Below are 72089 nucleotides of genomic sequence, written 5' to 3' on the forward strand. Positions count from 1 at the left end.
TGTTTTGCTTCAACGATTGTTGATAAAGATCAACAAAACGCTTTGGTGTACGACATGTGCGAGACCAATGGCCTTTTCCTCCACAGCGGTAACATGTAGTGGTCACTCCTGCATTGTTATATTTTCCGTGTCTGTGACCATCTTTATTGTCCCACTTCTGGTGGGATTGTGAGTTCTTAAAATAACCACCTCGACCTCGACCATATCCACGTCCACGTCCATATCCACGTCCACGTCCATGTCCGTGACCACATCCACGGCCACGTCCTCGACCACTACTATTATGATCCTTTTCTTTCATATTATATGATGTCACATTCGCTTCAGGGAATGGAGCAGAACCAGTTGGACGCAACGCATGATTTTTCATCAATAATTCATTATTTTGCTCAGCCACAAGGAGACAAGATATAAGCTCAGAATATTTCTTAAACCCCTTTTCACGATATTGTGTCTGCAGGACAACATTATTTGCATGAAAAGTAGAGTATGTTCTCTCTAACATTTCTGCATCAGTGATTTTGTCTCCACATAATAGCAATTGTGAAGTAATTCTGAACATGGCTGAGTTATATTCACTTACTGACTTAAAGTCTTGTAGTCTTAAATTAGACCATTCATGATGAGCTTTAGGTAATATCACATTTTTCTGGTGGTCATACCTATCCTTTAGATTATTCCAAAGGACTTGTGGATCTTTCACAGTCAGGTACTCAATTTTAAGATCTGCATGGAGGTGATGACGAAGAAATATCATAGCTTTTGCCTTGTTTTGACTGGTTGCTTCATTTCCTGCTTTGATTGTATCACCAAGTTCTTTTGCATCTAGGTGAATTTCAGCATCTAACACCCAAGATAAATAGTTGTCTCCAGTAATATCAAGGGCATCAAATTCAAGTTTCGTAAGGTTCGACATAGTTCACTATATATATATATATATATATATATATAAGAAAAACAAATTATCAATTAGGACATACTAATCACATATCAACCGAGATATCCTAAGGCTATATGAAGAAATCAAAATTAAATTTTAGCACAGAATTGGAGATGCTTTGATCCAATTTCACCAAATATGTGTAATCTGCAAGTGAATTCTAGGAAACTTAAAAGATGACCTTTTAGAAACACAAAAATATCTGTTGATTTTTGTGACTTATTGCTGCAGATTATTTTTAACTTGAAATAGTCAATATCAGTTCTGATTCTCTTGTTTATCAGTTCTGATTTTCCTGCTGATTTTTAGGAAGATTTTTATGCTACCTTTTAGGCTTTTTTGACTCTCTTGTAGTTGTGTTTTAGCAGTATAAAACTGCACATCGTATTTCAATAAAATGAACGCTCTTCCCTTCCATATCAAAAAATCAATCATATATCTCTGCAATTCTAACAAATTGGTATCAGAGCTTTATTGATTTAAAGGGATCTGTGAAAATTCAAAAACCCTAGAAAACAAAATACAACCAAAAACACAACCACAACCACAAACACAAAAGATGGATTCAGATTTTTCTTTCTCTTCTTCGATGTCACCTCCGTTATTTGACGGAACCAATTATCAAATGTGGGCTGTGAAGATGGAAGCCTACCTCGATGCCCATGATTTATGGGAAGCTGTGGAGAATGTTTATGAAGTTCCTGATTTATCTGAAAATCCAACAATGGCTCAAATAAAAGCTCATAAAGAGAAGAAGCTCAGAAAATCGAAGTCCAGATCGATTTTGTTCACTGCTGTCTCATCTGTTATTTTTAACAGGATAATGACATTAAAAACTGCGAAGGAGATTTGGGATTTTTTGAAGAAAGAATATGAAGGAAGTGAGAAGATCAAAGGGATGCAAGCTATCAACCTGATTCGGGAATTCGAATTACAAAGGATGAAGGAGACGGAGACCATCCAGGAGTATGCAGATAAGCTTCTTGGCATTGCCAATAAAGTGAAACTCCTCGGTACTGATTTCTCTGATTCAAGAATTATTCAAAAAATTCTTGTTACCATTCCAGAGAAATTTGAAGCAACTATCAGTTCTCTTGAAAACTCAAGAGATCTAACAAACATCACATTGACGGAATTATTGAGTGCACTCCAGGCACAAGAACTGAGAAGGCTTATAAGGAAAGAAGGTTCTGTAGAAGGAGCTTTGCTGGCCAAAACTCAAAACAATTATGGTGGCAAGAACAAGAAGAATAGGAACTTCAAGGCAGGAAACTCGAGCAGCAACAATACCAGCAGTGGTAACAAAAACTTTCATAATTTTCCACCATGTCCTAATTGTAAGAAAACAAATCATCTGCAGAAGTACTGTTGGTGGAGGCCAGATGTAACATGCAACAAGTGTGGACAATTAGGACATGTGGAGAAAATCTGTAAGTCTTCACAACAACAAGGGAAAGCAAAAGCTGCTATTGAACAAATTGATGAAGAAGAGCTTTTCGTAGTATCGTGTCTTACTACTTCAAGCTTAGCAGAAAGTTGGATGATTGATAGTGGTTGTACGAACCACATGACTTATGATCGAGATTTGTTCAGAGAACTTGATACAAACTACACTACCAAAGTCAGAATCGGAAATGGAGAGAAAATATCTGTAGCAGGAAAGAGAATCGTAGCAATCAAAGGCTGAACAGGTTTGAAACTAATTTCAGATGTTCTTTATGTTCCTGAAATTGATCAAAACTTATTGAGTGTTGGTCAGTTATTGGAGAGAGGCTGTAAAGTTCTCTTTGAAGACAAAAGTTGCTTGATTAAAGATTCAAATGGAGTAGAGCTGTTCAGAATTCAAATGAAAGGCAAGAGCTTTGCTTTGAATTTGATTGGAGAAGAACAAATTGTTGTGCACAAGGTTGAAGACAATATAATGCTTTGGCATAAAAGGTTGGGGCATTTCCACCATAATGCTCTGCTTTATTTGAAAAGACATAATCTTGTACAAGGGCTACCCAAATTAGAAGAAGAATTATCTGAATGTGCTGCTTGTCAATACGGCAAATAAATAAGGTTGCCTTTCCCAGTAGGCAAGTCTTGGAAAGCATCGAGTAAGCTGCAATTGGTGCATACGGATGTTGGAGGACCTCTACCAACACCATCTTTGAATGGCAGTAAGTATTATATTGCTTTCATTGATGATTATATAAGGATGCGCTGGATTTATTTTATGAAAGTTAAAGCTGAGGTTGCTGACATCTTTTTCAAGTTCAAAACTTGGGTGGAAACTCAAAGTGGCATAAAATTACAGATATTACGTTCTGATAATGGAACGGAATATACATCAAAAAAGTTCAGCAAATTTTGTGAAGATGCAGGTGTAGAACATCAATTTACAGCTCCTTACACCCCACAGCAAAACGGGATTGTGGAGCGCAAAAATAGAACAATCTTGGAGATGACGAGATGCTTGCTTCATGACAAAGATCTTCCAAAGAAATTCTGGGCAGAGGCAGCAAGCACTGCAGTTTTTTTGCTGAACAGATTGCCATCTAAAGCCATTTCAGAAAAAACTCCATTTGAGGCTTGGTATGGTTTCAAGCCAAAGATGTTGCACTTGAAAGTTTTTGGTTGTTTGTGTTTCTATTACATTCCTCAGGTTAAGAGAGACAAACTTGATAAAAAGGCGGAACCAGGAATCTTTGTAGGCTACAGTTTAACATCAAAAGCCTATAGAGTTTTCTTGCCACAAAGCAATAAAGTTATTATCAGCAGAGATGTGCATTTCTTTGAGGCAGAAAATTGGAGCAAAGAAGAGAAGCCAATTGAGTTTGAGGAGGAGAGTGAAGATGATATTGATGACCAGCCAGTCAGAGGAACAAGATCACTCTCAGATATTTATGAAAGATGTAGTGTTGCTGTTATGGAACCTGCAAATTACAAAGAAGCTGCTACTGACTCGAAATGGTTAATTGCAATGAAGGAGGAGCTGAATATGATTGAAAAAAACCAGACCTGGGAGTTAGTGGAGAAACCAAAAGATAAGAAAGCAATAGGAGTCAAGTGGGTGTATAGAACCAAACTTAATGCTGATGGTTCTATCAACAAATATAAAGCGAGACTCATTGTGAAGGGTTACGCTCAGATGTTTGGGGTAGACTTCTCTGAAACTTTTGCTCCAGTCGCTAGGCTGGATACTATAAGGATGTTGTTAGCTCTTGCTGCACAAAGGGCTGGGTTGTACATCAAATGGATGTAAAATCGGCTTTTTTAAATGGATACTTGGAAGAAGAAATATTTGTGGAGCAACCAGAGGGATTCATTGTTCAAGGACAAGAGGAGAAAGTTTATCACTTGAAGAAAGCCTTGTATGGCTTAAAACAAGCCCCGAGGTCTTGGTACAGTAGAATTGATGCACACTTGATCAGCTTAGGCTTTGAAAAGAGTCTAAGTGAGTTCACTTTATATGTCAAGAAGATTGGTCATGAAATGTTTGTTGTCTCCTTGTATGTTGATGATTTATTGATTACAGGAGGATCAAAGGAGCTGATTGAGGAATTTAAAGAAAGAATGAAAGATGTTTTTGAAATGACTGATCTAGGAAAAATGACATTTTTCCTAGGTATGCAGGTGCATCAAAATAATGGTGAAACCTTTGTATGCTAAGAAAAGTATGCAAAGGAAATTCTGAGGAAATTCAAGATGGAGAATTGCAAGCCAACTGCAACTCCAATGAATCACAATGAAAAATTCAGTAGAGAAGATGGAGCTGACAAAGTTGATGAAAAATTATACAGAAGCTTAATTGAGTGTCTGATGTATTTGACGGTAACCAGGCCCGACATTACGTATGCAGTAAGTTTGTTGTCAAGATACATGCATTGCGCTAGTGAAATTCATTTTAAAGATGCCAAAAGGATCCTCAGATATGTCAAGGGCACAGTTGGCTATGGTGTTAAGTTCCTACATGTAAACAATTTCAGTCTTCATGGAAACTTTAGTCTCTATGGCTACTCTGATAGTGATTGGGCTGGAAGTGTTGATGACATGAGAAGCACTTCAGGATATTGTTTCAGTTTTGGTTCTGGAGTTTTTTCATGGCGTTCAAAGAAGCAAGAAGTCATAGCACAGTCAACAGCGGAAGCAGAATATGTGGCAGCTGTTTCAGCAGCAAATCAAGCTCTTTGGCTCAGAAAACTCATGATTGACTTGAATATGGAGCAGAAAGATAGCACACTGATCCTTGTTGATAATCAAGCTGCAATTTCGATTGCTAAAAATCCAGTGTTTCATGGGAAGACAAAGCATTTCATGATAAAGTTGTACTTTCTAAGAGAGATGCAAGAACAAGGAGAGGTGAAGTTGATTCATTGCAAGACAGAGAATCAACTTGCTGATTTTCTAACAAAACCACTTCCTAAAGCAAGATTTGAATATCTCAGGCAGAAGCTTGGAATATGCAGCTATCAAGTCAAGGAGGAGTGTTGATTTTTGTGACTTATTGCTGCATATTATTTTTAATTTGAAATAGTCAATATCAGTTCTGATTCTCTTGTTTATCAGTTCTGATTTTCCTGCTGATTTTTAGAAAGATTTTTATGCTACCTTTTAGGCTTTTTTTTACTCTCTTGTAGTTGTGTTTTAACAGTATAAAACTGCACATCGTATTTCAATAAAATGAACGCTCTTCCCTTCCATATCAAAAAATCAATCATATATCTCTGCAATTCTAACAATATCCCTATTTGCATTCCATATTTTAATTACGAAAACCAAAGATAAAAGGGATTCATGCACAAATGAATTCCATATTTCACTTTCATCCATTGCAAGTGAGGCCTTAGTCTAATAGAGACCAAGTTATTCGCTGGTCAAAAAAAAAAAATGAAGGGATCATGTCCAATATTCACATAACTATTGATAAACATATTCCAAAAAGGAAAAGAAAGCTGATGGAAATATTTTTTCAAAAAATAGAACTAAGCACTCCCAAAGCTTAGTATGGTTAATAATTTAAACAGAAGAACAATTGCAATAGGTCCACTAGAGAACTAAGAATATGCAGCTTTCTTCCCATATCCTTATCTTCTATCATTTGGCAACTATTATTAACAAATTAGAAACCAAAATATGGTTTGGCAAAACTGAAAAAAATGCTGAGAAACCAAGAGTTGAAACTTTTAACTCATAAAGTCGTCTAAGTATGTATTGAAAACATTGCACTGACCATAAAAGTACAAAGGTATTTAAGGGCATAAAGGTTATCTCCATAGAAAACGCTAGAATCTAAAATATAAATTCAGGTTTTAAAATCTAATGAAGAGGGAGCTGTTGATCCTCATCGTAACCACAATTTCACCGAAATCAAATCAGAATCGAAAAATTAAACGAAAGAAGAGATCGCTCAGGTCAGCGGGAAAAACATTGATTTTGTAATTTATTATCCCTATCTGATAACTTTATACGATTTAACAGAAAACAGAATAATTTTGATATTTTCAGAAAATTAATCTAATAATTCGATTAGAATCAAAATCTAATGAACGAAACTATAAAATGGATGGCAATCTCAATTTCTCCCAAAACCATGTATAAAATCATATCACAATCGCAAAATTAAGAGAAAAAAGATCATCCCAACCTCAATTTCCTGAGTCATAACTGTGATATTCCTCCTGAAAGTAAATAACGAAAATTGCAAAACAGAAAGAAAATGGATACCAAATTGACACGACGATGAAGAAAACACAGACTCGCAGCTGGAGCGTACCTGAACCGATGGCGCAACAAATTGAATAAAAACGATAGTGGCTCGGATCGTCTATGATTGATGGGAGGCGTGCTCAGACGGCTATAACAAATTCAAAGTTTTTAAAATATATATATTAAATTGAAACCGGTATATTTTATTATTAGAAACAGGAAGACAAACGGTTTCTTTACAATTTGAAACGGAAGTTTGTCTTCCGGTTTCGAGCCCGGTTAAACAAGCTCTACAGTGGGCAAAATGTTTAACCGGACTCCTAATAGGAATAAATTTTCATTTAGAACCCCATTTTAGGACAAAATCCTGCAAAATGAGTGGAAGTCCTTTAAAGATCCGTTTCCACTGAATTTCTCCTAATTATATCATTAAGATATTTATAGTACAAATGTACATTATTTTGTGAATCAATAGTTTATGCATTTAAATTGGAAGTCAAATTGGTTAGTTTCCTTTCCCTGATTCCATGATGTTCACTTTAATAATTCTGACATTTTAGAATGGTGGATTAACTATTTTATATCATATCATAAATTAAAACTAGAAGATACACGAAAGAAAGAAATTAGAGTGACAAGACATACCCACTATGAGCAAAAACAGCATCTTGTTGATTTACTATAATGGAAATTGATTTCTCAATTAACCCAATTATATAATACATACACTCTGACAAGACAAACCCACTATCAATTTCTCTAATATTGCTAGTTGCATTGCACCCCATATTGTGAAAAAGGGAATTTGTAACATAGATATTATCTACTATCCTATTTTTTTCGACCATATAGGTTTAAAATAGTGTATATATGTGTTAGAAAATTCATGCTACTAATATGACTTTCTAATAATTGATGTTCTATGTGTGTTCGGTGTTCTAATGACTCCGCGGTCTTTTGTAAATTCTAACCCTAACCGTCTACGGTCATTTGTTCTACCTCACAAGCCTGGTCAACGTGGTCCCTTGCTTGAGTTTGAACCCTCTAAACGATGCTAGTGTAATTGCTTGGTGAACAAGAAAGTCTTACGTGTTGTTAAAGTTAAAAAAAACTTTAGAGTTGCAGGACAAGTTACTATTGATTCTGTGAATAATGATCCCTCGAACCCTAAAATTTCGATTGGTTTGAACCTTAAAAAGAGGCCGACTATTCCATGGCGGAAAGCGTTGGTAATCAAATTGTTATGGCACAATTTAGGGTTCGTTTCCCTTCAAAGAGTTAGAGAGTTATGGAAACCGATCAGTGAATTTGACATGATAGACTTAGGGCATGATTTTTATGTTGTTGAGTTTGATGGTGATCTTGATAGGGAGCACATAATTATTGATGCCTCTTGATTCGTTCAGGGATATCACCTTACAGTTCATTCTTGGTCAGCATCAAATGCTTTAGTTGATACCCCTATGGTGTGGATACGTCTTTCGGAACTTCCCATGTTTTACTATGATGAAGATGTGTTGCTGGTTGTTGCAGAGGAAGTGGGTAAGCCCATGAAGTTTGACCAACACACAACTTAGGCATCTCGTGGTCTTTTATGCTAGAGTTTGTGTTGAAATCTACTTGATGAAACCGCTTATGGCCAAGTTTGACCTTGATGGGCTAGAACAACGTGTTGAGTATGAAGGGTTGTATGTTGCGTGTACATATTATGGTAGATATGGCCGCCTCCGTTAGCAATGCATATTCTAGACTCTCATACATATTTCTAATAATACGTCTTTTATCGAGGTGGAGAAGCCTGCTTCATTGGAGTTGAATGAGCAAAGGGTGGAGGGTGATCATGTCATTCAGTATACACTGTCAGAGAACCAAAAGCTGCATGAGATTGAGTATGGCCCTTAGATGATTTTCATGAGGCAAAGAGCCAATCGAAACCATGCTCCCTCTAAGCGAATTTTTGCATGTTCTATCGAGGCCTTCGGGGCAGTGGAGAATCCTTTTGCAAATTGCAAATTCTGAGTTACTCTAGAGGAAATATGGGACATAATAACTCTATGGCAGAATCTCGGGGGTTCAACTACAACTTGGGTCATGGTATGGGAGGTATTAATTGTGGTGCAACTAATATGGCTTCCTCTTCTCGTGTTATAACTGATTTGTTTAGCCACAACATCTTCGAGGACTTAGCTAATGTTGTCCTTGATTTTGGGATAAGTGTGGAGGAGAGTAAAGTTCCCGACCCCCTTGATAAGTTTGATTTTAGTGGTTGGGGTATGCAGACCAAGCTTGACTCGGACAGGGGTGAAGATGTTAGAACTGGTCTTTTGCATGATAGTTGGGAAGTTGGCTTGAGTTTAAGGAGGGGGGGGGAACTTATCAATACTAATATGCAATTTGATAATCGTTTTGATCCTATTGGGGTTCAAGAGATAGAAGGGGTTTTTGAACCCTCCCTTGCAAATTAAGGTTTTTGCTTGTTTTGTTGTGTTCTTGTGCTCTAAGTCTTACCAATTTTTTTATGAAGTTATTACTTGTAATTTCTTTGGTGCCAGTGGGAGAAATTTCCAACAGACTCTGAGTCATCTAATTAAATCTAAGGACCCTAAGATTCTTGTTCTCCTTGAAACTAGACTATCAGGTTCTCGTGCTAGTGAGTTGCAACGTCAGTTAAAGTTTAGGTCGATGGAGATTATTGAAACTTCTGGTTTTAGTGGAGGTATTTAGACATTTTGGGATGATAGTAGAGTTATAGTTTCAATGCTAGAGTGGAATGATAAGTTTCTTCACACCCAAGTTACCGTTATTGGGGAGAGGTTGCATGGGTGCCTTTTTGACTTTTCGACAGTTAATGTTAGACCTCAGCAAGCTAACAAATGAATCTTCATGGAGGAGATCCGAACTCTTCAATCTTCTATTCATCGCCCTTTGATTTTGGTAGGGTACTTTAACTGTATTAAGGCGTGAAATGAGAAGTTTGGTGGCTCTTGATGCACCATGAATCATTGTGGTCCTTTTGTGAATTGGATTCACAAGTTGTGTCTTGTGGGTTTAGGTTTTATGGGGTTGCCATTTACTTGGTTTAGGGTAAATTCCCCGAGGACTCGTGTTGCTTGTAAGTTGGACCATGCTCTCTACATTGTTGACTAGAGACATCTTTTTCTGGATGCCATTGTCTGTCATCTTCCCCAACATAATTCAGGGGTGCCGAACGGAAAATCAACCACTTAAATTCCCCTTTCGATTTCTACTTCCAGTGTTTCTTCCCTTTTCACTATAGGAGAATGGAGGTGGGATGTATATGTTATTATAGATGTGTTTAATTATGAGGATCAAGCTAATACTTTTAGCATTCCTTTATCTTCTTCAATTGATCAAGATGGTTGATTTTGGAGGTTTGAGCATGATGGTAATTATTTAGTGCGTAGTGTATATATATGGCTTTGCAACTTACAACTTGATGCAACTAGTTGGGTTTGGAAACAGTTATGGGCGCTGAACGTTCCTCCTAATGTTCGAAATTTGATTTGGAGGGCTCATAATGAAGTTATTCCTATAGTTCAAGCTCTAGTTAAAAGGTATGTTATTATTAATCCTTTGTCTGCTTTATATGGTGTGGAAGTTGAAAGTCTTTTGCATATGGTTTGTGGGTATGCATTTTATTAGTGTTTGGCAGGTTGCGGGTTTGAGAGGGGTGCTGGATAGGAATGCATATAAAATTTTTATTGAATGTGTTATGTTTTTTCTTCCTTAATTTTTTACCCTTTCATGGATTCGGAGTCAAGACCCGTGCTGCCTTCGCTTTGAGACTGAACTTTAATCAAGGCCATAGTTGTGTGGGGCATCTGGTCGGGAAGAAATGATATTGTTTGGAAAGGGGTTAGGAATTCATTAGATGTTCTGTGCTCCATCTTGTTTGTTCGGGTATGAAGGAGTGACAAGACGCTCAACTCAAATCTCACAATTTATGTCAACAAGGAGTTGGTTACAGGTCTGAAACTGTTTAGTGTTGGGCTAAGTCAACTGAAATGTTCCTAAAGCTTAATATTGATGCATCGGTTATTCCAAGATCATGTTGACTTGGTTTGGTTGTGTTGCGTGATAGTAATGGTGCTTTCTTTTCTGCATGGTTTTTCAAAGTTATTGTTGGGTAATTATTTGGCCAGAGATGGAGAGGTTGTATGGATTAGAGAGGCTCTTAGTTGGCTAAAAAATTATGACCACAGATGATTGTTTGGTTGAGACTCATGCAAGAATAGTGGTTGAGCATCTTAAACAAGCTCTTTTTTTTTGTCAATATATAGCCTTATTTTAGAGGATTGTAAATCTTTGCTTTGTTCTTTTAAGTGTTAATTTCAAATATAACCCATGTGGTTTCAAGTTTTGGCAAATAACTACATGTAGTTTGATTTCGAGCAAATAAATACACGTGGTATGCTCCGTTTTTCAAAAATGCAGAAACAGTGAAGACGTCGTCTATATGCTGACATGGCCGAGGGTAATTTAGTCAATAAGAGTTAATTTCAAATAAATTGTTGTGGTTTGCGTGTTTTTGCAAATAGTTACCTGTGGTTTGGATATTTTTGTAAATAGATACCCGTGGTTTGGATGTTTTTGCAAATAGGTACCCATGGTATAACAAACCTTAAACAAACTCTTAATTTAGGCAAATAGGTACTCGTGGTATAACAAACCATAAACAAATGCTTAATTTAGGCAAATATTGTGGTTTGTTATACCACGGGTACCTATTTTCAAAAACATCCAAACCACGGGTATCTATTTGCAAAAATATCCAAACCACATGTACCTATTTGTAAAAACACACAAACCACAACAATTTATTTGAAATTAACTCTTATTGACTAAATTACCCTCGTCCACGTCAGCATATAGACGGCGTCATCATCCATTTCCGCGTTTTTGAAAAACGGAGCATACCACAAGTATTTATTTGCTCGAAATCAAACCACGGGTATTTATTTGCCAAAACTTGAAACCACAGGGATTATATTTGAAATTAACCTTTTCTTTTAACAAGCGTCAAGTTTATTGATCATTTTACAAATAGTGTGGCTCACAAACTAGCTAGAGTTGTCCATTCTATGTCAGAATTTATAAAATGGTCGGATAAACAATCACTTTTTTTTGTTACAGAAGTGGGCAAAAGCTGAGAGCCAAAAACAAAAGAGTATAGACGAACGATTCTACTTAGAGCAGAACCACATCGCTCTTCATAAAGGATGTCAAAGAGGCCTACAAAAGGTGCCCCAAACTCGTGGTGACTCGAGAGAAAAGAATCCAGCGAAATTTGTCATCTAGTCAGCGGCGCGATTACCTTCTCTATATGTATGTTCAAAGATTATATCATCAGAGTCTCGGTCCGCAGCTGTTGACACCCTTTGATAAGCTAGAAATACGGATGAGTTGCGACATTTCTTCGTGTCAAGAACTAATAACCAAAGGAGAAACCATCTCCACTATTACCTTCTTATAACCTTTATCACAAGCAAGTTGAAGACTAATCTGTTATTAGCAACAAAACCACCTATCCACATACAGTGGCGGAGCCAGAGCTCAAGGTTCGGAGGGGCTCCATTGCATGAAGATTTTTTTTTCTTAATAACGACTTAAAGCTTTGATTCATAGTAGTCAAATCGAAATTTTCAAATTTTTGATAATATAAGGGTAAATTTGATCATAATTGGAAAAATTAAGGTATAAAACAACTGAGATTCAATATAAAGTAAGGATAAGGTGCAAAAATACTCTAATATTTACACCTAAGAATAATTTTACCTCTAACGTATAAAATGGTGCAATTTTACCCTTAATGTTGGCAGCCAAGAGCAATTTTATCCCTAACGTTGACAAGTTTGGTCAATTGGAGAAATTATTCATCAAATTGTCTTATCAGTCATGAATTTTGTAACTAAAAAAATATAATTAAAAATAATAAAGGAGAATGAGGTTAATAATGATTAAAAATGATACTTAATATTGATATTTTTAAAGGAGAATGAGGTTTAAGGGAAAAAATTAAAATGAGATAAAAAGTGAAGAGGGGGAGATTCAAACATAGGACCACTTGGATGTAGAAATGCCTTTAATTATCACTATAACCAACTATACAAACTTAGTTTTATGTTATATAATCAAATTCTATATTATAAGTACTAATTTTAACTATTTTGGAGGGCCTTCTCAAAACTGAACCACTATTCGTCAAGTGTGTTCCGGAGGGTCGGGAGACCCTCCCTACCCCCTAGCGCCGCCCCTGTCCACATAGTACTAGCATTCAGCAACACACCACCAGCCGAAACCAGACACAGGCTATCAATATTCAGTTTGACCCAATCTTGATCATAGAGATGCCACTACCATCAAATTTTATTTGGCCAACTTTGATTTCCATTAACATACCATTTTTTCTTTTAAAAAAACTTATACTAGTAACCTCGCATTTGTGAGCCTATTTTCAAATTGCCGAGAAACTCTTCAATTCATACCATTATATTATTATTATTATTATTATTATTATTATATTATACATTTACTAGAAAGTGCGAATTGATTTGTGAACCGCACACGTGCTCTAAATTCCAAGTATTTAAACAAGGAGAGAGATGATAAAATTGAAATACAAAATTAATTCGAAATGGTCTGGCTTAGTTTGTACTCCTTGCTTATTGCTGTGGTTGCTGTCATATTAGTGAAGATGGTGAGTCCTAATAAAGAATCCATGTCTATGTCTATGTCTCCACCTGGAAATAGTGGACTACCTCTAATTGGAGAAACCTTCAGCTTTATGGCTGCCATTAGCAGTTCCCAAGGTTTCTACGACTTTGTCAGGATTCGCCGTTTAAGGTTCTTTTCTCTCCTCGATTCTTTTTCTTTTATTCTCACTACTTTCACCCAAACTAAAAGTTTAGACAGGAAACATGATAACACGTCCGTAACAATGTTGTAAAAAGCGTTAGACACTAGTCGGATGGATAGAATCCCTTTACAATTAATCGGATTTGTATTTTTATATTTTATATTTATTAATTAACAAATTATTATATAAATTCAATTAAAATATATATTAGGTTATTCAAAAATAATAATATAAAATTATTTAATATAGAAAAACATGTATATTTATAACCTATATTTTTAAAAATTAGCAAATATCGACATTTCAACAACAATATCGTTGAAACAACTCAGAAGTCTATTATAATAAGGAAACAAATAAATTCAGAATAAAAAATGTTTTTGTTTGTTGTTGCATAGGCAGTGCTTAGGCGGTCTAGACAGCGTTGAGACAGTCTAGGTGGAGCCTAAGCTGCTAAAAGTCACGTAGGGGCCACAAAAACACCTAGAGGAACTAATCGGAAAAAAACACGACGGATTCTCGATTTCGAACACTTAAACTGTCTTGGTTTTGTACCGTGGCTGTAACTAAGCCAAATTAAATCGAGCTTTGGCATGTTCATGTTTAGTTAAAAAGAAAATGAAGGTGTTTGAGCTTAGTTTATTAAGAAAATTACTTGCCCGTTAGCCGTTCATGAATAGCTAGTTTATTTGCTCAAAAACACTTCAATAATCCTGTTCATAAATTTTGGTCACAAATAATTCATTAATTATGTTCATAAACTAATCTGGTAAACTCATTAATTCTTTCAGGGCCGGCCCTGGGCGTAGGCCAGGAGTGCGCTGGCCTAGGGCCCAAGGCCATAAGGGGCCCAAATATTTTATTAGGTATTCAGTATATATAAGAAGAAAAAAAAAAACAGTTTGTATCAAAATGAATATGTATCCTAGTGGTAAAGCTAGCAATTCCTCTCCTAATGCTCTTGTGTTTGATCCATAGCCTCAGCATGTATTTTTAGACCTTCACACTTTTTAGATATGGAGAAATCAGTTTTTTTTTTCTAAAAAAAATTATACAAATATGGAAATTATTAGGTATAAAAATCATTTTTAAAAACTTATTTGTAATTATGTCGAATAAATAAAATTATTTTAATATATTTTAAGACTTAAAATTTATAAATTAAGAGTCCAAAATATATATTAAAGCTTAGAATTTATGAATTTGGATCTAATTTTTTTAAATTAGAGTATAAAATAAAAAGTTATTGGTAAAAAAGTTAACAAATTGCTTAGTTTTGTTTATACAAAACGAGTTAAATTTCCTTCATGGAAATACTCCAATGAGCAAATGTTATCAAATAATACCACATTAGCCAAATGATAAAATTTTGGATACCACGTGGATTAAATAGGGATTTATCCATAATTTAAAGAAATTGTGAAACATTTTTTTTATTTTGGATAAACAATTGTATTTGGTGATCGTAATAATACATACCGTATAATTACTAATAAAATATTTTTTATTTATCATGTATTGAAATATATTTTAATTTGTTTACGAAAAATATTTTTATTAAAGGGGCCCTTATTTATTATTCCGCCTAGAGCCCGTAAATTATCAGGACCGGCCCTGAACATTATCGAACTTTTATTGACATACAAGAGGATCCTGATTATTTGGATTTTTTATCCTTTATTTTAATATATTAGATTTTGTGATTATTATTTTGGTATGGATTAAATTCAGATATGGAAGTTGCTTCAAGACGAGAATATTTGGTGAAACGCATGTATTCATATCGAGTAAGGATTCAGCAAAGGCAATATTAAGCAATGAATCTGGCATTTTTACAAAGAGATACATAAAATCAATAGCACAACTAATAGGGGAACAAAGCCTGCTCTGCGCTTCACATCAACACCATAAACTAATACGAGGTCGTATTCAAAACCTCTTCTCTACGACTTGGCTTTCTGTTTTCGTCAAACAATTTGATGAATTAGTTGTTAAGAGTCTTGACGCCTGGGAGGATCAACAAACCGTTATTGTACTTCACCATGCACTCCAGGTAAGTTTACTTAACCTAATTAATTGCTTTCTTGTCTAACCGAAAAAAAAAAAACAATTAATTGCTTTCTTTAAGACTCTAGTCTAACAGTGTCGGGCTTGTCAAAAAAGGGATGAGTTCAAGTTCAAATTTTATCCGGTTGTTTTATTTGTTCATGAGTTTTTATTCGCAGACAGCTTGTTAATTTTGTTTATTAACTTTATTTGTGAACAACTTATTAATTATATTTATTAACTCTGTTAATTTGATTTTTTTTAACACAAACTATATAGTTTTGAAATCTATAAACAGGGGCGACTCTGGACTAGACTCGGGGTGCACCGGCCTAGTGTCCAGGACTGGAGGGGGCTAATAAAAATTTTTAGTGTTATATTTATATATGAAAGTTAACTTTTAAAAAAAATAGTGATAAATTTAGGATGATCTAATTCTTTCTAAAAGCTAATTGATAAAAAAATTTAAAAGGCATGTCCAATTTTTACATTTTAATTAGTAAATTTTATATTAAAGGGCCCGTATTGCTTATTTTGCCTAGAATCCCGAGATTGTCAAGATCGGCCCTGTCTATAAAACTACCTAATTTTACATGAATACTATTATTAAAAAAAATCAAATCAAAATTGCTCACACTTATTCATGAACTTATTCAAGAATCTATAAATTAGCCTTCTCACGAGCTTTCTAATAAAGCCTGTTCGTACTTAAGTTCGGTTTGTTTATAAATCCAGTCAAACTTCTATCGAGCTGATTTACAGCTGACCCAGCTTATATATAGCCTAGCGTTCTTCTAATTTATCCATCGTGTCGTTTTTTTCAAGGTTTATTTTTGGATAAGAATTGAAAGGGCTAAGTTTTGATGAAAAAAATTGCATTTATTATTTTTGAGGTGAATTAGCTAAAATTGTTTTTTATTTAATCATTTACATTAATATATTTTTTTCAAATTAGTTTAACATGGCATGTGTTGACATTAAATTAATACATATATTGCATGGAAACGGAAACAGAAATGGATACCGAGAAACCTTATTTTTAAAAAAATTAGCTTGAAAATGGTAATGTAAACGGAAAAGAAACTAAAACGGAAATGGAAACGCAGAAATGCTAATGAAGAAGAGTTTCCGTGCAATATTGATTAATACATGTTAGAAAAACCACAAATTATATATTGAAAAATGTATCGGTTTTGCCCTACTGTGAATAAAAATCTATGATTATAAATTAAATTAATGTCTAAAATTCGTTTCGAAATAAATTAGAGCCAAAATTCACCCTTTATTATTCTTATTTTCTGCTATAAATTGGTGGAAAACAAATAAACAATATTTGCAAATGTTTTCTGAAACCAGAAATTGGGCTTACGTTTATCAAGGCCCATACATATTAGATCATCTAGTTGTTTCATTTTGGGTCTATCAGTCCATGGCCTTTCTTGTTTGGCCCACTATTTCTTTGAAGTGGACTTTATTATGTATAAAATTAACATGGGCTAAAACCCAACACACTTACCCGGCCCATTTTGAAAATATGGGCAGATAACATTAAAAGCAATGTGCAAGATGTTGATGAGCATAGAGGGAGGAGAAGAACTCAAAATATTAGAAGATGATATAGCTAGTGTTTATCAAGCAATGCTTGCATTTCCACTCAACCTTCCTTGGACTAGATTCCACAAAGGCCTTAAGGTAATACATAATAAGGTCATTTTGGTAATTTAGCACAAATAGAACTTTCTGTGAACCATTTAAAAATGATGATTAGGCGAGGAAAAATATAATGGCCAAACTAGATACCGTGATAGCTAATAGAAGAAGCTCAAAGGATGAACATAAACAAGATTTTCTCCAACATCTTTTGACGCCCAATGAAAAGGATTATAAGCTCACCGATGCAGAGATCAAGGATAATATATTAACTATGATTATTGCAGGTAATCTATTAATTTAATTACTTAATTAATCCAAGATTATAGGATTTAATTACTAATTAAAGAGATTTGCGGTTGACAATATGCAGGGCAGGATACGACTGCAAGCGCAATTACGTGGATGGTCAAATATCTGGGTGAAAATCAAAATGTTTTAAACGCACTTTCCGTAAGATTAACACTTTAATTAACTTATCTAATTGTGAATAAGATAATTAATTATTTGATTAAACCGCAGGAAGAGCAATTTCATATTAAACAAATTAATTCAAAGTCGTATCTTACACTGGAAGACCTTGGTCAAATGACATTTGCTTCTAAGGTTAATCTAAAACAACAATATCAAAATTAGATTTTGAAATATCCAAATTAGGATTTAAAAAAAATGTTAATGGTTACAGGTAGTAAAAGAATCGTTAAGAATGGCATCGGTGGTACCATGGTTTCCGAGATTAGTACTTGACAATTGTGAGATTCAAGGTTTAATTTTGTACTTTCACCTCTAATTAATCCATCTTTTTTATATTTATTTTACCTAATTTATTAATGTTATAATTAGTACGAGTATTGTTTTTATACAGGATTTAAAATAATGAAAGGATGGAATGCCAATATCGATGCTAGATCGTTACATTTAGATCCCATTTTATACCAAGAACCTTACAATTTCAATCCTTCAAGGTTTGATGTAAGATTTTTAATTTACTGAATTCACTTCTTCTTCCAAATTTTTGTTTCATTGTCTTAGATAATAAAAACTATTCCAATTAGCTTAAATTTTTAGTAAATTATACATTTCACAGTATCATAACAGTAGGATTTTTATTTATTTATTTTATTTACAGGATGAGTCGAAGCCTTATAGTTTTTTAGCGTTCGGGATGGGAGGAAGGACATGCCTAGGAATGAACTTGGCTAAATCCATGATGCTTGTTTTTCTCCACCGACTCGTCACCACCTACAAGTAACACACTTTTAATCTTTTCAAACATAAAAATTTCATCATCTACTACTTTTAAATCAGTTCAGATGTTCATATAATCATATGTTATTTGTTTCGTTTTCAGATGGGAGGTAGCAGATTCGGACTCAAGTATTGAGAAGTGGGCATTATTTTCGAGATTGAAATCGGGTTGTCCAATACGACTTACACGTATAACTAATTAAGAATCAATGTTTCCTTAAATTTCATTGCAATCATGAAATCAATAATTAGAAGAATTGGGTGCTCTATTCTAGTAGTAGAAAAGGGGAATTAAAATAAAGGTTTGTGGATAAGCCTAATTGGGGCAGTAAATTAAAGTGGAGATTAGGCTTACCTAATCTTACCAGTCTTGTTCTCCTGATTTCATTTTTCTAGTGACCAAACACTAGTGACCAAACACAAGCACGAATGAATTACTCATAAACTGTAGCTTTGAAATAAAAAGAAAAAAAAATTGTCCACTCGGTATAATTTATGATTACACATTTGAATTTCTTAAATTTCTCGTTTGTGGCTATCATATATTTTATGCTTAAACTTCCCCCAAAAACTCCAGTTATGTAAGGAAATAAGATTAGATGGATGCCACTATTTAGGATTTGAAGCACGTCGTGTTCCGATCATCGAGTTGCAGGGAAGAGCAAAAAGTAACACACAGTTTCGAGGAGTTCGAGCCATACTAAATATCGTGTTTTGGCAATGACAACTAGTGAATTACAGTGGTTCAGATTTTTACTTGAAAACATTGGTTACAAACCGAACTTACCTTTTGCAATTTAATATGATAATAAGTCTGCTATATATATTGCTCAAAACCAAAGCTTTCATGAACGGACCAAACATATTGAGTTTGATTGTCATTTCGTTCGAAAGAAAGTTCAAGCTGTTGACATAAATTTACTGTCAGTTCATACATCTCAACAACTTGTTGATATATTGACAAAATCATTAGGAAGGTCTAGTTTTGATTCGATGGTGAAGCAATTATGTATCCAAGATGTTTATATGCCTTCCAGCTTGCGGGGGATAAAAATGATAAATAGGTTAAATTATTTGTTGGGTTTTAGTTAGTTAGGATATTTTATGGGAAAATTACAAAACTGGGTCAAATGGGAGTCCCATTTACATATTTAACTCATTTACTCATCCTACTACATATCTAGACTGATTTTATGTGACTTTCCCATAATACCCCTAACCTTCCCACTTCCCACCACTCGCGAACGGCCGCTCCCCCTATCTCCTTGGTTACGCGAAAAGTTGCTCCTGTATTAATGATTTCAAGACTTTTGATCTTCCTTTCTTCGTTTAAATTGCACGAAATCTGCACCATTTCGTCAAAATCACAATGAATTTCTCTTTTTCCTCTCTTCATCTCTTGATTCTGCTACTTTCCAACCCTAAAAAACGAAGCCATGATTTTTAATCTTACTGTTCGTTGCTTGGTTTCTTTCTTCTTGTTACCATCAAAGAAATGGTTTTTCTACGTTATTTCTTTCGTTCTTCCCATGTTATCATATTGTTATTGTCGCTTTTGTGGGTGAAAGGGGCGAAAAATGTAAGTATCTGTTGTTTTTTCATGAATACACTTCGTGAATCGATGGTTTTCGCAAAGCTTTGCGAAGAGAACGAGCCTGGAAAGTGACGATCTACTTCGTGAATCGATGATTTTACGAAGATCTGCGAAGAGAAAGAGTCTGAAACGTATGGATCTACCTCGCGAATCGATTAGTTCGCGAAGTCTGTGAATAGATCCTCACGTTTCTGACCTCGCAGACTTTGCGAAAGTATCGATATGTGACGTAGATAGTCACGTTTCAGACCTCGCAGGCTTCGCAAAAAAATCGATTAAGGAAGTAAAATCACCTCTTTCCTTGCACATTTACATTTGCATGCTTCGCTAATCTTCATTTCGCGAAGCCAAAATCGTCTTTTTTCATGCCTAACACGATTAATTTTTTCTGAAGGTGGTTGAATAAGTAACATCCCTTTCTGGAAGGCGACGTACTGGGTTGCAAGGGAGATGATTTTCCTTCATGTATAAGGATTAACTTCCCTCAAGATTGACACATTTACTCCTAAAATGTTTAGTTAGGAGAGGTTGTGTCAATCTTGGGGTGCACCATGGGACACGTCTATCCAATGGTGCCAATCTTCAAAGTGAACCTAACTAATCCGGTACCAATTTTAAATCGGATGAGTAATCTTGGTGTGCACCGTGGGACACGTCCATCCTAAAAGGTCTGGAAGTCCAGACCTTCTGGGATGAGAAATGGAAATCCAGACCTTTTGGGATGGATGTGTCTCATGGTGCACACCAAGATTACTCATCCACTTCAAAATTGGTACCGGATTAGTTAGGTTCACTTTGAAGTGATTTGTTAGGAGTTTATTGTGGCAATCTTGTTGTAAATTTTGATAATGTTATGATTTGAATGTTGTTAGTGTGTCAATCTTGTTGTAAAGTTTGATAATGTTATGATTTTAATGTTAGAATCCGTTATTGTTTGTCATTTTTTTGTTATATACCACTTCGCGAATTAGCTTCAAAACATATCCAGCCTTCGCATATGCGAACTAAATTCATTAAGTAAATCCAAACATTAGCTTCGCAGGCTTCGCATATGGTCGAATCTGCGAAGTCAGATGGAAGGAAGATAGACGCGCATAAATATTGAGGGTATTATGGGAAAGTCACACAAAATCAGTCTAGATATGTAGTAGGATGAGTAAATGGGTTAAATATGTAAATGGACCTCCCATTTGACCCAATTTTGTAATTTTCCCATATTTTATTAAGTTTAACTATATTAGTTGTAGGTTTGGCTTATGGTTAGATGTGAACCATATACTGTTAAGCCTATATAAAGAAGGCTTAACATAATCACAAGATACTTTTTGTATTTTGACCTAATACATCATCAGCTCCCTCAACTTGTCTAAAATAGTAGATTGACTCTCTGAATTTTGTAAGTGTCTAACCAGCTTCCTAAACTTTGTTATTTCGTATTACCAGCTCCATAAATTTGTCCATAAAAGTAGATTAGCTCCCTGAACTTTGCAAGTGTCTCACCAACTCTCCAAACTTGCTTATTCTGTAACAACTAAATACAAAAACTATAATACTAACTGTCGATCCGCATCAATTCAATCTCTCAAACCTGCAACACTAACTCTTATAATAGGTTGAAAGGTAGGAGAAGCAAAAAAAAATTACCGTTCGAATAGATGAAGACATATTTTTAGAATTTAGGTTTAATAAATTTTTGTATTTAGTTGTTACATAATAAGCAAGTTTAGGGAGTTGGTGAGACATATGCAAAGTTCAGAGAGCTAATCTACTTTTATGGACAAGTTTAGAGAGCTGGTAATATGAAATAAGCAATGTTGGAGAACTGATGAAACACTTACAAAGTTCAAAGAGTCAATCTACTATTTTGGACAAGGAAACTGGTAATGTATTAGGCCTTGTATTTTTCCTTTTCTTTTCTTTTCATTAATGAAATTCTGAAGCAGTCTTCATCTTTTCTGCTTCAACATATTTGTGAAGTTTCAAAGTCTTTGCACATGGAAACACAAGTCAATGTTGAGATAAATCCAGAAATACTGAAATAAATGATAAGGAAAAATATCTAACATCAATGTTTGAAATTTCAACAAAGACAGATAAGAAATTTCCAAGCAATAATGAATTTAGAAAATTGTATAGGCAGGGCATGGAAGATTGTACCAATATAAAAGAGTTTTTATGAAAAACCGCGGCACAAGGGTGTTTGGTTGCTGCTTTTTTTTATCTCATATTTATCTTTTTATTTAAAAAATGAGAGTTAGGTGTTTGATTTGACACATCTTTTATAACTTAAAAGTAGTTTTTTTTATAAAAGCAGGGAATCTCTGCTTTTTAAAAAATCATCATTTTCAAACAATAAACCGTAACGGCAGACAACAAATAAAACAAACAGACCCTTAACAACAATTAATTATAGAACATAAAGTAATTCACCTATCATATGCACCATTAGATACTCCATAAAGAACTAAAAATATAGCAAACGTATTAAATTAAGTTCAACATTAGATTAGGCATGGTCATCTTAGTCTTAGAGACATTATCTCGAACACTTGGCGGACAATAAGTTCACTGAAAATGAAATGATTTGGTTTTAGAATATTTTTTCATACAAGAAAACCGTTTCAACTCCAGATAACAACAAAATAAAGTTCTACTACTTCCAGCCAATTCATACGAAGTTTCTTCAAAATCAACCTTTGTCTATTGAAGCAGACACATTTCAACGACAAGAAATCTCATTCATAAAAATGAAATGAAAGAACTGAAAATGAAAGGAAGGAACTAAAAATCTGCCAAAATCATAGGAAACTATTTAGAGTGTTTTTCTAGAAAAAAAAAAAGGAAAAGGAGGTTTGTATATTGCATGAGGTTATAATTTCCCATTATGTCAAACTAATAAAATCGTTATTTTTAATTAATCTACTTTAAGAATCGGAGTTTATAAATTATGGGTCTAGGATATATTGTCTAGGGTTTTGGATTTATAAATTGAAGTTTAGAATTCGACATTACTATTAACTAAACTAATTTCATTTGCATTTGACACATACATTAAGTATCCATCATCTTACAATATTGTATGAACTTGAAATTGAAATGTAGGTAAGGATCAACACAAGACTTACATAATTTTTGAATTGAAATGTTGGATGAACAAAGCTTTGATTGACTGCAATTCGTATGCCGATTGTTGTAGAAAATAAAGAGAAAGAAAAGAAGGGAAGACGGAAACCAAGAAGAAGAATGGAAGAGGGAAACCAGAACCAGTTCTACGATTTTCTCCAACTGCAATAAAGGGGGAATGAGAAAGGCGAGAACATTAGTGTCCATATGAGGTTAAAGTGTCTAGATATTTGAGAAATTGGAGAACTAGGCTCAATATGTAAATGAGTTTTCAAATTGACCCAATTTTATAATTTTCTCATAAAAATGAAAAAGTTTGTCCTTAACGGTTCTAATGTGTAACAATTTTGAGTCTAACAGTAGTGTATGATCTTAGCTAAACTTATATAGGTTGAGTTTCAACTTTTTTTCTACCCGTACCTAAACGAAACTATATTGTTTCAACCTGTGCTAAAAGTGTACAATTGGGAATGCAATCAACACTTCATAGATGAAAATAGAGCGTAGATAGATAGGAGAGGAACTACCTTTACAGTCAGTGACGAAATCAAGACCTCAGACCGAGGCTCAACTTAATGAAGCTTCACTTCGTAAATAATAATAATATTAAAATTACATTTTTTTTCATCACTCATACCCTAATTTTAGGTATTTCTTCTCTACCTATTACTGACATCAGCCTAGGATGGTAAAATTATACATGATCCATTACATGACACAGGATCAACATGTAATTATAATGTTTAGATTTAACTTAAATACGAAATAGGTCATTTTTGGGTTTGGATGAAATTGGCCTACTAACGCGAATATGATAAGAATATTTAAAATTATATTGTCTCATATTTTTACTTGTGAGCTTAATTAATATAGATAACAAAATTACAATTATTATTTACAAACATAACTCGAACTTTTTATATTTTACATGTCATCTATAGAGATAATAAATTATATGCGACTTATAAACAATTACAAGAACCAAACATGAAATCAACAGACTTTTGAATGGTCATGGTGAACTTTTCTAATTTCAAATGGATAAAATATTGAGAAAGTATTACTATATTCTTCTATATTTTTAAATATCGTTAACATGAGTATATAGTAAAATCATATATGATCTGAAAACATGACATGAAATCGGCATTAACACGAGTAGGTTGATATGATTGACACCGAAACTTTTTGAGTTGTGTTACCATTTGACATTAATTTGATAATTGACATGACACGAACACAACACTAATCCGATAATTTTCACCTTTAAAGTAACTAATCTTCATCTCATTCACTTTCAGACAAGGGAGTGTTAAGAATTATTTTCAACAAATCAGAAGGGCTCATCTGGGCTAGATTCCAGCCCTACTATGACTAGAACTACGCGGACACGTACATGCCCCTACCTCTCTGCTTCTGAGCTCAAGTAAAAGTATGCTTTAATAAACTTTATTACTTAGAGCATCTCTAATGGGAGATAACAATTTAAGGTGCCACCTAAGTTAAATTACAATCAAAAGTTATAATCCATTAGATTACTTGTTACTTTACAATTTTTGAAGGGTGGAAAAAATAAAAAAAGTTTAATAGGAAGGATTTGATATGAAATTAACCAACCAAAAATATACTTTTGGGATGCTGCTTTTTGAGGAGAGTGGAGGAAAGTGGTGGCCACTCTTCCATTCTTTGTGACTTTATAGGGAAGTGATGGTCACTCTCCCATTATTTGTGTCTTTATGCTCAGACCAAAAAGGTTGTTACTCTTTTTGTTAACAAACTAAATTAAGTTACAACCTCTTTAATGGTTGTGAACAACTAACTACCTGTAAGTGACAATGAAGTAACATCCGTTAGGGATGCACTTAGGTCCAAAATTACTCCATGTTGAAAACTTTAAGAATAAAATAGATGTTGAAAACTTTAAGAATAAAATTGCTTCAACTAAGGGTGAACCCTTACCTCTTTTAGATGTTGGAATTTCGACAGGTTGTTTGTAATTTGTTAGTAAACATTTTAAATATAATTGGTATTTGGAGGCAGTCAAATAACGGTTAAATCAACATGTCCAAATTTTCTATTACATAATGATATCTTAGTATTTGAACTTTGACTGAATGTTCGAGTTTCCCAGTGAACCTTCCGAGGCTTACCTATAAAACAAAACAAGAGGCCATAGAGGGGCTGGAGTCCGGAGAACAAGCTCTGATACCTAAGTCAGTAAGTGTTGGAAGGGTTGAGGAGTAAAGACTGATTATGAGGTCGTAGTATTAACTTATCTCTGGATGTGATCATACATGTCTATTTATAAGGTATGAGGCCACCCCTTATTCTTCTAGGAATCCTATATGCATAAGTATTCATTCTCCTATTGGAAGTCTTCCTAGGGAGGGATCTTTACCCTAACCGCAATGGGGGTTTTCCTAAATGGAGAAAGTTTCATAGAAGCTCTTTAATGAATCCAAAGGCTTATGCTTAGACACGTGGTGTTTGATCTGAGAGTTCCTCATATACCACGTGTCCTGAATCGTTTTACATTCATATCACATCAGGATTAACTTAATTTTACTTGGAACGGTTAGGGTAAATTTTTATAATTACATATGTTACGAATAAATCTGTAGTTGAATTGGTAAACGTAACAGAAAGGATACGTTTGATTGAAAATTTTGGTATTATACGAGCAATTAAAGGAAATTAAAGAAGCAAAAAACAAAAACATTGCATATAGAATAGTAAAAGCCATAAAATTGAATAAAATGAATGAAGAAATCTAATAATTGTACTTACAGTTGTCCATTCAAAACTTTGATATTGGAAACAATTGTCTCATTGTATATATAGACAACACTATTTTGATTCTGTTCCATTTCCAACTATACCTAATCTCCATTTCTGTTCAATATATTATTTTTTTCAGCAATTGTTTCCTAACAACACCATAGCACCCATCAATACAAACAGAATTCGTGCATTCTAATTAATAATATATTATATAATATATGTACATTATGGATGCATGCCAATCATTGTACGTTCAACCTTCAATTCATAACATCCATATATATTATATAAAAATAATAATTATGCTATTTAATGTATAATATATATATAACCAAGAAGCTCTTTTCTTCTTCTATAAAATAAATAAATATATATATATATATATATATATATATCCCATCTTCTTTTTCTCTATTCTTTAGGTTAATTAACTCTAATATCCTTAATCAACTTATCACCTTTTGATATTAAAAACGGAGAGAAATTTTACAGTACTCCGAAAATAATAACCCGATCAATAAAAAGCGTTTTGCCTACCATTACATAGAAGATAATTGGTGTAATGGAAAAGTGTATATATATAATATGAATTGATGGGTAAAGAATTCTACTCTGAGAGTATTCTAAAATTTTCCAGAAATGGTTTTGTCGACAAGTAGATTTAGATTAACTGAGGAGTATCTACGCATTGCTAATTATTAATATTATTATATAAATACCTCCTTTATGAGATAACCTGTAAAATGATGTGGAATGGATTTTCAATAAAGATTAATCTGCACAATATATTTCCTAATTTAATAAAACTAGATTGTAAGAAATAATGATTTAAATATAGTGGCTTAGAAATTAAAAAAAAAAAAAAGAGGAAAATAAAAAATATATAATTTCATTGTGTTGGTGAATAAAAGAAATGTGAGATTTTGAGGGGAAAAGATACGCATCAAGAACTTGAATACAACAGTTTAATTGATTACATTCCATAGCACAGAATTGTTGAATAGAAGCGAAAGGATATGAATTAGATCTCATATTACCGATCCCACAACAGCTACACCAAGAAAGCTTAGGAGGAGTTGTGATTGATCCATGAACTATGGAAGCACGCCGAGAGAATGATGGAGGCGCGTGACTTTTAAAGAGAGGGAGGCATAGAGTTTTCTCTGATACTGATTATGTTAGGTTAGAGTTTAGATGGGGCATATTGTTCTATTTATATGCACGGTTTCGCTTGTAGTAATAAAAGATATCGATCCCACAGAGAACGTCTGATAATTTGATTAAAAATTACTGTTTAGATTAAATTCGTTTTCTCGAGGTTTATAGAAAATCGTTAATGGTTTAAATGCTTTCCAATTCTAATTTTGGTTATAGTTAAGATTGCAATTTATAGAAATTATATTTAGATTAAAGTTCATTTCAAGGTTATTTATACTAAGCCAAAACACAACTTATTGTTGGAAAATTTTGAATAAAATTATTTGTTAATTTTAATACCAACAAACACCTCCTTTCATGAATAGTCGTGCCCTTCGTGAAATAGTCGTGTCTGTCTGTGTACAGTCGTGAAATGACATATCCTTTCGAGTTTTATTTATATAGACAAGCTGCTAAAAGTTGTTGAAGTTTTTCTAAACACTCTCTGTCTGTTCACATTGTTCTTGTTTCCTATTCCGGTGATAACTAGGCTACCCACGGTTTGAGTTCGCTTGCGTAATCTGTTGTATCCTGGGAGACGATCGTCAATAGCGACGACATCTGTCTTAAGGAAACTGCTAATACAGGCCTCAGATTTGTCTAACTCCATTCTTTTAATTTTCTAGTTTTACTGTTTATATATTTTTCTGTGTCGTTTTGTTTTTTGGTTAATCACATCCTACAATCTTAAGACATATTATTTATATTATTTTGTGATTTCCAAAGATATGCAGAAAGAAAGATAACTAAAGTTGGCTGCTATGAACTTCAACGTTTATAAGTTTTTTTTTGTTGGTGCTGTACCAATTTAGATGCGTATATAATGTTGAAGAATTTACTGTCAAGGACATGATTATATTATAATCATAGTTGCTGCTGATATTATGGTAAAGGCCAAGAAGTGGAGGTCGAAGCAAAACTAGCAGGAGTATTGATTATGTTATATGTTTTGAAGTTTCAGAAAACTGGTTTGTATACATGTGAAAATACAAATGTTGATTCCTGAGTTATTTCCCTTCACAAATAAAAGTTCAATTTGATCCCTGCAACTTTTATAGTTGATTTGATGTACAGGATTATGTTGATGGATTGTTTTGACGAACAGGAATAAGTTCATGATCAATTGTCTTGATGAACAGATTATAATTGGAAATTATATTCAGACAGATTGGAGGACAACTTATTATAATTTTTTGTTAAATTATTTGTTATGTATCTGTTTGTTTAAACAAATTATAATTTCCTGATTCTAACTTGGTTTGTTTGGAATTTCAGGAAGAGAAAGTTGTTAATTATTGTTTGGTTTCTGTTTGTTTAAACAGCTTAATTGCCTTTTGGCATATGTTGGTACATGTGTTAATTGAAGATGGATCCGGTTTTAAGAACACAGTCACTTCAGAGGCTTTAGGCCTACTTGTACCAGTGGCAACGTGTAAGCCACATTAAAAGTCTAAAAAAATTCATTGGTATGAACTTTAAAGACTTGGAGATAAAAGAAAATATGTTTTCTTTAGGAATGATGATGATATGCGAAAATTCCATATTTGATATTCTCGCGCGTAAGGTGGATTTACATTAGAAATGTGAAATTTCATAAATTGACAAATCTGAGCAATGATGTTATCGAGCCGAGTTAGCTGCTGGTAGATGAACATTAGTTGGCTAGATTTAATTTATGAAAGTAACTAAAAATGTAGAAATCAAACCGCCTTAAAATAAGTACGTCTCAATGTTGGAATCGAAGAAAAATATCATATCAGTCGGTGAATATACGGTATAAAAAGCTTCTGTATGATGAGTTACAGGTAGAAAAGCTTTCGTGTGATAACACCGTTAGTCAATTGATCTCAACGAGTGTCATCCTTGTTGATTTTGTAGAATTAAAGGATAACACAGCTGATCCGCTAACCTAGAGGTTAAACCGAGATCAAATTGAAAAATTATCGAAAGGAATGAGACAAAAGCCCATAAAGAAGAGGCGTTATGTGAAGAAAAACCCTACCTAGTTGACTGGAGATCCCAAGAAATAGGTTCAAAGGGACAACCTAATTGCATAAACCTTGCGCGTTCACTGTGGGGGTTAAACCCTCATCCATTCCTAGATATAAACAGTCACACCAACGGTAAAAGGTTAAGCTATATGCTTTTAATGATACATTGCGCGTCAGAAATTCTAAGCAAATAAAATCACCTATGTTAGAGTGAAGTGGGGTCGCTTCGATGGAGACTAGTGGGGCCTAGTTATCTTAAACTCTCGCAGAACCAGGCGATGTTCATGACCATAACGAACATAACCATGAGAACCATACCGTGTTATGTTGATATCTGTGTGGGGTATATCACTGTTTACACAAACGGCAGAATAGTTCAAAGCATCGCGTCTACTAGTCAGCCAGTAAAGTAAATATACTTTCACAAGGGAAGGTTCAATGCACATTAGCTACCTATCCTATGCAGATATCTTCTGTAGAAACTTATCACCATTTCGTAATCGTCTTGTTTTTAATTTTATTCATGTGGGGGATTGTTGGAAAATTTTGAATAAAATTATTTGTTAATTTTAATACTAACAAACACCTCCTTTCATGAATAGTCGTGTCCTTCGTGAACAGTCGTGTTCGTACATAAACAGTCGTGTCTGTCTGTGTACAGTCGTGTTTGTTCGTGAAATGACATATCCTTTCGAGTTCTATTTATATAGAATGGATTGTCAAAATTCACAAGCTGCTAAAAGTTGTTGAAGTTTTTTTAAACACACTCTGTCTGTTCACATTGTTCTTGTTTCCTATTCCGGTGATAACTAGGCTACACACGGTTTGAGTTCGCTTGCGTAATCTGTTGTATCCTGGGAGACGATCGTCAATAGCGACGACATCTGTCTTAAGGAAACTGCTAATACAAGCCTCAGATTTGTCTAACTCCATTCTTTTAATTTTCTAGTTTTACTGTTTATATATTTTTTTGTGTCGTTTTGTTTTTTGGTTAATCACATCCTACACTTATAACTTTGATTTGTTTAGAAAGATATAATGAATTATCGATTTACTCTAAAAGCATTGAACTGTAATCGATCTTTCCTTTTCACTTTTGATTGATTACCTTAATCAAATGCGGTGTTTATATCCGATTAATCGATCTCTCGTAATGACCAAATATAAATCCGAATTTGCTTAAGTGCCCAACAAGTTAGCATGAAAAATACCAAGATCTTTTATAAATACTTTGCATGAAACACCCGTTAGAATTACTTAAAGAATATCGCTAGATCAAACTTAAAATAAAACAACAGTAAAGATGGAATTGAATTAAAAGATATTTATTAGTTTGAGTTGAAACATCTCAAGTTAACAGAGAATAAGAAATTTGAATGGCATTTGACTAGGAAGAGTTCCGGGTTGTCAATCATTTACTCAACTTCGTAGGTTTATCAGACCGTGGGTCGCTCCCAACACTGGTTATACTCGCTGAATCCTCGAAATAGCAATCTTTCAATTATCTACGAAGCATAAACTCGACTTGAATAAACTTTAATATAAATAATAAAATCTACATATTGTATCTCTAACTGTTTGTGTTTTAGTCACAATTGATTAATTATGTGTAACTAAAAACAACCAACATGAATTCTGAGTTTCTTCCTCTATTTATAATATTCCAAGAGGTATGCTGAAGAGACGTTTTCGTTGGTGAAGAGTTGCCTCTATCCGGATGAAAGGACCCGTCGCTTGGAGAAATAAACATGTTAAATGTGCATAAACACCTTCGCTGTCACTGTAGAGATTCAAGAATCTCGTACGTGATTTAGGGAAGAGGAAGGAAGGAAGGAAGGCACGAGATTCATGCCACCCTTTAGCGTGTCGCGATCGAGATTTTAAGAATCTCGGTCGTGACAGAAACTTTTTCTTTTCTTCCTTGGTTGTGTGCTTCAATTCTCTGACGTAATTTCTGATTCTCGTACGTGATATTCACAAAAGCTTGATTTCTCACTCATTTCTACTCCATTTTTTCTCCTATTTGGATTTTTCCAAATAATTAACACCTTGCACACAAACAACAAATACCAACGTGAAATCTTTCCAAAATAAATAATTAATATATATTTTTCATGAATTTTAATACATTTATAATTTAGGTATATTTTGGGCTTATCAATTAAACTTAATCCTAATAGAACATTACTTGGGTCATTCCTATCATGGGTGGATAATTAATTCGATCCATCTGACCATATTTATTAATTCATACATCTTACACTCGCACGTAATGAAAACATATTACTTACGTCATCTTGTTCATACTCATAAATAGTTCGTGCAACCGATATATTATCGCGAGCTCTTACATTATGTACTCATTGGAGATAATACAATCTCTCATATAACATATATCAAAACAAGTACTATATACTCGTTGGAGATATATATAGCTTGTTGATGAACATCTGTTATATAATAGTTGTATGATTTATCCTAGACTTCACATCACATTCACTCTAATCAATTTTATCTCCACAGTTTCTATTTTTACAATTATGCCCCTGAGCATAACTTTCCGCACTATGAACATAGTACATTGAAGATGTGAACATATCAAATCTTTCCCTCTTATTATGTCATTTCCATCACAATTTTAGCTTTCTGTCTAGTCGACCACTTTTCGGGCTGCATTATCACATAGCCCATTGGAGCACATCCTAATAAGATAGCCAAATAAAATTACACTTCTAGAAGTAATTGAGGGTCCTGAGGATAACATGTTGAAAAATCATTATTTCACGAAGCGAGTCTCACACTAGGAAAAGTTTGAGATCGTTTATTTTTCATCTCATGGTCGCTAAGCACATGTGGCATAAAAACATGTGTTATGTTGTTCATTTCCTTCCATTTGAAAGAAGCACATGTCTTTACTCAAATAACACTATACGAAAGCATCGATTCAAATGTGCTAGAACATCTAACCTTAGTCCACTCATTTGAAGGACTGCCTTCAACCATAAGGACAGAAATGCCCAAGTAATAACTCAGCTTGACCTTGTAGTTTATATGTAATCTCATATATACAAGCATCATTGTGCATGTATATGATAGTCTTGTATTTTAATAAAGCCAGTTTCATAATTTAACAAGACGATGTCTATTATTGATAAACTCTCGTTTAGTTAGCCTCAACCTTATCTACGTAATCATGAGACAAAATAAATAAGGGGTAAACACTTGTGTCAGTGAATTACCTATCTATCCAACATGCGTAACAATTTATAACAGTAAACATTAACAGATAACATTCACACTCGTGTATTGTAATGAATTCAAAGACTTTATTGAATAATCGTGTTCACAAAGTTATATGAAATAAAAGTATGTTTAGATCCTGCATAAACCCTAGGATCTAACATGTTTTACTTAAACATCTCTCTTGAAATACTTTGTTAAAGGATCAGATACCATTTCATGAGTCCAAACATACTTCATACTGACTTCTTTGCGTGAAAATGAATCTCTAACAAAGTGATACTTAATCTCTATATGATTGGCTTTGCTATGGAATTTTTGGTCTTTAGCAAAAGCAATACCAGGTTGACTCTCACTATGGATTACTACTAGAGTGTGTGAAGTAGTAACTTTCAAGTGATCCAAGAGTTTATTCAACCAAATGGCCTCCTCAATTGCAGACGAGTATGATACATACTCGACTTTCATGATGGACAAGGCTATATAGATCTGTTTCTTTCTGCTCCATCATATGGCCCCATTTCTAAGCAAGAAAATGTAGTCTGGCATGGATTTCCTTTCATCCAAGACTCCTGCCTAATATGTGTCTATGTATCCTCTTAGTAGGAGATTATTTCCTTGATAACAGAAAAAATAATTTGCAGTTCCTTTGAGATATCTAAGTATTCTCTTAACAACAGTCTAGTGTGTTTGTCTAAGGTTGGAATGATATATACTCACCATAGCAATGGCATGATAAATATCAAGTTTAATACACAATATAGCATAAATAAGACTACATACACACTAGCATAAGGAACATTTGTGACTTGTTCAATCTCTTGTTGTGTTTATGGGCACATTTCCGAGCTAAGGTGAAATCCTTTCTCATTAGGATATCAATGGGTTTAAATTTTTACATATTAAAATTCTTAAGAACTTTGTTGATATAATTCTCATGAGACAAGACCAACAATTTCTTGGAACGTTCTCTTATGATCTTAACTCTCGTGATATATGTGGTTTCAACTATATCCTTCATCTCAAAACTTGATCTCAGCCAAACTTTGATTTGATTTGCGTAAGTTATGTCAATTCTCACTCTAAGGATGTCATCAATTATAACAATAGAATATTAAACTTATTTACAGAGTGCTTGGTATAGACACAATGGTCTTCTTCATTAGATTGAAGTTGTTCGATATCATTTCGTTATGAAATTAGATATACCATTAGCTTGACGAGTGTTCATGGCTATAGATAAAATTGAATCAATTTGTAAACCTTTTATTCACAACCTTTTTTGACATAACATGTAGGTTGTTTCATTTAGATTTCCTCGTCCAAATATCTGTTGAGAAAAAATCGTCTTTACATCTATGTGATGTAGCTAAGTCCAAACTTTCCATAATGATTAGTATGAGCCTTATAGATGTAAATCTCATAATAAACTTAAGTGATAAGGTTTCTTCAAAGTTTATCTCTTCTAGGTGTGTATAATCCTTAGCGACCATGTGAGCTTTGTACGTTTCTATTTAACCATCAATCTTTCGCTTTATCTTAAGAACCTACTTGTTCCTAATTCCCTTATACCTTTTGGTAAATCAACCAGTTGCCAAATATGGTTGACTTTAATTAAAGTATTTCTTCGTCCATTGTTTTAATCCATTTATCATTTTCAAGACATGGGAGAGCCTTTTTACTGTTTTTAGGCTCTGCATCATCTTGAGGAGGTACTAAAAGAGTCGAGCCTTTAATATTGAACCATTAGCATTTGACTTTTTGTCTTTTAGTACGATACGACTCACAATCATGATAGACAAATTTCATATATTCATCTTGATTCAAAATACTCCCACTTGGACCAAGTTACATATACTCGTTGTAGTTAGAATTAACATTGCCACTCGAACTCGGATCTGGATCATTGCAGTTAGAAATAACATTGCCACTCAAGTTCTATATACTATAATTTATAAATTCTAGACCCCAATTCATATATCCTAATTCTAAAAAGTATATCTTAGACTCTTAATTTAGAAAGCCTAATTTTAAAATATATGAAAGATAATAATTTATTTAGTTTGATATAATTCAAATTATTTCGTAGATAAAAAAAATTAAATGGAATTTCTTTCTAAATTTACCATTTGCAATTAATCAATGTGGCATAACACATCCCATTTTTCAACCTTAGCCCAACATAAAGGATAAATGATATTTTATAGGGTTTTTTTAATTAGTAATAAAATTACAATTAAATTATATTATTAAAATTAATTTTTAATATATCATTTTGTTCCATATATTATAAATAAAGTATATTTTTATATTTTAATTTAATAATTCTAAACTCGAATTTATAAATCCTAAATCTTAAAAATTATATTCTAGACCCTTAAATTATAAACCTTAACCTTTAAAATATATTAAAAATAACCATTTAATTAATTTTACATACTTTAAATTATTACTTTATAAATAATATTTTTTTAAATTGAATATTTATGTAAATTTCTCTATTTTATATCTTACAGCCCATTGAATTGCAGTAATAAGGTAGTATGATTACATTATTTAGGTAAAAGCAGCATATTATTTATTTTATATGAGATAATTACTCTTTTTTAGGTACTTTTCTTTTATATAAACTATTTTAGGTACTGTTTTTTTATAATTATTTTAGGTATTTTTTTCAACCCAAAATAATGCATTTCATAGATGAATAGGATTTGCATCCTCAAAAATAGCGTTAGATAGCCAATCTGGCACAACTAAAGACAACAAATCGCTAGCATTGGAATAGGCCTGCCTAGCTACCAAATGAGCAGCCTTATTCGCTAAACGACTAACAAACGATACTGAGAAAGTAGGATTAGATTCAAGGATAACTCGACAGTCATGAATGAGCGTTCCAAATTCTGAGATATCCTTTTTGTTGGAAGGAATTGGATCAATAACAAGCTTGACATCTGATTCAAATTCAACATGTGTATAGCGCATGGAAGCAAGCCAGATCATACTCGTGCGTAAAGCTAATACCTCGACCACCTTAGGTGCTCTAATACTAGCAATGCAACTGTTGTTACAGAACAGAAAGATATATGTCTCATCTATGATAACGGCTCCCATACCGCAACTACTAGTTTTATTTTAGATACTTTTTTTAATACATTTTAGGTACTTTTTAAGATAGGTTTAATATTTTTTTTTAATAAAGTTACCTAATTTAATGTTAAGGTCATCCGATATTAAAAATCATGTGTAAATATTTTTTTTTTTTGAAACCAATCATGTGTAAATAATTAATTGGCCAAAAAAAAAGCATCACTTCTTTCATTTTTAAACCCTCAATATTTTATTTAAGTCAGTGGTGTTTTTTTTTTTCTCATTAACCTGTTTGCCAAATTAGTTAGTTGTGAACATCTAAGTTAGTTAAAACTGTATTATTTATTTCATCTGTGTTTAAAATAATATTTTTTACCGTTTGAATTAAGATTTTTACTGTTTTTCTATATATATTGTTTTCGAACTGCGAAAAATACAAATTTTGAACGCATGTAAAATAAATAACATTATATTAACTACATCTTCAAAACTGAATTTTTTAGTTATCACGTGATCTAATATAAAAGATTAGGAAAAAGAAAAAAAAAAGAGACCCTTACAATGCTTTTTTACCTATTTAATTTTGCAAAGTTCACATTGAAGATGCACAATTAAAAAAAAAAAAAAGAAAGTATGTAGTTGTGTATATTATCTCTTATCATTTTCATCTACTTCACTAACTATCATCAATGCCAAACTCCTTTTTAAATATTATTCAACACTCTTAGTCTAGGGTTGTTCAAAAGCTACACTATTCTTTTTGGCGGTGACTATTAATTAATTTCTTTAATTCCACCATCCAACAATATTCATTTCAATAAGATAAGAATTTTTTTTTTTTTTTGAATTAATAAATTTGTGTTATATATTGACACTTACAATAAAATAGACTGAAAAACTTAAGAAAAATCCAGGAACAAACACTTTTTTGCATTGTTTAACATTTGTTGGTATTCTGATTGCAAATTAAATTTATTTAATTGCTTAACACTTAAAATCATGATATTTGTTGACTTAGCCAATGATAAGGTTTAGAAGATATTTAATAAATTAACACTGATTTATTAATTTGTGACCAGTTGTGCAATTTCTAAAATTTAGAAGTACCAAGTAGGCTATGAGATATTAATCTGATTACATGAGGATTTTGGAAGCACAGTGTAGTAGATAAGTACATATAATTAATCATTTTATACTCAAATAGAAATAAATTATAATTTCATAGTCATCAGACAACTATAAGGCAAATAAATGACAAGTTCTAGGGACAAAGTGATTACATTAGTACAGGGACAACTTAGTATCATATGATATAACGTTTCTAATATAGTACAGAGAATTATTATTGTTTGTTTTATTTCACTGTTATTGTTGATAATTTGGTTATCCATAATCTTTTCTTATTATTATCTTTTTAAATTAAACTATTTTTCAACAAGGTTACTATAAGAAAAATATAGCAATTTGGAGACAAAAAATTTAGGGTGATAATTTGGGAAAATTACAAAATTGGAGGCTCATTACATATTTATTACATATTTAGACCAATTACCCAATACATTATATATTTAGACTATTTATTTATAAATTTTCCAAAATATCCTTCATATATATATATATAACAACTTAGAAATTTCTTACTCTTTCTCTCTTCTCTTTTCGTTTATCTCTTCCGGGGTATTTGTTAGAAGGCATATAAGAGGTGGGATAGGGATAAGAAACACGAGATAAGTTATCCCGTGTTTGTTTGAAAGATAGAAGAGTGAGACAGATGAGGTATAAGCCTCTTATCCCTCAAATCCTATACCCAGGAGGGGATGAGATAAACTCCTGCGATTTTAATAGGATGGAAAAGTCCATCTTATCCCTCAAATTAATGTTATGTAGTTCAAATAAGGTTAAAATAGTAAAATGTATTATTTTATCCCTATCCTTATCCCACATACCAAACATTGAATAATAATTCGCGACTATTATATTTTTATCCTTATCCCAACCATTTATCTTTGTCCCTATCCTAACCTTTATCCTTATTCCTATCCCAATAGAATACTAAACGCGCCGTTCGTTTCTTTCTTCTTTTGCGAACTTGACACTCCGTTTTTAATTATCGACTCATATATACGTAAAAAATTTCTTCTTGCGAACTTGGCACTCTATTTTTAGTATTTGGTACGTTTTTCCCAGGATAATACTTCCCACATATAATTTTATTTTGCATTTTCGCAAACTGCGAAGAGAAATACTACTTCGCAGAATGAGTTTGATTCGCAGTTTTCGCAAACTGCGATCCAAATTCATGTACTGAAGTAGTATTTACCTTCGCAGTTTTTGCTCAGGCTTCATAATTTGGGAAAAATGAGGTTGTCAGGATTCGAATCCTCGACCGTTTGGTCCAAGAGGCTCTGATACCATATTATAGAACCACTTTAACTAAAAGCTCAAGCTGATAGTTAAGGCCCACACCTGATAGTTTATATTGAACATATGGGGCATGAAGGATATATATATTTAAAATTGATGGAAAATAATTGAGATGATTATTGGTAGTGCATAACATACATATAAACAAAATAAGAAAGAGAGAAATAAATAGAGGCTAATATGCAAACAAATCTCTTTATACTTTTGGCTGCATAAACTCTCACAATAAGTGGATAAGAGTAAGCTGCTTCCTTATAAAGAATACACCATTTTTTTTTTTTTTTTTTTGAAAGCAGAATACACCATTTCTATTATTCTATTTTATATAATTACTTAATTAATCCAAAAATAATAATTAATTGGAAACCAAAAAAAAAGAGTTGTATTATGCAACCTTCCTAAATGGGTCCTATCAAACACACGTACTACTTTATTTATTATTTTTATTTTCAAAAAAAAAGAGAAATTGAAAACATTTAAATTAAAAAAAAAAAGAAAAATGGAGGCTATTAACAGGATTTCAGATAACCAGGCTGTTTGTCTGAAGAGCCAGAATCTCATCAAAGCTATTTTGAGGCTTCGTCCTGCCTTTGAGTATCTTAATTTCTCCTATATTTTTAGGGAGCAAAACCGCGTGGCGGATCGCTTAGCAGCTGCTGGGTATGGGAGAATGTTAGGTGTTTCTACCCTATCTGTTCCTTCTTCTTTTCTTTTGCCTTCTCTCCTAGATGATAGGATTGGAGTCAGCCTTCCTAGACTGATCCCGGTGTAGGTTTTTTGTTGGTTTTATTTTTTTCCTTTCCTTCCTTACCAAAAAAAAAAATACATGAAAAGAAAAATGGATAGAAGCATAACATAAATTACATTAAAATAATAGGAATCATTGTATTTTTGTTGTGTCCCTACAAAGAGACATTGTGAAGGAGAGAGTGTATGCTTTTCCTTTTTTATTTAGTTACAATATGGTGCAAATAATAATAATAATAAGGGTAAAGTTCAAATAAAACCTACGTGGTTTCACTAATTTTCAGATAAAGGATTGTGATTTACTTTTTGTCAAAACGAGGATTGAGGTTTTTAACTTTAACAAAATAAGAACTTTTTCGATTGATACTATTAAAATCACCTTTGACGACTTCAAAAATGACATATTTTAAGAATTACTAATATTCTAAGCAACTTTAATTCTTCAACTTTTTTATTTTGAGATTGTTTAGATGATGTTTGGTAAAGAGAGAGAAAGTTAGTGTTCAGAGAGAGAAAGTTACAAGAAAGATAATTTTCGAAAATCGAAAATGTATTTCCATAGAAAATATGGCATTGAACAACTTTAATTCTTGAAAATTTTCATTTTAAGGTCGTTAAAGATGGTTTTAATAGCATTAATCCAAGTTTGAAACCTCAATCCTTGTTTTGACAAAAAGTAAACCACAGTCTTTTATCTGAAAATTAGTGAAACCACAGGGGTTTTATTTAAACTTTACCCTAATAATAATAGATAATTGGATAAAATACAATGAGAATCATTAAACCTTTTCTTTTTTGAAAAGATTATAATTTTTTATATTTTCTTTTGAGTTTGTCCAATTTCTCGGTTTAAGGCTCGTAAACACCCTAGGTGATCCTCTCAATTAAAACTTTATATGTCCGCTAGAACTTAAATTCGTAATTTAATTTAAGCAATTTGAAACTCTTAATCATTCAAATCAACCTTAATTGGTTTTAACTTTCTTTATTATTTTATTACATTCACTAAACTTCATTATGGATAAAAGTAGCTGAACATTAATTTTTATCCTATGAATTTCATACTAATTAATGTGACATGATCTGAATATGGATTTGAGTTAAATTAGAGTCTATAAAACATTATTTTAATTCTATTTCAACCATATGAACAATTTGATCATTTAGTTTCTTAAAAATATATATATCAGTGGAGCTTGATTTAGGGGATTTATGTTGATGATTTGTCATTAATTAATCAGTGGAGCTTGAGTTCATGGTTACGCCACCTTTCCGACGTAGTTTTGGACAGATTTACACTATAACTTTAGTTAGTGGGAAGAAAAGTTTATCAGTCTTGATCACATGCACCTTAATGAGCATGTAGAATTTGCTCATTCACCATTAGATCTAGGCTTATTAAAATCCTAAGGTGCATGTTCAAAGCATGCTGAGACTTAGATTTAATAAGCCTATATCTAACGGTGAATGAGCAAATTCACTTGCTCATTAAGGTGCATGTGAACATTCCTGAAAGTTTATCTCCAGTAACAAATTGAAACTTAGTAACTAATAAAAACAAATTGAGAGATCGAGAAAAATAGATCCCAAAGTACCCGAGAAAACAAAAAATCATGAGCTTGTGCCAGTAATATACTTGGAAATGTGAAAGTTATCATGATGATCGTTTGGGTGTCATTGAATTGCACTATGAGTGGGGAATGAGATTCCCTTTATCCCCTAACACAGAGGCAATTTTTGAAATCAGAGGCAAGTTCAGTCTACTGAGCTTGATTCTGCTTCTGAAACTTACGTATGGAGGACTGTTCTTTTAACAGAGCTACTGAAGATCCTTAAGATTGATGTTATATATTATACACAGAATATTCAGAATGATCTATGTGAAATAAATATTCAGAACATACAATATTCAGAAGTAATAAAGGTAGAGTAAGGGAAAGAAGTTACTTGTCAGATTTATGTTGGTTCGGACTTTTGCCTATGTCATGTCTTCAAAATTTCATCTTTTGAACTTTAATCCACTAAAAAACTCTTTCACAAGTAGAGCACAATCCTTCTACACAATTGACAGAGTTTAAGTAAAGTACAATCCTTTACTACAATCACTCAGTTATCACTCTCTTGTTATTTGACTATAACCGAAGCAATAATAGAGCTTATGGTTTTACAATAGAAAAGATTCTGATATGAAAATCAAATGAACTAATGTCTCTCTATTTGGAATACCCAAATATGAAATTGATGTGTATATCAATCTGCTCTTGTTTTTCACTTGTATGTTTTATCTCTTTTTCACGTCAAGATCAAGTGTGAAAAGTGTGGCTTGAGGTTGGCTTTTATAGGTGAAGCTTTCAAACTTGTACATTTGAAATGAAGAGAGCATTGTGAACAAATGTCTCATGTCCTCTGTCTTGCTTCTGACCTATGTGCCAAATTATCCATTTAAGGAAAGTTGTCATTCCGAATTCAGACTTTTGTCCATCATTGAGACATGCTTCCAATGATCGTCTGAGACTTCTGGCTCCGCAGTCTTGCAGTCTGCGTCTTTTCTTACTTGGGTGATGGAGAGAGATGTATCACTGACAGGGTCTTCTGTCTTCTGAGTTTTTACCATAAATGGAACAATTTGATTTGACTTCTTGTAATGGGCTTCTGGTTCTGGCTTCTGGATCTTGGAGCAATTTCAGCTTGGGCCTTTATTTAATTTAGGCCTTTTTATTGCTTGTGTTTTATGCTTTTAATAATTTTAAACACTTAACAAATATATTAGCAATAAAAAATATTTAATTCAACTCTGAATTTTAATACCTTGAGGATCTTATTCCTTAATTGTGATTTTTATCATAGTAAAAAACTTAACAGAAATTGTGTTCCAACAATATTAAGCGTTTAGTCCTCATAAGAGAATAAACTTTTTAAGCAACAAAAAATATTTCTTTAAAGACTTTAAGCCTAGGTGGTTTAGGGTTGGGATATATATGAACAGTTATGGATGTCTCTATCCGGAGGTCTTTCCCTTTGCCACCAGTTGGAATGTCGACCCTACAAGTTCCAATACCTAGCGGGATGAGATGGAACTTTTGACTGAAGAGGATGAGGTGTTGGAAATCGTACTAAATTTTCCTAACCAAATAAGGTATCAAGAGTTGGTAGAGGCCATTGACAAAGGGTTTCCAATTACTCTCTAGGGTAACTTAGTGAAAATACTCAAGCCTATAGATTAAAGTTTCAATAGGCTTCTTATAGGTGATTACTTTTTAACTTTTCATGTTTGTTTTCTTTTGAGTGCATGAATGAATCTTAACACACGTCTCTTCACGATGTTATGCTAGCGCGAAAGAAGAAACATGAGGCCAACGAACCTTCATGGACTACAAATATCAAACAAATTATTGACAATCCAGTCAGAGCTGATGTGGTTGAGCAAGTTCTTTCTGAGCCTATCAAGGTTAAGGGTGTTGAAGCGCGTAAGACTGAGCCTACACCAACAATAAGTGCTAATCTTGTGGAGTTCCATGATCCAACTGAATAGGTAATTAGACTCTTATGGATAATAAGGTAGACACGAGCTCCGATCCAAAGACGGGATACTTTAGATAATATCTCAAGGCTCGAAGTTAGAGAGGCCATAATAGGGGTACCTCAAAAGTTAGGGAATCGTCAATCAGGGTATCCTCACTATGGTGCCTTTAAGATCCATCAAAGAAGTTCAAGAGGAATATATTGAATGTAAATGACACCGAGGGAGCAAAAAGAGGAGTAATTTCGATCACCTCAAATTGTGTAACCTATCTTCTCAAATTGTGTAATTTTCATTTCATTTGTTAAGTAAATCTTAAATTGGTTATACAACAAACTCCACTTTTCAATTATTCAAATAATAGATACTGAGCAAAAATATTAGTAATTACAATCACCATCCTCGAGGGAACGATACTCTATTTTCACTTTATTACTTGATACACGATAAAGGTGCACTTGTCTTCATAAGCAAGTATGCATAAAATACACGTTAGTCATCGAGAATGCTTGAGCTTTGGAAGATACTCAATATGTTGATGTATCTTTTTAGCCCAGTATACGACCTCTTTCTAGGGAGCATTAATGGGTGAAAAATCATGCTATGGATTCACATAGATTCCTTCAGTCTCTATCTTTCCTTATGCGATGTTGATGCTTATAGCCACCCTCTGTAGTTTTGTCCTTCAACAATGGGTTGAGGCGATTTCCATCCTATCTCACAAAGTCCTTAGCCCATCTCGTAAGATCTTTGATTTGGCAATTAGAAGCCATAGAATCAATGTTGAGGTGTCGTATTTGAATGTGAGTCTTCTAAAATCTCTCCACCTGAATTGAAGGGTTTTATTCTAGTCATGGACCAAGTAGTTGAGATTTTCCATAGTGTTATGCTCCGACATAGAGGTTATAAAGTGTTAAAAGAACTCGGTGGTCATTTGGTTGAAGCTCTAGATCGATCATGTTGGGAGTTTCTCATACCAATATGCTACTTCTTCCTTCAATATGGTGGGGAATATCTTGCATATGATAACATATCCACCTAGTGACATTCAAAAAATTTATATATGGACATTGATCCCTTAACCCGTTATACTCCTTGAGCGAAGGGTACTTAAAGTCGCGGGGCATTAGCTTCTCCAATATGTGGATATAGAGTGAAGAGAAAGTGTCTATAACCTCTAAGATCCCAGCATCGATTCCTACATCCAAGAGTTTGTTTGGCTTTTAGGGCGAGCCTTTCTACAATATAAAGATGCATTAGGGATTTCTTGATGATCTATGATTACAAAGTTTATCAACCGCCTTTAGTATACTCCTTGAAAAGATAAAGAAAGAGTAATAACGGCTCTAAGGAGATCTTGGCTCCATATATGCTTTGTGACGTGTACGTCTACTCTGGGAGGAGCGACCTTCGTCTAACACTTCCTTCCAGCTACTTGCGTTGGAGATTAATGAGGGTGATTTGGAGTGTTGGTATCGACATTTGCGAGTGCTGCATTCTGGCTCCATGGACCTTTTTTATTTGCAAATTTTGAAGTGTGTGAAGACTCATTGCGCCTTGGGCAACCATGGACGATATGGTGTCATGTACAACATGATGTAATGAACAATTGATAGTTGTCTATATTGTCCGAATTTGGGCATGTACATGTTGTATCTCGGCAGCATGTCCCCCCCATAGACTGTTCATGATCTCTTGGATCATTTCTATGTTGTATATGAACTGTTTGGTAATATCGTTGAGGAACTTTCTTCTTTATGGATCCAGTGAGCCTGTATACTCGTTCGTGCATTGATCTAACTCAAGGATTATACGTATAAGGGAATAGGCCTCACGTTAGTGTCTAGAGGCATATCGGGGTCTTGCGAAGGTGGAGGTTCTTGTTGGGGGGTTAAGGTAAAGGAAGAGCTAATAGGGACTGTGAAGTCATTAATGTGAGCCTTGGATGTTATGTACGATCCACACTTTCCACACTAATTTGATTTAGGAAAATTTAGGGAGGATCTCCTAGGACGTGATTTGAGGTGAAAACGTCATGCAAGAAGACAAAAATAGTCAAAGGAGGGACCGAGATCCACTGATCCTACTTCGTTGCCCAAATTAGCAGAGTTTCTGAGGATGAAGGCAAGAACAAAGTAGAAGTCTAGGATTTTGGATGTTATAATTTAGTTACCCACTTCTTTTTCTATTTATAAAGTTGTACGACATTTTACGAAAATATTAATTTATGTGCTCTAACTATTGTCTGGGACATGTGTATATGATATTACAAGCATATCCTCTCATGGAACCATTCCAATTTGACATGTACTCATTATAAGCTGCGCAAATCAAAATGACAACTTTTTTATAATTAGTATGTTTACCTCAATGGTTTACGGGTCTGAGACAATTATCGTTCGATTGTTGCTCTTAGTAGAGAGATATTCATTGGTACATATAGTGTACTTATATATACATGTCATGTTTGGTAAAGAGTTTTTCGGAGTAAAATTAGAGGTTTGAGTCACTTTATAAATTTTGAATAGTTCAATTAATCTCTAATAGTGGTGTTTGGTGGAGATGTTTGAAAGAGTTTATTGGGTCCAAAAAACTAATTTTATGAGCCTTTTCAATTATTGCTTCATCAACTACATTTTAACCAAAAAAACTTTACCAAATCCTTATTTATTATTTTACACAAACAGATAATAACAATTAGCTAATCAAATTATTTAACAAAAAAAATCAGTTAACAGTTATTTAAAATAAAAACATTATGAATATTTTGATAGTATATTAACCAATGAAAATAATAAATGAACTGATTAGTGTTAATCGATCAATCAATTATTCTTTTAATTAGAAATAGTTCGTTCGATTGAATAATAAATCATGACATGATATACATTAATAACTAATATAGTAGATATGAAGACATTAATTGAATCTTTGATGCTGGTGAAAAGGGTGTCATTCACCTATATATATATATGTTTTCTTTTTTTTCAAAAAAATATATATATGTTTTCTTTTCTTAGGTGTATGTTCTCTGGCAAAGCACAATTATAAAATTTAAAAAGAACCAAAAGAAAACATATATATAGTGATGGCCCCTCTACCTACCCTACTAAAAAAAAAAAACTGGATATTATTTATTTACCTATCATCCATGACCAAATCAAACATTTTTACCATTTCCAAATTACAAATTCTAATTATTTTAAATTAAAAATAAAAATTAACTACCAACCTCAATAATTTCTGACAGTTAATTTATTTTCTATCGGAAAACAAAATTAAGAAACTAATGATAATTAATATCCAGGCCAGACTGGAGTGATACAATGAACTCAATTCGAAAAAATAATGTAGAATTTCGAAAATGAGGAAAAAAGAAGTAATTTCCATCAACATTGCCCCTCTTCTTCTGTACACATTCAATCTATTTCCATAAATCCCCAAATAGATTCATTCCAATTTCTTCCATGGATCACTCTTCCTTTTCTTCCATAACAGCAAAATTCTCATCTCTCAATACCTTCTTTTTACTTGCAATGAATCTCTCAATTGTACATCTGAATTCATCGTTGTTCATATCCTCCATCGACTTTATCGCACCGGCCAAAACCAGTTCTCTTCCGTTTTCCGTCTCCGATCGCAACAGAGTCCGTGATTTCTTCTTCACTGTTGTATATTTCTCCGATTGTGTTCTCCTCAGACGAATCTTAGAATCAGCTTTCGTCTCCGTGAGATCGGGATTCGAGTTCTCTTCCTCCGGAGCTGATTGAGCATTCTCGCAAACAACAATCTGCTTATCGCACAACTTATCCTCAATCTCAATTGCCGCTGCTTTTGTTTCCTTGAGGGTGGAGGTGGAGGAAAGTGAGACGTAGTGATCGTAAAGATCAGGCTGAGATGCGGCGGCGGCGTCGTTGTTTGAAAAATGGTAGATAATGAAAATAATAGCGTTGATTAGGAAGAAAACGTAGATTTGGCGGTTAAAGAGGGAGAAATAGGCGGTGGAAATTTCTTTGAGGACTGGAAAATAAGGAAAGGAGCAGAGAAGAGCCACGGCAGTGATCAGGCGGTGGGAATAGGAAATATAGTTTGTGTTTCTGTTGTAAGTTGTAATGGCGTCGGCTTTCTCAGCCTTGACGGAGTCGAATTCGAAAGAAGACATTTCTGAGAATCGATATGATGAGGAAGAAGAAGACATTGGTGCTTGTGGAGATATATTGGCTGGTATTTATAGGGAGAAGTTGCTTTCATTATTTTATTTGGCGTACTCAACTTTTTATTGTACAAGGAAGTTTCCATAAATCAAAATATTATTATTATTTTGTTTTTTTTTTCACCTGCTTTATTCAAAAGTTGTAAAAGATATTATTGCAATGATCAATATTTAACTGTGGCTTCAGAATCTATATTCAGCACAAGCGGTAGAACTTTGGATCAATTTAGGAATTCTTTAATTCCTGCTATATCTGTAGTGTTGATTTGCTGTCAAGATTGGCTTCAACTCAAGCTTTCAAGTGTGAAGAAGAACATGAAGATCTCGAAGCTATCGAAGATGGTAATATTTACTTAGAAAATATTACATATTTGTTATCTTATTTGAATATTATGAATTTGTTTAATAACATATTAACTAAATGATTGTTATTTGATTTTGTAGAAATTAGTTCATATTCTGAAGTCAGCATCTATTGTATCCATATTTCAATTGGATTGTGAGTTTTTTTAATGTAAAACAACATTTCGAGGAAGCAAGTAGTTTTAAAACTCAAGTTAACTGATTTTAGATTTTGTTTTTTAGCAATTCGGTTTACCAATTACTTTATTTAAGTTGAAATTAAAATTTGGTATTGTAAACACATGTTATTTATTTTGATTAAGAATTTATATATTTATCATTTTGTAAATTATATTTTTAATTTATTTTTAGTAAAAGTATAAGTACTTATTTGACTTGTCAAATAACTCTACTGGATTGGCCCATAATCGAATCCCCGAATCTCTGAATTAGATCGGATCGAAATTTTCAATCAAATCCTGAAGATTCATTTTTAGGAATTCTCAAAGTTCAATCCAATCTCTGAGATTCTTGAATCCCCGGACTGGACCGAACTATGTCTATCCCTAGGTCAAGGTTCTTGTCGGGGATTAAGGTAAATGAAGAGCTAGCAGGGACTGTGGAGTCTTTAATGTGAGCCCTATATGCTATGTAAGATCCAAACTTTCCCCACTAATTTGAAGGGAAAATTTAGGGAGGATCTCCTAGGACATGATTTGAGGTGCGAACGTCCTGCAATAAGAAAAAAAATGGTCAAATGAGGGATCGAGATCCATCGATACTACTTCGTTGCCTAAATTAGCTGAGTTTCTGAGGATGAAGGCAAGAGCAAATAGAATTCTAGGATTTTTAATGTTATAATTTAGTTACACATCTATTTTTTCTATTTATGAAATTGTAGGTGCATTTCAAGAAAATATTAATTTATGTGCTTTAACTGATGTTCTGCGACATGTGTATAGATAATATTGGAAGCATATCCTCTTATGGGACTGCTCCAATTTGATATGTACTAATTATAAGTTGTGTTATCAAAATGACTAATTTTGATAATTAGCGGGGAAAATTATAAAATTGGGTCAAATGGGAGACTCATTTATATATTTAGAGCAATTACCCAACCTACTACTTAGGGTTGCACATAACTAGTCGGAAAACTGAAGAACCAATTTCCGAAACCGAACTGAAAAATAGGTTAACCGTAATCGGTGGACTAGTTTACGGTTTTTCATTTTAAAAACCGATGGTTAACCGAAACCGAAAAAAAAACCGATTATTTATCGATACACATAAAACTAATATAAATATATGTAGAAATTTAATTATCAATATATAAATATACATATTTATACTGAATTTTTAAGTTAAGAATATTAAAATAACTTAAAATTTATTTGTTTTGTCGATTTTGTTAATTAAATTTGAAGTTCATAGTTTTATTTAATATTTAAATAATTATATATTTATTTTAAAGTGAATAATTATATATTTAAAGTGATATTTGCTACGGAAAGTCACTAATGGTTAACCGACCGGAGTAATAAGCTAACCGAAATATGGCTAACCGAATTAAATGGACTGGTTAATGGTTTTTGTTAATGGACTAGTTAACCGACCATGTGCACCCCTACTACTACATATTTAGACTATATTATTGTGACTTTCCTAAAATATATCAGACCTTTCATCTTCCCCTTCCTATCTATGTTTCCCCTTCCCCTTCCTAACTATCTTTTCATTTTCCCCCCTTCCTTTATATTGAACTTATCGCTCTCTATTTTCTTCATCATCATGGTTGTCTCTTATTCCTCTCTTTATCTATTGATTCTTCATCTTCCTGTTTCTAGGCAATTAAGTCATGGTTCTTCATCTTCATGTTTCTTTTCGTCTCTTAGTTTTTTTCTTCTTGTGCGAATCGAATGCATAGTTATTCAACGTTATTCTGCCTGTTTTTCTGCGTTTATCATATGGTTATTATCAATTTCAATGGTAAAAGGCGGAAATAATGTAAGTATCTACTATTTCTCTTTATCTTTTCTAGAAAATGGCTTCGCGAAATCAGTTTTGCGAAGTCTGTAAAAAAAAGGCTGAAAATGACGCTTTAGTTTCGCAGAAAACGATTATGTGAAGTCTGCGAAGAGAAAATCATCATTTTTCTTTTCGTAGACTTCGCATAATCGTTTTCTGCGAAGCTAAAGCGTCCTTTTTTTGTTCCATTTCTCTTTCAAGCTTGCTAACACGACTTAATTTTTGTGAAGTGGTTGAATATAAAAGTATCAATCATAGTAGGCGGTGTGCTGGGATATAGGGGAGTTGGTGTTTTGGGTTCCATTTCTCATCCGAAAAGGACGGTTATTCCGCTGATTTTTCTTACTTTTGTAAAGTCTGGAAGAACCCTGATTTTTCTTGCTTCTAGTTCCTTGTGCTTCTGGGATTTAGGGTTTGGTTTTTGATTATTGTTGCATTCTTGTTGTAAATTTTGATAATGTTATGATTTTATTGTTAGAATTATTGTTGCAATCTTGTTGTTATGATTTGAATGTTATATACAACTTTGCACATTTTGCAATTTACGAAGGCCGTGAAGGTAATACTGCTTTAGAACATGACTTTTACTTCGCATATTGCGAAATCTGCGAAGTAAAAGTCATTGTGGGAATTATTATTACCTTCGCATATTGCGAAATATGCGAAGTAAATTTCATGTCCTTAAGTATTCTTACCTCGCAAATTGCGTAATTTGCGAAGTCAGATGAAAAGGAGAAAGAAAAAAGACTAAGAAATTTCTAAGTGATATATATATATATATATGAAAAGGTCGCAAAAAATATAATCTAGATGGCTAATGGTTGGGTAATTGATCTAAATATGTAAATGAGTCTTCCATTTGATCTAATTTTAGAATTTTTCCTAACTAGCGTGTCTATCTTATTAGTTTACGGGTCTGAGGCAGTTATCGTTCTATTATTACTTTTTTTTATAAAGTTCTATTATTACTCTTGATCGGGTTCATTGGTACCAATAGTGTACTTATATAAAAAAACTGGATATTATTTACCTATCATCCATGACCAAATCAAACATTTTTACCATTTCCAAATAACACCATGTCCTTCACTAGAATGCTTCCATGTGAGGCGCCGTTGGGTTCGGCCGAGGGCACTCCGATGCTTAAGTTAGTAATGGGAGACTCATTTATATATTTAGAGCAATTGCCCAACCTACTACATAGGGTTGCACATAACTAGCCGGAAAACTGAAGAACCGATTTCCGAAACCGAAACCGAACTGAAAAATAGGTTAACCGTAATCGGTGGAATATTTTACGGTTTTTCATTTTAAAAACCGATGGTTAACCGAAACCGAAAAATAAACCGATTATTTATCGATACACATAAAACTAATCTAAATATATGTAGAAATTTAATTATCAATATATAAATATATATATTTATACTGAATTTTTAAGTTAAGAATATTAAAATAACTTAAAATTTATTTGTTTTGTCGATTTTGTTAATTAAATTTGAAGTTCATAGTTTTATTTAATATTTAAATAATTATATATTTATTTTAAAGTGAATAATTATATATTTAAAGTGATATTTGCTACGGAAAGTCACTAATGGTTAACCGATCGGAGTAATAAGCTAACCGAAATATGGCTAACCGAAATAAATCGACTGGTTAATGGTTTTTGTTAGTGGACTAGTTAACCGACCATGTGCACCCCTACTACTACATATTTAGACTATATTATTGTGACTTTCCCAAAATATATCAGACCTTTCATCTTCCCCTTCCTATCTATGTTTCCCCTTCCCCTTCCTAACTATCTTTTCATCTTCCCCCCTTTCTTTATATTGAACTTATCGCTCTCTATTTTCTTCATCATCATGGTTGTCTCTTATTCCTCTCTTTATCTCTTGATTCTTCATCTTCCTGTTTCTAGGCAATTAAATCATGGTTCTTCATCTTCCTGTTTCTTTTCGTCTCTTAGTTTTTTTCTTCTTGTGCGAATCGAATGCATAGTTATTCAACGTTATTCTGCCTGTTTTTCTGCGTTTATCATATAGTTATTATCGATTTCAATGGTAAAAGGCGGAAATAATGTAAGTATATACTATTTTTCTTTATCTTTTCTAGAAAATGGCTTCGCAAAATCAGTTTTGCGAAGTCTGTGAAAAAATAGCCTGAAAATGACGCTTTAGTTCCGCAGAAAACGATTATGTGAAGTCTGCGAAGAGAAAATCATCATTTTTAGCATGATTTTTCTTTTCGTGGACTTCGCATAATCGTTTTCTGCGAAGCTAAAGCGTCCTTTTTTTTGTTCCATTTCTCTTTCAAGCTTGCTAACACGACTTAATTTTTGTGAAGGTGGTTGAATACAAAAGCATCAATCATAGTAGGCGGTGTGCTGGGATATAGGGGACTTGGTGTTTTGGGTTCCATTTCTCATCCGAAAAGGACGGTTATTCCGCTGATTTTTCTTACTTTTGTAAAGTCTGGAAGCACCCTGATTTTTCTTGCTTCTAGTTCATTGTGCTTCTGGGATTTAGGGTTTGGTTTTTTATTATTGTTGCATTCTTGTTGTAAATTTTGATAATGTTATGATTTTATTGTTAGAATTATTGTTGCAATTTTGTTGTTATGATTTGAATGTTATATACCACTTTGCACATTTCGCAATTTACGAAGGTCGTGAAGCATTGATGGGTGAAAAATACACCGTGTAGGCCGATTGCTAAGCCCTTGGAACTCAAATTGAAATTCATGGTGTGTGCATGTTCTTCGCACGCTATAATCTATTGGAGGGGGAGTTTTACTTGAAGCATTGACGAACGTAACGGTCAGAGGACTCAGGCCACACAGCGTGTCACAACACCCACAGCCGCATGAGGTGACTTAGCTAACAAGGAGAACAAGGGGTCCAAGACTTCTAGAATTACTACTCTCTCTTATTTACTTTTTTTCCATTATATTAATTACTGTCTTGCCATTCAGACATATTAACCCTTATGCCATTTGCTCATTTCACCTCATCCTACCCCTATCCTTTCCTTGATGTTTTGTAACCCTGGTCGGGGTAATTAGGAGGCGTTTGGTTCGCGTAGGGATAGCGGAATGAAATCAAGAAATGGAACAATGAGAAATGAATGAAATGATTTTGAATTCCCTTATCTGTTGCTCAATAATTTCTGATAATTATCTTTATTCAATTTAATTTCTATTGAAAAACAAAAATAAGAAACTACTAATGTTTTAGTTTTACCAATAATTAATATCCAGACCATACTGTGGAGTGATACAATGAACTCAATTCGAAAAAATACTGTAGAAAATGGAAAAACCAAGTAATTTCCATCAACATTGCCCCTCTTCTTCTGTACACATTCAATCTATTTCCATAAATCCCCAAATAGATTCATTCCAATTTCTTCCATGGATCACTCTTCCTTTTCTTCCATAACAGCAAAATTCTCATCTCTCAATACCTTCTTTTTACTTGCAATGAATCTCTCAATTGTACATCTGAATTCATCGTTGTTCATATCCTCCATCGACTTTATCGCACCGGCCAAAACCAGTTCTCTTCCGTTTTCCGTCTCCGATCGCAGCAGAGTCCGTGATTTCTTCTTCACGGTTGTGTATTTCTCCGATTGTGTTATCCTCAGACGAATCTCCTCATCCTTAACAACCTTACAATTCTCTTCCTCCGGAGCTGATTGGGCATTCTCGCAAACAACAATCTGCTTATCCTCAATCTCAATTGCCGCTGCTTTTGTTTCCTTGAGGGTGGAGGTGGAGGAAAGTGAGACGTAGTGATCGTAAAGATCAGGCTGAGATGCGGCGGCGGCGTCCTTGTTTGAAAGATAGTAGATAATGAAAATAATAGCGTTGATTAGGAGAAAAACGTAGATTTTGCGGTTTAAAAGGGAGAAATAGGCGGAGGAAATTTCTTTGAGGACTGCAAAATAAGGATAGGAGCAGAGAAGAGCCAAGGCAGTGATCAGGCGGTGGGAATAGGAAATATACGTTCTGTTTCTGTTGTTGGTTGTAATGGCGTCGGCTTTCTCAGCCTTGACGGAGTCGAATTCGAAAGAAGACATTTCTGAGAATCGATATGATGAGGAAGAAGAAGACATTGGTGCTTGTGGAGATATATTGGCGGGTATTTATAGAAGTGAAGTTGCTTTCATTATTTTATTTGTACACGGAAGTTTCCATAAATCAAAATATTACTACCTCCATTTCATATTACATGTCTTTCTAGAGACTCTTTTTTGTTTCATATTACATGTCATTTTATATGATCAGTACACGTTAAGTCATCTTTTTTTCTACTATAAAACGCGAGTTTATAAAAATTAATTAGAATAATGAACCTATTATAGAATAAATAAATAGTGGAATCAATAAATAAGGGGCAATGTCTTTTCTCTAATATCCTTAATTTTTATACAACTCTCTAAAACGACATGTAATATGAAACGGAGGAAGTATTATTTTTTCACCTGCTCATTTAAAATTATATTTTAAGCATGGCATATAATTATTTTACAAAAATAAGTCAAATTATAATTTTCAACTAAAAATTTAATTTGATTAATTACCTTGCAACTTAATAATTCAATTTATTTCATTTTTTTTTACAATTTCACCATTCAATATACAGTAAAACCTCTGTAAATTAATACTCGATAAATTAATAAACTCTTTTAAATAATAATTTCTTCTGGTCCCGACTTGATCCAGTTCAAAAAATGATCAATTTTAATAAATTAATAAGATAATAATGTTCTGGAACAACCCTTTATAAATACATTATATTATTACCTCTATAAATTAATAATTTCTCAAATACATGTGCGAAATATATATAGATAGACACACTTATGATAATTTAGCAAAATACGAATCCATAGTATTTTGTTTTTTCTTGAAATTGAAATCTAGTTGAAATCTATAGTACTATTCAATTATATTTTATTTCCTAAATTCTAATTTTATATTTTTGTGTTTAATTGCCAAACATATTTTGTCAAAAAGAAAATCCAATTATAGTTTGACTAAAATTTCGATGAAAATTTTCAAAAATATTATATAGGACACTTAAGGATATATAAAAAACAAAATTATCATAATAAAAAAATTAAAAATTCAATAGCAATGTGCATATAATAAATTTGGTGGCTGAATTTTAAATGAATTATAGTTAAGAGTATGGTATTATTTTTATTTTGGCTAAACTTTTAATTAGGCCCTCCCAATAATAGGATTTTAATGATTAAGTCTTTAATTATTTATTTTTTAGATTGAGCTCCTAAATTTTTACAGTTGAGTCCCTTACTGATAGTTTTATTGGCTAAGTTTTTGGTGAAAGGCTCAATTTGTATATCATGTCTGTTATTATAACCAATTTTACTAGTATTTTTTTATTATTTCTTTTTATATATTAATTTTATATATATATTAATTTAAAAGTGAAATTCTAAATTCAATTAATTTTTAAATCATATTGTTTAAAGTGAGAAACAAAAAGTCATTGAAAGACGAAGCCTCAAAAGGTTTGAAATGCTCACTAAACCTACTGGTTTAGTGTTTTGTTAACTAGTTGTTAAAGCCATCTAAAATCAATCGTTGTCGAGTCAGTTTGTGCCACCAGGATAGTCCAACCACCTTGGGGTAGTCGATTTTCTCTTCGGAGACGGCTGGTGGCCTACTTCGAGAGACCTTTGGTTCTTAGAGTCGGGGATGTTTGCCCTTTTTTAATCGAGGCCGGCGGCCCCACTTTTTGGTGCCTCCAACATCATCCTTTGGGGCGATGGCCTCATGCCTCGGGGCCGTAGGCCATGTCCTTTGGAGCCGACAACCCCATTTTTGGGTGGAGCCGGCTACATTCCTCGGGATTGCCAACCCCGTCTTTCGAGGCTCCTTTGCCAAGACCTCATTTGAGGTTATCAATGGCAAAGAGGGATGACATTTTCAGTGTTCTTAACTTTGAGGCTACAGATATTGTGGATTAGACCATTAAGGACAATATTACAATTGCTTAACTTCCCTAACCTCTCGCAAAAATATTCATGTAGATAAGCATAATAGCATGAGGCAAGAACCTTTTTTTTTATCTATGCAAGTGGACAAGTAAAAATCTAATGTTAGTTTAAAGACTTACTCATTGTCTAATGAGTTTTATTACCTAGTGTTGGTGGTTGTGTTGTTTGCTTGAGAAATCGATCAATGAGGCCCTCTTCGACCATTTTGTTCACATAATGGCTAGTTGTTTACAGTCTTTCAAACCTCGACTTTCACTTTTTTGGAATTCATTATATGGGAATTGCTTTAGTGCCCAAAACACTTAGTTTCATAGGCTAATCAATATGATGTCGTGTTCTTTCTACCTAATACAATACCTCCTTCTCGGGGACATTTAAAGGAACAAATCAAGTGTAGGGCACTCCTTAATTCGTTTTTTATCTCCCTCAAGTCGATTGTGGTGTTTTGGAACATTTTCTAACGGTTTGTCCATGATTAGGGTTAAGGTGATGTTCATCCCACCTTAAAGTCTCGGGCTCGTTGCATTAAGTTTAGGAAGGATTAGGGCCGTTGTGTGGTGAACATTTTAGATAAATATATTCTTCTATAGTTGGATGTCATTGCATCCACTAATACATCGAAATTGAGATGCCTAACCATAATATCTCTTCTAGAATCGTTCCACCTAAATCTATAGTGTTTTTACTCGACCTTAGACGAGGTAGTTAAGATCTTGCATTGTTTTGTGGTATGGTATAGAGGTGATGAAATGTTGGGTAAATTCAAATGATATTTGGTTAAATCTTTGGATTTATTCGATCGGTAGTTGTTCGTACCAGTAAGTTGTTGCTTCCTTCAATGTGGTAGGAAATCATTGACACATGACAACATCATTTGCGGTCGTGGTGTCTAGTAATTTTTGGAATTTCTTGATGTGGACGGTGGGTTCTCCTAGTCCCTTATAATCCTTTAGTGAGGGATATTTGCAGCCTCGTCGCATGGGCTTGTCGAGGATATGGGGACATAAGGGAGAAATAGTATTTTTAACCGTTGTGATTTGGACATCAATACTCGTGTCCGTCATGGAATTTTTAATGAGTTAGTTTATCTTTTTACTTATGAGGTTGAGCATATCTTCTTTGTCAAAAGAGGCTTGCATAGACATTTTGCTACACCGGCGGGTGGTCGATCATCGAGGCGTAGGTCGGGGGTTCACCTTATCTAATGACTCCTTCCAACTACTTTCTTCGAAAGGGGCCAAAGATGATCTAGACTGCTCATGCCAATATTTTCATAGGTCTCCTTCTTGGCCTCTAGACTGTATCTTGTGATCTGAAAGCCTTGATATGCGAGGTGCATCCTTATTCGAGCAGCATTGAAGGAAATTGCATAGGGTGTGATGTCTGGTGGAGTGTTCTACAGAATTTTCCTATGGAGAACTGCCTTTTAGGCTATTTAAAGTTATGTTTGCATACACACATCAACGACATGCTCACCTTTCAACTCATTCATGGCCTTCTGGATTGTTTCCACACTATATATGAGCTGTTTAGTTATTCCGTTGAGAAATTGTCATCATTATGGGCCCAGGGAACCCAAACATTAATCTAAACGTAGATCTAATTTTAGTTTGATGATCCAAAGAGTCAAAGGTCGTCCATTGGCATCGACTAGGGCGATTGGGGTACCCAAAGTGTGAGTCATGACTATTTCATTTATTCACACTCACCACACTAATTTGATATGGAAAAAAAATTGATAAGGGAATATGTTATCGTACAATGTCTCGATTTTCTGCAATTGAGATAAACAATAGGTAAGTGGAGGATAAATGACTAACACTTTCACTCTGATGTTAAAATTAGTGCTTTGAGATTTTAGCCAAAATGGTTTTAGCAGAATTAATGGGGAGAAATGTGAAGAGAAATTAATTAATATCTTAATATGTAGATGCTCTTATATTTATAGAGATTATAATCATCATTAATGAGTGACCTCATGTGTTTAGGCGGCACCGAGACGGCCTATGCGGAGCCCAAACGGTTAAAAATCGCCTAGGGACCAAAAAAAAGGCTAGAGAGATTAATCAGTGAAAATTAGGTTCAACCTGTGGATTTAATATATTCATCAGTTTTTACATTTTTACTACAGCAATACAATCTACTAATCAAAATAAAATATGTAAAAATTAATTAAAGCGTGATACATAATAAAAGGCCAAATAATTAGGAGAATGAAAGTTTTCCAAAATTTAATAATATTATATGCTGTGAGTTGCCCTTTTACATAATTAATGTAAAAGTATAAAATATTTACAAATTCATACTACAAATAAAATATCAAAAAATTTAAATTAAAAAAATACACCAATTGAATCTTCGAGAATCTTACATGACAAATGATTCCTTCCAGAACTTAGATTCCTTACAATTCATAAGGATCATAATCAGTAAATGACTTAACCTAAAAATCTCTATATATAAACAAGTATAGACACAAGATACGGTATGTTAAGTACTATCTCACAACTAGTCCATACTTTTCAATCTTGTCTAAATCACAAACTGATTTCGGCACCGGAACGGGTTCACTGGACTATAGCCCCGTCTGACCTCTGTTTCGGTTTACGATTAATACAACGACGGATTGTTAAGGCGATTTGAACACGTATGTAAGATCAGACACACAGGTTCATCAGACACCAAATGATTATCAAAGTAAATAGAAAAGGAACAAAATGAAAAAATTTGAAATTTTAAAAAAATAAATAATTGGTATATTTTTGTAAATATTAATTTAATAGAGTATATTTTCCGGAAATTGCTGTTGTGAAAAGAAGAAACCCACAAGTGATAGCTTATATTGAAGATTTGGGCATGAAGGATATATATTTAAAATTGATAGAAAATAATTGAGATGATTATTGGTAGTGCATAGCATACATATAAACAAAATAAGAAAAGAGAAATAAATAGAGGTTAATATGCAAACAAATCTCTTTATCCTTTTTGTGGGTTACTAAACCCATTCCCAAATTTATACTTCTGGCCCCTGGAATAGACCATACTACCCTTTGCACTAAATTTCAAAAAACTCAAAACCTCTCAAGAACCCTATACGATTTTTGCTAAAATCAAGACAAATTACTGAACCGAATCATGGATGGTGACAGAATTCGTAAAGGAAAAGATAAAATGGTAAGATTTACCGCTTTATTTCGTTGATTTGTAACTCGAATTGAATCTGTTGGTTAATTGAAAAAAATTAAGAAGAATATTTTACGAGCCTAAGTATATTTCACTTCAATGTACTTAGTAGAGTTTTCGAAAATTGAGATAGAAGAAAAGTAGAATTATAGGGTTCTGGAATATTATACATTGGTTGTGCATTTTCATTTTCTAATTATACGATTCTAGAAGTATTTTTAGAAAGTATCAATTTATATGTTCTAGCTAATGGTTCGAGACATGTGTAAAAATAGTCTTGGAAGCATATTATTCGATGAAACCACTCCGATTTGACATCTATTAATTGTAAGCTATGTAAATTGGAATGACAACCTTTTAGAATTAGTATGACTGCCTCATCATTGATCCACGTTTTTTAGGCAGATATATTTCCATTGTTGCTCTTGATCAGGACATATTCATTGGTCCACTTGTCATACTACTTTATTTGCCTATTATCATATATCCCCCTCTAAATTATCGAAGTTCTTTACGGATTTAGATGAGCTTTTTCTTAAGTCGTGGTTCGGGGGACCGAAGATCTATTTCTAGAGCCTTTACTTTAGTGAATCCTAAAGTTTGGGACTAACCCTCCCATCTTTGATTTGCAATGAGGAAATTCTAAGCTTGTGCCAGTAATATCCAAGACTTGGAAATGTGAAAGTTAACCTTCCCTCAAAGGAGCATTGTTCTCGTACTAGTCATGATGATCATTTGGGTGTCTTTGAATTGCATTAGGAGTGGATAATGGGGTTCTCTTTATACCCTAATGTTGTGGATATTTTTCAGGAGTTTAACATGTGCCCTACCCAAATCTCTCTCAACTCATGACTTGCATCAATATATGTGAAGATCTATCCCTTCAATTGACCGGATCAATATTTTGATCCATCTGTCGTCATACGAAAATGGTCGAGAATGATGTCTAGTATTGGGCGTCTAGTCCTTATAAGAGACGAAACTTTTTAAGCAATAACAAATATTTCTTTAAAGGCTTCAAGCCTAGGTGGTTCAAGGTTGGGATAGATATGAACATCCCTGGATGTCTATATCCAGAGGTCTTTTTCTTTGTCACCAATTGGAATGCTAACCCTACACTGAGTTTTATAGTAAGAATGATGCTAATGAGTTGGTGGCACAAGTGACAAAAATTATTATTACCTTGTTGGATGAATATAAAGTGAAAAATGTAGAAGAAAATGTAAAATTTGAAGCACAAACTTCTAGATTTGATGAAGTGGATGATGAGATTGATGATTTTTTTAAATGTTGATAAAGATAATGTGTTAACCGAGGGAGATTGTGAAAGATATGTGAATGAGTTACTGGAGAAAAATATTATTGATTTTGATCTTCTACTATGGTGGAAGGTTAATTCTGTAAGGTACCCTGCTTTATTCAAAGTTGTAAAAGATATTATTGCAATGATCAATATTTAACTGCGGCTTCAGAATCTATATTCAGCACAAGCGGTAGAACTTTGGATCAATTTAGGAGTTCTTTAATTCCTGCTACAGCTGTAGTGTTGATTTGCTGTCAAGATTGGCTTCAACTCAAGCTTTCAAGTGTGAAGAAGAACATGAAGATCTCGAAGCTATCGAAGATGGTAATATTTACTTAGAAAATATTACATATTTGTTATCTTATTTGAATATTATGAATTTGTTTAATAACATATTAACTAAATGATTGTTATTTGATTTTGTAGAAATTAGTTCATATTCTGAAGTCAGCATCTATTGTATCCATATTTCAATTGGATTGCGAGTTTTTTTAATGTAAAACAACATTTCGAGGAAGCAAGTAGTTTTAAAACTCAAGTTAACTGATTTTAGATTTTATTCTTTAACAATTCGGTTTACCAATTACTTTATTTAGGTTGAAATTAAAATTTGGTATTGTAAACACATGTTATTTATTTTGATTAAGAATTTATATATTTATCATTTTGTAAATTATATTTTTAATTTATTTTTAGTAAAAGTATAAGTACTTATTTGACTTGTCAAATAACTCTACTGGATTGGCCCATAATCGAATCCCCGAATCTCTGAATTAGATCAGATCGAAATTTTCAATCCAATCCTGAAGATTCAATTTAGGAATTCTCAAAGTTCAATCCAATCTCTGAGATTCTTGAATCCCCGGACTGTACCGAACTATGTCTATCCCTAGGTCAAGGTTCTTGTCGGGGATTAAGGTAAATGAAGAGCTAGCAGGGGCTGTGGAGTCTTTAATGTGAGCCCTATATGCTATGTAAGATCCAAACTTTCCCCACTAATTTGAAGGGAAAATTTAGGGAGGATCTCCTAAGACATGATTTGAGGTGCGAACGTCCTGCAATAAGAAAAAAATGGTCAAATGAGGGATCGAGATCCATCGATCCTACTTCGTTGCCTAAATTAGCTGAGTTTCTGAGGATGAAGGCAAGAGCAAATAGAATTCTAGGATTTTGAATGTTATAATTTAGTTACACATCTATTTTTTCTATTTATGAAATTGTAGGTGCATTTCAAGAAAATATTAATTTATGTGCTTTAACTGACGTTCTGCGACATGTGTATAGATAATATTGGAAGCATATCCTCTTATGGGACTGCTCCAATTTGATATGTACTAATTATAAGTTGTGTTATCAAAATGACTAATTTTGATAATTAGCGGGGAAAATTATAAAATTGGGTCAAATGGGAGACTCATTTATATATTTAGAGCAATTACCCAACCTACTACATAGGGTTGCACATAACTAGCCGGAAAACTGAAGAACCGATTTCCGAAACCGAAACCGAACTGAAAAATAGGTTAACCGTAATCGGTGGACTAGTTTACGGTTTTTCATTTTAAAAACCGATGGTTAACCGAAACCGAAAAATAAACTGATTATTTATCGATACACATAAAACTAATCTAAATATATGTAGAAATTTAATTATCAATATATAAATATACATATTTATACTGAATTTTTAAGTTAAGAATATTAAAATAACTTAAAATTTATTTGTTTTGTCGATTTTGTTAATTAAATTTGAAGTTCATAGTTTTATTTAATATTTAAATAATTATATATTTATTTTAAAGTGAATAATTATATATTTAAAGTGATATTTGCTACGAAAAGTCACTAATGGTTAACCGATCGGAGTAATAAGCTAACCGAAATATGGCTAACCGAATTAAATCGACTGGTTAATGGTTTTTGTTAATGGACTAGTTAACCGATCATGTGCACCCCTACTACTACATATTTAGACTATATTATTGTGACTTTCCCAAAATATATCAGACCTTTCATCTTCCCCTTCATATCTATGTTTCCCCTTCCCCTTCCTAACTATCTTTTCATCTTCCCCCCTTCCTTTATATTAAACTTATCGCTCTCTATTTTCTTCATCATCATGGTTGTCTCTTATTCCTCTCTTTATCTCTTGATTCTTCATCTTCCTGTTTCTAGGCAATTAAGTCATGGTTCTTCATCTTCCTGTTTCTTTTCGTCTCTTAGTTTTTTTCTTCTTGTGCGAATCGAATGCATAGTTATTCAACGTTATTCTGCCTGTTTTTCTGCGTTTATCATATGGTTATTATCGATTTCAATGGTAAAAGGCGGAAATAATGTAAGTATATACTATTTCTCTTTATCTTTTCTAGAAAATGGCTTTGCAAAATCAGTTTTGCGAAGTCTGTGAAAAAATAGGTTGAAAATGACGCTTTAGTTCCGCAGAAAATGATTATGTGAAGTCTGCGAAGAGAAAATCATCATTTTTAGCATGATTTTTCTTTTCGTAGACTTCGCATAATCGTTTTCTGCGAAGCTAAAGCGTCCTTTTTTTTGTTCCATTTCTCTTTCAAGCTTGCTAACACGACTTAATTTTTGTGAAAGTGGTTGAATACAAAAGCATCAATCATGGTAGGCGGTGTGCTGGGATATAGGGAAGTTGGTGTTTTGGGTTCCATTTCTCATCCGAAAAGGACGGTTATTCCGCCGATTTTTCTTACTTTTGTAAAGTCTGGAAGCACCCTGATTTTTCTTGCTTCTAGTTCCTTGTGCTTTTGGGATTTAGGGTTTGGTTTTTGATTATTGTTGCATTCTTGTTGTAAATTTTGATAATGTTATGATTTTATTGTTAGAATTATTGTTGCAATCTTGTTGTTATGATTTGAATGTTATATACCACTTTGCACATTTCGCAATTTACGAAGGCCGTGAAGCATTGATGGGTGAAAAATACACCGTGTAGGCCGATTGCTAAGCCCTTGGAACTCAAATTGAAATTCACGGTGTGTGCATGTTCTTCACACGTTCTATAATCTATTGGAGGGGGAGTTTGACTTGAAGCATTGACGAACGTAACGGTCGGAGGACTCAGGCCACACAGCGTGTCACAACACCCACAACCGCATGAGGTGACTTAGCTGACAAGGAGAACAAGGGGTCCAAGACTTATAGAATTACTACTCTCTCTTATTTACTTTTTTGCCATTAAATTAATTACTGTGTTGCCATTCAGACATATTAACCCTTATGCCATTTGCTCATTTCACCTCATCCTACCCCTATCCTTTCCTTGATGTTTTGTAACCCTGGTCGGGGTAATTAGGAGGCGTTTGGTTCGCGTAGGGATAGCGGAATGAAATCAAGAAATGGAACAATGAGAAATGAATGAAATGATTTTGAATTCCCTTATCTGTTTGTTTCAGTTCCACAAAGGGAATGTTATATCTATGATTCTCTTTGTAGCTATTTGGTTCAAATGAGGTAATAAGACAGAGTTGTGATTTTAACAACAATTTATATCCATACATGTGTCTGTATTCATAAAATATAAGAATTATAATCAATTAATTTAACCAATAAAATCAAAAGACAATAAAACAGAGAAAATTGCAATAAAATTAATCAAAGAAAATACATAAACATTCTATTTTAAAAATAAATTAATTATTTTAAAATAATTAAAAATAAATACTAAAACCGAATAATATGATAAAAGAAAAAATGGTCAAAATTATTTTTCAGGATAAAAAAGTAAAAATAAATAAGTACAAGAATCAAAAGTGAAATTAGTCTAAGGATAAAAAATTATAAATAAGTAAAGGATCAAAACAAAAAGTAAAATTTAGTCAAAATATTTTTGAGGAAAAAGTTAAAAATATATAAGTACATGGATCAAAAGTGAAATTAATTTAAGCATAAAAAAGTTAAAATAAATAAATAAATATATGGATCAAAATAAAAATTAAAAAGTAAAATAAAGAGTAAATTAGAATTTTATAAACAGTGTAGACGTTTAAGTTAGCAAGTGGGGAGAAATGGAACAGAATTAAATGAGTTACGGGTAAACTCAAAACTAAAGAAGTAAACTGAATTATTAAATTAATAAAACAAACACTAACAAAAGAAATGAAATATCCACTTTTCTTTCTCCTTTCTTGAAACCCTCGAAACAAATCCTCTTAAGTATTGTTACTTTTATTTTAGGGGATGTGTTTAAACAGCCATGTTCACATGCACGCTAATGACCAAATGAATTTGTACATTCACCGTTAGATATAGGCTTATTGAATCCAAGCCTTATGATGTTTTAAATCTCCACTATAAGATTCTAATAAGCCTAAATAATGATCAAATATTATATGATCATTAATGTTCATGTGATCAAAATCGGTGTTTAAATCCCATTGTTTGTAAAGATATTAAACTTTTTATGAATCATTTTATTAAAAACTCTTTTGGAACAAGGTTTCTATATCTATTGGGATTATCTATTTCAAGTTTACTTTGAAAATAAATTTTTTTATTTGATTTACTATTAAAAAAACCAACTTATTTGTTAGTAATCAGTATAAAAAAAAAAAAAAATTAACCGATGAAAATAATAAATTAACTGATTAGTGTTAATCGATCATTCAATTATTATTTTAGTTAGAAATGTAGTTCGATTGGATAAAATTTGGTAATAAATCATTATATAAAATTAATAGTACTTAACTAATAGTAGTAGATATGAAGATATTAATTGAATGTTTGATGCTGGTGAAAAGGGTGTCATTCAATTAATATCTAAGTGATATTAATATATATATATATGAAAAGGTCGCAAAAAAATATAGTTTAGATGGCTAATGGTTGGGTAATTGATCTAAATATGTAATTTTCATTTGATCCAATTTTAGAATTTTTCCTAACCAGCGTGTCTATCGTATTAGTTTACAGGTCTGAGGTAGTTATCGTTCTATTATTACTTTTTTTTTATAAAGTTCTATTATTACTCTTGATCGGGTTCATTGGTACCAATAGTGTACTTATATAAAAAAAACTGGATATTATTTACCTATCATCCATGACCAAATCAAACATTTTTACCATTTCCAAATAACACCATTATATTCTATTATTTGAAATTAAAAAGTAAAAATTAACTACCAATTATATACTAATATAAATATATGTAGAAATTTAATTATCAATATATAAATATACATATTTATACTGAATTTTTAAGTTAAGAATATTAAAATAACTTAAAATTTATTTGTTTTGTCGATTTTGTTAATTAAATTTGAAGTTCATAGTTTTATTTAATATTTAAATAATTATATATTTATTTTAAAGTGAATAATTATATATTTAAAGTGATATTTGTTACGGAAAGCTACTAATGGTTAACCGACCGGAGTAATAAGCTAACCGAAATATGGCTAACCGAATTAAATGGACTGGTTAATGGTTTTTGTTAATGGACTAGTTAACCGACCATGTGCACCCATACTACTACATATTTAGACTATATTATTGTGACTTTCCTAAAATATATCAGACATTTCATCTTCCCCTTCCTATCTATGTTTCCCCTTCCCCTTCCTAACTATCTTTTCATTTCCTCCCCCCCCCCCCCCCCCCCCTTCCTTTATATTGAACTTATCGCTCTCTATTTTCTTCATCATCATGGTTGTCTCTTATTCCTTTCTTTATCTCTTGATTCTTCATCTTCCTGTTTCTAGGCAATTAAATCATGGTTCTTCATCTTCCTGTTTCTTTTCGTCTCTTAGTTTTTTTCTTCTTGTGCGAATCGAAGGCATAGTTATTCAACGTTATTCTGCCTGTTTTTCTGCGTTTATCATATGGTTATTATCGATTTCAATGGTAAAAGGCGTAAATAATGTAAGTATCTACTATTTCTCTTTATCTTTTCTAGAAAATGGCTTCGCGAAATCAGTTTTGCGAAGTCTGTAAAAAAAGGCTGAAAATGACGCTTTAGTTTCGCAGAAAACGATTATGTGAAGTCTGCGAAGAGAAAATCATCATTTTTAGCATGATTTTTCTTTTCGTAGACTTCGCATAATCGTTTTCTGCGAAGCTAAAGCGTCCTTTTTTTGTTCCATTTCTCTTTCAAGCTTGCTAACACGACTTAATTTTTGTGAAGGTGGTTGAATACAAAAGTATCAATCATAGTAGGCGGTGTGCTGGGATATAGGGGAGTTGGTGTTTTGGGTTCCATTTCTCATCCGAAAAGGACGGTTATTCCGCTGATTTTTCTTACTTTTGTAAAGTCTGGAAGCACCCTGATTTTTCTTGCTTCTAGTTCCTTGTGCTTCTGGGATTTAGGGTTTGGTTTTTGATTATTGTTGCATTCTTGTTGTAAATTTTGATAATGTTATGATTTTATTGTTAGAATTATTGTTGCATTATGATTTGAATGTTATATACCACTTTGCACATTTCGCAATTTACGAAGGTCGTGAAGCATTGATGGGTGAAAAATACACCGTGTAGGCCGATTGCTAAGCCCTTGGAACTCAAATTGAAATTCACGGTGTGTGCATGTTCTTCACACGTTCTATAATCTATTGGAGGGGGAGTTTGACTTGAAGCATTGACGAACGTAACGATCAGAGGACTCAGACCACACAGCGTGTCACAACACCCACAGCCGCATGAGGTGACTTAGCTGACAAGGAGAACAAGGGGTCCAAGACTTCTAGAATTACTACTCTCTCTTATTTACTTTTTTTCCATTATATTAATTACTGTCTTGCCATTCAGACATATTAACCCTTATGCCATTTGCTCATTTCACCTCATCCTACCCCTATCCTTTTCTTGATGTTTTGTAACCCTGGTCGGGGTAATTAGGAGGCGTTTGGTTCGCGTAGGGATAGCGGAATGAAATCAAAAAATGGAACAATGAGAAATGAATGAAATGATTTTGAATTCCCTTGTCTGTTTGCTCAATAATTTCTGATAATTATCTTTATTCAATTTAATTTCTATTGGAAAACAAAAATAAGAAACTACTAATGTTTTAGTTTTACCAATAATTAATATCCAGACCAGACTGTGGAGTGATACAATGAACTCAATTCGAAAAAATACTGTAGAAAATGGAAAAACTCAATTCGAATCTTAGAATCAGCTTTCGTCTCCGTGAGATCGGGATTCGAGTTCTCTTCCTCCGGAGCTGATTGAGCATTCTCGCAAACAACAATCTGCTTATCCTCAATCTCAATTGCCGCTGCTTTTGTTTCCTTGAGGGTGGAGGTGGAGGAAAGTGAGACGTAGTGATCGTAAAGATCAGGCTGAGATGCGGCGGCGGCGTCCTTGTTTGAAAGATAGTAGATAATGAAAATAATAGCGTTGATTAGGAGAAAAACGTAGATTTTGCGGTTTAAAAGGGAGAAATAGGCGGAGGAAATTTCTTTGAGGACTGCAAAATAAGGATAGGAGCAGAGAAGAGCCAAGGCAGTGATCAGGCGGTGGGAATAGGAAATATAATTTCTGTTTCTGTTTGTTTGTCCGAGCTTGTTAGCCTTCCATTCTTATCAAAAAAAAATCAATATACAGTAAAACCTCTATAAATTAATACTCAATAAATTAATAAACTCTTTAAAATAATAATTTCTTCTGGTCCCGACTTGGTCCAGTTCAAAAAATGATCAATTTTAATAAATTAATAAGATAATAATTTTCCGTAACAACCCTTTATAAATACATTGTATTATTAACTCTATAAATTAATAATTTCTCAAGTACATATGCGAAATATATATAGATATACATACTTAGGATAATTTAGCAAAATATGAATCTATGTATTTTGTTTTTTCTTGAAATTTAAATCTAGTTGAATTTCATCTCTAACTATTCTCAATGCATTCAAAAGCTCTGGTGTATCCTTCTCAAATTGTAACAAAAAATTGTAAAGAGTGGATGATGCTATAATTGCTTCCTTTCCTTTGACTGGTTTCAAAAGCACCGAATTATCTCAGCTTCATCCTCATTTTGGTATGATTTGAAACAACACTCCATGTAAATTTATATAGTAATTCATTAACTATGATACATTGAATATTTTTAACATAAATACAATGAACTTCCAAGTTCAATTAACTTATATAATGCACATTTAATTTTATTTGTTCATTGATTTTAGACAAAAACTTTATTTAAAATAGTAATTTAAAATTTATTTTTAAAAAATTTAAAATCACTCTATAAATTAATAATTATTAATTTATCGATTAATTAATAACTCTATAAATTAATAAAATTCCATGGTCCCAACATTATTAATTTATAGAGGTTTTACTGTATAGTACTTTTTGAGGTTGAAGTGAAATTGTATGTGTTTTATAATAAATTTAGAGTCCTTTTTAATGCTATAAAAAAAAAGGGTCCGAGGAGGGGTCCCACCACAAGGGTGTATTGGGAGCAAGTCTTCCCTTGCCAATTTAATTGGCAAGAGGCCGCTCCTAAGACTTGAACCCGTGACCTCTGGTCACACGACAACAACGTTTTACCGTTGCGCCAAGGCTCGCCCTCTCCTTTTTAATGCTATGTATAAAAATAAAAAATATTGCTGCCATGTATCACTCTTCTTTTTCTTACATACCAATAGCAAAAATCTCATCCTCAAAACCTTTTTTTACTAGCAATGAATCTCTCCATTTTAAATCTTGATTCGTCATTGTTCATATGTATTGTACTATGTGCCATTCCGGGATGCGAGGCGTGCTTAACGTTTTTCTTTTATTGTGTTTTTTCATGTTTTTACGTTAGAACCACCACCAATCATGACATGATTGGACGTTCGGTTTGTTTGAATTGATTCTGTATGATTATGTTTTGAGTAAGGATGGTCTAAGAAGAGTTTTGAGTTTGTTTTTCCAGTTATATGTAGGAAGATATGTAGTTCTGCAGCCATAATCGTAGCAGTTGTTTTAATTTTCACACATTCAGTAAGAATTTATGGTCCATGTGAATAGGTTACGTACCTTGCAATAGTGAAGCAACTGTCAAATCCTAAAAACTATGTGATCAATAATATACAAGGATCATCGAAAGACAGAGCCTCGTAAAATTTGAAATGCTTAGTAAACCTCCTTATTTAGTGTTTTGTGAGCTATGAGTTGTTAAAGCCATCTAAAATCATTCGTTATTGAGTCAATTTGTGCCACCTGCATAGTCCAACCACCTTGGGGGTAGACGATTTTCCCTTCTCAAAAGGTGGATGGCCTACTTCGAGAGACCTTTGGTTCTCATAGTTGGGGATGTTTGCCTTTTTTAAATTGGAGCCGCTCACACCATCCTTTGGGGTGATGGCCCCATGCCTCAGGGTCGCAAGCCCCGTCCCTTGGAGCCGACAACCCCATTTTTTAGGTGGAGCTGACTCTATTCCTTGGGATTGCCAACCCTGTCTTTTGGGGCTCCTTTGCCAAGATCTCATTTGAGGTTATCAATAGTGATATCTCGCAGAATGTCCTTCACTAGAATGCTTCCATGTGAGGCGCCGTTGGGTTCGGCCGAGGGCACTCCGATGCTTAAGTTAGTAATGATTCTAGAGAATAAACTATAAGCACAAAGTAGAGATTTTGAAAGTGTACCTTGAATACCTTGGGATTTGGGTATTTATATATGTTTCTGTAAACATTGATATGGTTAATGAATTGCCTTGCATTTAATGCTATTGAATGTTATTTAAGCTTCCAGATTCTTTCACCTATTGTGCCATAATTAAGCATTGGGCTTTTAGTCCATCTCAATACATTTCCTTAATTTTATGTCTTTCTCTTATTTAATCAAAAACACTTAACAAACAATTAGTCTAATTAAATCAATATTTAATTTCTATATTAAACTAATTACATTAATTTTCTTATAATATTTTTGTCAGAATCAAAATTCAGTGTGGAAATTATGTTTCAACAGCAACCACCAAAGGCGAGTCGGAGCCCAACTCTTTTGAAGAATGGGAGAATGATGCGGACATCTCCAATACAAGACCTGGAGTGGGAGCAAAAAAAAAGACATTAGGGTGAAAAACTCTCACTCGGCGTGTGAGACTGCCCACTCGCTGAGTGAGGTTGCAACTAGAACTGGACATTGGCGAATTTCACACACCGAAGGATAGCAAGGCAACCACACGTCGTGTGGAACTCTCACTCGACGTGTGGAGTGACTCCACATCGTGTGGCACCCTCACTCGGCGTGTGATGATCGGAAGGAACTCTAACTTAGAGCAGAATGTCAGCCACTCGGCGTGTGGCATCTCCACTCGGCGTGTGGGATGATTTTTCAGCAAAACGAACAAAGAGACACAATCGTCAGTTTTTCTGTTCCTTTTCGTAATTTACTGTTTTGTCACTCATGTAATTAATGTCTTTCCATTTAGAGGTAATAACCTAATGTCATTGTCCTAGTTAAATTACACCCAAGGCCATTGAACTTTATCCATTTTAACATTATGGCCACTGAACTTCAATTCTTAATGATATGACCACTGAACTTTACACTTTTTAATACTGGTGGTCACTCAACGCCTCAAAACGACCGTTGACGGCCTCAAAATAGGTTTTTGAAGTCTAAACGATTGGATTAAGATGGTTTTGGTTGTTTATATTGACGAAAACTTTTGTTGTTAAAACAATGGAGTAAAAAAATACTAGGGAATCGAGTTCACTTCCTAAGTTTGAGCCAATGAAATCTATTGAAATAAGGCACCAAAGAGAAATCTGTGATTTTAAAGATGGTGATTTCTAAAAGAAACTCGGTGCTAAGACCTTAAACCACCTCATTCTTATTCTTCACTCCTATTTACTTAACCGGGCCAATGGTTACTTAAATACGATAAGAAAGCTTTAAGCTCAATGAGAAATCCTAGCAATGTAGTGCTAGAAACCACATCGATTTGCTATCGAGTCTAAGAATGTAGTTTTTCTTTAACCTATTGTTACTATGGAGAGTAAAAAGCGATTAACTAAAATATGGACTAAGCTTACGTTCTTAGTTCTTTTAAATCGAATTCCTTCCGAGTGTTTATCTAATAGACTTCTAACTTGATTCAAAACATTAGAAAGATTCCCCTCATCCCTAGTAGGGAAGAATTAGTTCATGGTCATTGGGGAAACAAAACTTGAAATAAAGTGAAACTCATTGAAAGTAGAAGATGAAGAAATGGAAGATGAACAAACTTTTGATTAAATATGTAATCAACCCACAAAACTAAAAGGAAATGACTTTTGAAACAAGAAATTATACTTAAGAATTACAAAAATCAACTAAAACTAGAGTATTGACAATTGCCCAAAACTTGGCTACAACAACAATAAAGAAACTATGTAAAAAGGTGCATAAGGTGTGTAAAGTGTCTCTTATCTTCCAAACTCTCATCTATTTATAGGCTAAATCTTGCTCCAATCAAGATGATAATCTGAAATTGATGATTAGTAGCCTCCAAAATACTGAATTTGTGCATTAAATGTCCTTGAGAAGTTCAATTAAAGAGAGGTTTGGGCTTGCATAGAGAAGAGGAGTCGGCCGGTGCAAGTTGCTGAAGACAACAGGTCTCGCCAAGACCTAGGAGGTCTCGTCGAGACCTGCCCCCGAAACAATTCCAGCTCTGCTTCTAACCAATTGCAATGCTTTTGTACGAGTCTGTTGCAATTGGTTCAACCATGTTTGTGCGAATCCGTTGCAATAGGCTCAAATTATCCAAGAATTGTCGTTTTGCTGTCTTTTCACGGAATGCATCCTTGTTCTTGTCATGTAACTCACTCGGATAAATTGTCAATCTCGTGAGGGTGTGTGAGAGTGTAAAAATAAACTAAAAACTCGTGAATTAAATTAAAATTATGTGACGGTGTGTGAAATTGTGAATTGAAGTTTAACAAAAAATTAATCCTAAAGTAATAAAAAGACACACAAATAGACGAAATTATGACTCGATTTTACTATAAAATGGACGGCAACAATATTCAAAGGAACTTTAACTCTTGAAAATTTTCGTTTTGAGGTCATTTAGGTGTTGTATGGTTAGGAGTGGGAAAATGAATTTTTAGAAAGAGAAAGCTGTGATTTTGAAAAATAAAAAATGTGGTATCATGAAAAATGTCGTTTTGAACCACTTTAATTCTTGAATATTTTTATTTTAAGGTCAGTGATGGTCATTTTGAGAAGTTAGTTAAAGTTGAGTGTCACTAGTATTAAAAAGTGTAAAGTTCAGTGCATAACGTTAAGAATTGAAATTCAGTGTCCATAATGTTAAAAGGGTAAATAATTATAAAGTCCCTGAGTTTTTACTTAATACACTAGTTAGTCCCTCTGTTTTTAGAAATAATTATATAGTCCCTCAGTTTTTAGTTTCATCAACTCCTTAGTCCTTATGTTTGAGTCAATGGTCAAACTATACCAAATAAATTTCAAAATACCAAAATTACTCTTTATTCTATATTTTAATAATAAAACATCTATTTTTCCTATTTTATGTTTTTTTCTCTTTTTTTCCTATATAGTCTCTACAATATTTTTTTTCCTGCAAAATCTCTACAATATTGAATAATTAATTTATTAAATTTTATATAATTATAGAAATTTAATTTAGTAGCCTAACTTTTATTGACTAAAAAAATGAATGAAAAATATTTCAAAAATTATCAGAATAAGAGCAAAACTATATAAATTGTAAAAAGTAATCTTTATTTATCTCAAATAAAATTTTATAAATGAAAAAAAAATGATTTTTTGAAAAATTTATTAATATTTAATGCTAGTTTAAAGACATTATATTAAAAAAATAATTTTTTAAGAGGATAAAAATACATTTTTTAATGATTAG

The 72089-nt window shown here is 33.2% G+C and overlaps 3 protein-coding genes across 3 annotated transcripts; 1 reads left to right on the forward strand and 2 right to left on the reverse strand.

The window, feature by feature from the left end:
• The first annotated feature begins 13286 nt into the window (after positions 1 to 13286).
• On the forward strand, positions 13287 to 18849 carry LOC136200415 (abscisic acid 8'-hydroxylase 4). Its single transcript, XM_065990797.1, has 10 exons — positions 13287 to 13495; positions 15240 to 15561; positions 17097 to 17246; positions 17323 to 17491; positions 17578 to 17657; positions 17727 to 17810; positions 17890 to 17968; positions 18070 to 18176; positions 18334 to 18452; positions 18556 to 18849. Exons 1-10 carry the CDS (start codon positions 13287 to 13289, stop codon positions 18653 to 18655), a joined length of 1419 nt encoding a protein of 472 aa, XP_065846869.1. The 3' UTR covers positions 18656 to 18849.
• Positions 18850 to 45389: 26540 nt separating this feature from the next.
• LOC136235879 (uncharacterized) lies at positions 45390 to 46356 on the reverse strand. The gene has a single exon (XM_066025954.1). The coding sequence runs from the start codon at positions 46352 to 46354 to the stop codon at positions 45629 to 45631; it is 726 nt and encodes a 241-aa protein (XP_065882026.1). The 5' UTR covers positions 46355 to 46356; the 3' UTR covers positions 45390 to 45628.
• A 5604-nt stretch (positions 46357 to 51960) lies between these two features.
• On the reverse strand, positions 51961 to 52857 carry LOC136200416 (uncharacterized). The gene has a single exon (XM_065990799.1). It carries the CDS (start codon positions 52855 to 52857, stop codon positions 52159 to 52161), a length of 699 nt encoding a protein of 232 aa, XP_065846871.1. The 3' UTR covers positions 51961 to 52158.
• Between the last annotated feature and the right edge of the window lie 19232 nt (positions 52858 to 72089).

The sequence above is a fragment of the Euphorbia lathyris genome, chromosome 7, assembly GCF_963576675.1.
Source record: "Euphorbia lathyris chromosome 7, ddEupLath1.1, whole genome shotgun sequence".
NCBI lineage: Eukaryota > Viridiplantae > Streptophyta > Magnoliopsida > Malpighiales > Euphorbiaceae > Euphorbia > Euphorbia lathyris.

Bases quoted from the DNA above. Each gene is read 5' to 3' on its own strand.
- LOC136200416 (XM_065990799.1), bottom strand. From the start codon at position 52,857: ATGTCTTCTTCTTCCTCATCATATCGATTCTCAGAAATGTCTTCTTTC.
- LOC136200415 (XM_065990797.1), top strand. From the start codon at position 13,287: ATGGTCTGGCTTAGTTTGTACTCCTTGCTTATTGCTGTGGTTGCTGTC. The intron at 15,562-17,096 runs GTAAGTTTACTT...AAATATGGGCAG, and splicing joins TACTTCACCATGCACTCCAG to ATAACATTAAAAGCAATGTG. The intron at 18,177-18,333 runs GTAAGATTTTTA...TTTTATTTACAG, and splicing joins TCAATCCTTCAAGGTTTGAT to GATGAGTCGAAGCCTTATAG.
- LOC136235879 (XM_066025954.1), bottom strand. From the start codon at position 46,354: ATGTCTTCTTCTTCCTCATCATATCGATTCTCAGAAATGTCTTCTTTC.